At 40.3% G+C, this 72,089-nt stretch overlaps 2 protein-coding genes across 2 annotated transcripts; both read right to left on the bottom strand.

The window, feature by feature from the left end:
* Positions 1-21,650: 21,650 nt before the first annotated feature.
* dcakd (dephospho-CoA kinase domain containing) lies at positions 21,651-34,526 on the bottom strand. The gene is made up of 5 exons (XM_017700709.2): positions 34,289-34,526; positions 33,340-33,452; positions 30,733-30,936; positions 25,793-25,880; positions 21,651-25,624 (listed from the first exon to the last, which is right to left on the bottom strand). The coding sequence occupies exons 2-5, from the start codon at positions 33,449-33,451 to the stop codon at positions 25,339-25,341; spliced, it is 690 nt and encodes a 229-aa protein (XP_017556198.1). The 5' UTR covers position 33,452; positions 34,289-34,526; the 3' UTR covers positions 21,651-25,338.
* Positions 34,527-39,854: 5,328 nt separating this feature from the next.
* LOC108429189 (protein FAM171A2) lies at positions 39,855-61,373 on the bottom strand. Its single transcript, XM_017700752.2, has 8 exons — positions 61,148-61,373; positions 56,224-56,451; positions 54,766-54,858; positions 52,792-52,944; positions 52,444-52,623; positions 49,565-49,678; positions 45,329-45,455; positions 39,855-45,134 (listed from the first exon to the last, which is right to left on the bottom strand). The coding sequence occupies exons 1-8, from the start codon at positions 61,242-61,244 to the stop codon at positions 43,580-43,582; spliced, it is 2,547 nt and encodes an 848-aa protein (XP_017556241.1). The 5' UTR covers positions 61,245-61,373; the 3' UTR covers positions 39,855-43,579.
* Between the last annotated feature and the right edge of the window lie 10,716 nt (positions 61,374-72,089).

Here is a 72,089-nt window from a genome sequence, read left to right as displayed (position 1 = left end):
GCCAGAAAGAAACATACAATTGAAAAGTTATACACAAAAAGAATAAAAAGAATACACAAAAAGATCACCAAAAAGTGAGTTTAAGTGTAATCAGCAATCAAACATAACCACCCAAAGGTGTGATTTCCAACAAAAATTAAGACTAAAGGCAAAATCAATCATTCCAGGTTTTTCCTAACAAAAATCAACAAAAATAACCGAATACAAACCAGAGAATTTTGTGCAAAGCGTTGTCAACTGTTGAAAGAAAACTGCTCCAATTGAAACATTTCAGCAAGATACACTGATCAGGTATAACATTTTGACCACTTCCTTGTTTCTACACTCATTGTCCATTTTATCAGCTCCACTTACTGTATAGGTGCACTTTGTAGTTCTACAATTACAGACTGTAGTCCACCTGTTTCTCTAATACTTTGTTAGCCTCCTCTTCAGTGGTCAGAACCACCATGGAGAGCAGGTACTATTTGGGTGGTGGATCATTCTCAGCACTGCAGTAACTCTGATGTGGTGGTGGTGTGTTAGTGTGTGTTGCGCTGGTCTGAGTGGATCAGACACAGCAGTGCTGCTGGAGTTTTTGAACACCTGAGAATAGTCTGAGAATAGTCCACCAACCAAAAATATCCAGCCAAGAGCCTGTGACCACTGATGAAGGACTAGACAATGATTAGCTCATACTGTACAGCAAGAGATGAGCTGTCGTCTCTGGCTTTGCATCTACAGGGTGAACCGACAACGCATGTGCGTCTAATAGAGTGGACAGTGAGTGGACACAGTGTTTAAAAACTCCAACAGCACTGCTGTGTCTGATCCACTCATACCAGCACAACACACACTAACACATCACCACCACGTCAGTGTTACTGCAGTGCTGAGAATGATCCACCACCTAAATAGTACCTGCACTGTAGGGTCGATGAGGGTCCTGACCACTGAAGAATAGGGTAAAGGGGGACTAACAAAGTATGCAGAGAAACAGATGAACTACAGTCTGTAATTGTAGAAATACAAAGTGCACCTATATAGTAAGTGGAGCTGATAAAATCAGGCCTGAATAATCTCTCCACTGCTGCGGCTCTACAGCAGAACTAGATTTATAGGTAAAACAACATAATATCGTTATAACACGCAGTTCTAACGCAGTTTTCACAATAAATGGTCTTAAATGCTGGAGTTAACACATAACTGCTAATTCACCAACCTTTAACACTGAAGAGTGATGCACAGACTGCTGGACACACAGCAACACAGATAACGAAATGGCAAAGAGAAAGAAGACGAACATCGATAATTTGGAGATGAATAGACTTATTTACATTTATAATCACTCTGCTTTCCTGATACGTTTAACCTGCAGCAACTCGTGAAACTTAAGTCAGCTTCTCTTTCTCCTGCTCCTTGTTCAAATTCTCGCATTCCACCTTAATGGCACAGCAGGACAATCTGGCACCTCAGGCATCATTTAATGTGGAACAGGACAATTCGAACGAGAAGCTGGAGGATGAGAAGCAACTTCAACCTCATAAAAAGCTGAACATTGAAAGACATTTTACAAGAAACTTGCAGAGAAGTTTCCTGAGATGCGAGAAAAGTGACTACAGCTGAGCTAAAGGTTCAGCAAGGTAAGTCTGAGTTTGGGTTTATATTTTCTGTTGTACTACAACATCAGCACATTCTGAGAATACAACCAAGATGGTAAAATGGACAGAAAATGCCGTGCCACCCAAGGTGGTTTCAATTTCACTGAAAGGACAAAATGGCTCTTCTTAACATTTTGGTTGCGACCCCTGAGTTAAGCCTGCTAGTAAGGGATGATTAGCGCGTGGGTTGAGCACGTCCTTTTGCTCGAACTGTCTGCGGCTCAGTCAGGTTTGTACAATTAACACCAGCCCAGTGAACGACGGTGTTATATGATTCAGGTTTTTACTCGGATTGACTGAAGCCTGTAGTGAAATTGTAGCGAACATTTTCGCTAAAGCTATTTGTAGGCGCTACAGCTGCTAGCTACATTTCATAAAACTGTAGCAGCTACAGCTACTAGCTACTAATATTTGTAGCTAACTACAAAAAGCTACTCCCCCATTCCTGCTTACAAGTATTTAAAATCAAGCACATACCCATACATAGAGTAACAGTGGCAGTAGAAATACTGAATACTGCTTTACTAGATCTGCTTTCCTGGGAGGGCCTGGGTTCGATTCCCTGGCCGGGTGACCGGGGTCCTCTCTGTGTGGAGTTTGCATGTTCTCCCCGTGTCTGCGTGGGTTTCCTCCGGGTTCTCCGGTTTCCTCCCACAGTCCAAAGACATGCAGTCAGGCCAATTGGACGTGCTAAATTACCCCTGGGTGTGAGTGCCTGTCGGTGTCTGTCTGTCTGCCCTGCGATGGACTGGCGACCTGTCCAGGGTGTGTCTTGCCTTCCGCCCAAAGACTGCTGGGATAGGCTCCAGCACCCCCCCGCGACCCTGACGGAGAAGCGGCTTAGAAAATGGATGGATGGATGGATGGATGGATGGGGATAGATCTGCTTTGGTCAACTGAAAGTGCTATTATTGTGAACTGGAATTGTCTACAAACAAAAACAGCTCGGCCATGAAGTGGTAAACCATGCAAACTCATATTGGGGCCACCAAGTACTGAGGTGTGTAAAAATTGCCTGTCCTCTGTTTCATCATTCATCTTTTATCAGAAACTAATTCTGCTCAGCACAGTTCTTGAGGTTCCTTTGCCAAGCAGCAGCACACAAGCCTAAGATCAATATGCTCAACGCTAAGCGTCAGCTGGAACGGTGTAAAGCACACCACCACTGGACTCTGGAACTGTGGAAACAGGTTCTCTTGAGTGATGAATCATGCCTCGCTATGAATATGGATCGATAGATGAATGAATGGATGAATCTGTGCTTGATGGATGCCAACAGTAAAGTACCAGCAGTTTCAACAGTAAAGTTGTGGAGTAACAGTAAAGTGGTGGAGGAGGGATAATGATCTGGGGCTTTTGTTTGGTTACTGGAGTTAATGGTACAGCATCCAAAGACATTTTAGGCAACTATATTTTTTGCCTTTGAGGCAACAGTTTGGGGAAGGCCCTTTCCTGTTCCAGAATTACTGTGCCCCAGTGCACAAAACAAGCTCCATAAAGACATGGTTTGATGAATTTGGTGTGGAAGACCTCCTGTGGCCTGTACAGAGTCCTGCCCTCAAGCCCTCTGGGATGAATGGAGCGTCAATTGCAAGACGGATCCAACATCAGATATATGGGGGGAACCTTGGTTAGGATTTCAATAGCTGGACTGAAGACAAACATTGTTTTGCAACAACTGTTTTGCTTTCACATGCAAGAATCCCATCCGAATCATGGATCAATTGCGCAATTCCATACATCACATTTCTGCATGCAGGTTTGCAAACTACTAGATGAACTAATCACACAATTCCTCATGCAGTGCCAGGGGCAGATATCTTTACCTTTATGTCTACACATGCAGTGGCCCGGGCCCATAGTTCATTGGAAGAAAACCCTAGCTCACCGAATTAAGGAGAACCAGAAATTTGTTCTCTGAACCATGTGCTCCAAAATAACTTTCGCACTTGGACAAACTTACCAAACTTGTAGAGCAAGCTGTCCTGGGTCTGGAAAAAAGCTCTAGTGTGAAATTTACAGTGATTTACAGTGGTTGAGACCAATTTCATGAATAAAACTTCACTTTGGGCCTTCTGGGATGTTACTGATGATATGAGCCACAATCTAACCAATCAGTTTCCATTCATGTTATGAAAGGTGTGTCAATACCTGTTACAAGCTTCAAATAAAACATGGAATGACTTTTACAACATGTCCAAGTTTAATTTAGGCAGCAATGTGTGTGTTAGATTTGCACTTACATACTAATAGAAGTGTATGAATAATAGTTTTTTATCCATTTTCTTCAAAGTTGAAACCAACAAAACTAATCAGAAGAGAGAGAAGTGGCTTTTGGCAGTGAATTTAGTTTTGTTGTGTAATCCAATTAGGTTGTGGCTGGTTGTCTGAAGGCTGGGCAACAAGAGCAGGTGTAAGACTAGAAAAAGCAAAAGATATGGAGCGTGGGGTCACACCTTGCTGACAGGACTGACACAATACCTCCACCAGACTCAGTTAACGAGCTGTGAGATGGTCCTGAGGAGAACACACACACACACACACACATCGTTAGCAAGGAGAGGTCAGCTCATCCATCAGTACTTTCTTGTCTCCTCTGAGGGCATGGGAGTGTTTTCTCAAATTAGCGATTTCACTTCAACACACGCACACACATACGCACAGAAACATGAGGATGTCAACACTGACAGACAAAAACAACCTACCGATTGGATGACTGACAGGAGAGACGATGAACCCACTACAACCCCAATGGCCTTCTCAAACTTGCTGAAAGATTGACACACAATGAGTTCCCAAAGTATTTCAAGACTTTTTGATGCACTTCAGCACTTCGGATTTGAAGTGACACAATGCCAGTAGGGATGAAATTGACGTTTAACTTCTCAAATCTTTCTGAAACTATTTTCATGCATAGTCATGGTTGAATACAATGTCACCCTGCACATGTACACGCACAATTGTCACCATAGAGTGTGAAATAAACAGGATAAGTTTTTTGTTTGGAAAACTGTGGACAAATGGTTAAAAGGAATAACTCTACTGCTTGCAGATAAAGAATGAGTAGGGAGCTAACTGATGCTAAGTGTTTAGATTGGGCTGTTAGCTTTCCAGTTTTCACCCAGACAATCCATTTTTCAGGCTGTCCAGTAATTCGTTTCTGACTGTCACTTTCTCAGTTTTTCAATGTTCACCTGAACTGTGTGGAAAAAAAACAAGCAATAAAATCAAAAGCAAGGAAAGATAAAAAAATACAATAAAAAAACAATAAAAGATTTTATGTCCCTCCCTACTTCCTCCCCTCCACTGACAATTTTAGGCCAATTGTGGCCAACTGTTTAGCATAATTGGCATTTTTTTAAAAACAATGGCTAATGTCTTGAAACGTAAGGTCACATCACAGTCATTGAAGTCTGGATGTGTGAACTGGTGTGAAACTGCTGGAGCAAAGATGTTGTGGTGCCTTAGGCGAATCTTAGTAAGGTGTCACCACACCACACCATTTTCCAACATGCTGCTGAAAGACAGGCCAAATCACAATTTACTCATCCATGGATGAAGCACTGCATAAGATAGTGTACCATACTCTTCAAAAAAGTCTAGGTGGCCAGAGATGGATTTTGACTGTATTTTACACAAGTGTACAGAACGCGTTGTTGATGTCCTTACACATTTACATCTGCCAAGTGCTGACCAGCAGCACACAGGGCTAAACAGAACTGTCACATGTGCTGACATGCTTTTTTACCTGGGAAAAGAACAACCAGATTTGTAAATGGAATCTGGCCAAATTTATCCAGATATGATCTAGATACGATTCACTTCTTAATGCAAGGTGTAACAGACCCTAAGTACTACAATAGACTGCTCAAGTTCACAAAATCTGCTATGAACTTACTGTGTTTTTTTTCTGTGTTATCTTTTCTTTTTTTAAGACCTCTTTCAAAAATTTACATATTCCTAATAATCCACAAATCCAGCATAGTGAGCAGTTGCATCCTACCCACACTGACATTTCACATGTTTAGCTCATGGCAATGCTCATCGCAAAACATACATGATGAACAAAGACGACAGAAAGGACTTACATCTTCACAGCTTGTGGACTCCGTACTCTACGCTTAACAAGTACATGCTTTTTCATCAGGTAGGATGAGAAAACCTGCTCTTAATAACAGCTCAATGCTAGAGTAAGTTGCAAATGTCAGGATGTTTAATGCATTCTCTCTGCTTTTTAGCTTGTGTCTAAAAACTACAATCCTTGTTACATCGCATGGAAAAGGCCATTAAAGATTATGCACCCCCTGCTGGTTAAACCCTGTCTACATTACCAGATCAGGGTCTCAGGCTGTGCGTGAAGACGATGCGAGATAGTGGTCATTTCAGTGAGTAATGAGATTGGAGGTGGCATTTGCAGGCTGGGCTGATAAGGCCAGTCTCTTATCTCCCAAAGACAGATCCAGAACTAGAGACGGACACCTGCTAGGGTAAACAGCCCAATCATTACTGCTTATCAGTATTAAGTATCTCTGTCTAGGCTAAAGCAGGCACCAGTCAACATTGCCATAGACTAGTCTGATGTCTGGGAGAGCATGGTGGATCGTTGATGGGCTGAAAAGACATTGTTTGTTTCTTTCGAACATCTGAGCCACAGTTCTCTGTTTGAGCCAGAGGAAAGCAGGTGTGAAGAATGAAGAAGCAGTTTGCAGGCTTTAAGAAGGTAGTTACATCAAATAGACAACACACAGCACACTTGACTGGCGTGTGGATAACGTCAATCACTTCCAGAGACTTGTGAAAATAAAAAATGAATATTAGTTTCAGCGACAGTCAGGGAAAATCCAGGCAGCTGCCTAGGGCCCCCATGAGCCCAGGGCTGATATATATATATATATATATATATATATATATATATATCATATATATATATATGTGTGTGTGTGTGTGTGTGTTACTTGTGATTGCAGCAATTATTTTCAGTAATTTCAATGCAACCACACTCATGGTTGTAATGGAGTATTACATGATGACAGAACTGCATAAAGACATACTGGTATGAATGTTTGGCATAAATGGCAATTAACCAATAACCTACATTATGGGGAGGATGCTTTTTTGGGTTTTGAGCAGGAAAATCAAATAAAATTATCCTGGTGTAGATTAGTGTAGGAGGGACTTGCGGAAAACTTCACTCCCAGAGCTAACATTTTTTCAGTCAGAACAGAGTGCAGCACAGTCTCAGCAGACCATACACAATGCTATTGTTAATGTTAGTATAAATAACCCCAATTTTATGGTTATTATTTAAAAAGTAATCAGTATTTATAATTACAAGTTACTAAGTACTTCTCTCAAACTCTGTGTTTCTGTATTTCATTACTGATTACCTTTTGGAACAAGTAATCTCACAACTCATTGCTTAATTTCTGTTACTCTGTATCTATTTACCTCCTTATATTGCCATTTCTAGCATATTTCCTAAAAGAACATAATAACCTTACAACTATCACAAAATGAGAAATATATACATCAGCTAGATTTACTATTATTTCCAGATATGTTTTGCATTGTAGATGGATGTGCCACTCGCCTTAACTCATTTAAAAATGTGCATCCAGGAGGCCCCTTGTTAGCTGAACAATGTTGACTTTCCAATCTGAATCTCACCAATGCAAATTGATCTTCAGCCAACTTTAGGCAAACCCACCCACAGATTTACATATGATTTACATGGCTTTATATATGTAATGCACCTCAGTTTCCAAGAGATTTAATTTTAATCCATTAATCCAAAATTTAAAATGGAAGCTGTTATAGGCATAAGAAGTGTGCAAGTGAATTAATATTTAGATTTGCAATTATCTGATGCTTACAGGCAGTGATTGAATCTCTCTTGAGTAAATGACAAACAACATGTTTATGATCTAGATTTTAAAATCTAAATTTTAACCATTAAACTAGTTATCATAAAAAATACATATCAGATGTGAATAAAAGTGTACAGTTTACATGTTTATTATTATTTATTTTATTTTAATTTTTTACAGTGATGTCATTAGTCCCTTGACTAATGTCGAGCAGTCATTGATCAATAAAAGCTCCAAAACAGCTTTGGGACACTTTCTGGCTGCAACCCAAAAGGAACACACACCTCAGCATTTAGAGCAAACTAAATTAAACTCTCAATGCACTTGATCCCAGTGCTTTTATAACAGCTCTTAGAATTCCACCCTCATTCAGGACCTGGATCATAATATTATCTGTCACTAAAGTTGAATATTTATAAAATGCTTAAAACTCTTTTACACATCTGTTGTCTTTTAGCTAAGATTACAGATCAGTACATTCAAATATTCATAAAGAAATATTTAACAATGTTCCTTTTGTTACAGACTTTGCTGTGATCCCCCTCACTGTATTACTGTGGATCCTTCTAGCCCTAGAAGAAGATGCACTCATTGGTGCCCCCCATTCCACAGGAACTAATATGAGTATACAATTTACATTTTTCACACAAGTATGTGTTTTATGCAAAGTCTTTGGGTGTGGTGTTCCATACTCTAATGGTGATGAGACAAGTTTGTCTTCATCACATAATCGTACTTTCTGAGTACAATACTCTTGAAAGTCTTTTAGACAGTAGCTTTCTTAAACTGCACTATATAAGTGTACTAAATGACACTGACATTGACACAGCAGTGCTGCTGGAGTTTTTAAACACTTCAGTATCATTACTGGACTGAGAATAGTCCACCAACCAAAAATATCCAGCCAACAGAGTCCTGTGGGCAGCATCCTGTGACCACGATGAAAGCCTAGAGAATGACCAACACAAACTGTGCAGCAAAGTTACTGTCTCTGACTTTACTTCTACAAGGTGAACCAACAAGGTAGATGTATCTAATAGAGTGGACAGTGAGTGGACACCATATTTAAAAACTCCATAAAGTATGCAGAGGAACAGATGGACTACAGTCTGTAATTGTAGAACTACAAAGTGCACCTATATAGTAAGTGGAGCTGATAAAATAGACAAAGAGTATGGACACAGGGGTGTACTGTAATGAAGTGGCCAGTTGGTGTAAGTGGACGTCGGGGAAAAAAGAAAAAGAAAACTGTAAACAAAATGTAAAAAAGGAAAAGAAAAACACTCTCAAAGACCTTTATGGCTGAGCAGCTGAGAAGGACATGAAAGGTAAATCCAAATCGCACCACTGCTAGCAGTCGTCCCTGGGTCAACACACACTTGCTCAGAATCTAAACGCAACTGAAAGCCTGTGCTCTTCCAGTTTCCTTTTTGCATTCTTGGTGTCAAATCCAATGCTGTGCAGGGGTGGACAGCCTAAAAAACTGGATCAAGTCCAGCTGTAAAGACTAACATGGGTTGGCCCAAATACATCAGAATGAATGTGACCACAACAGGCCCACAAACTTCGCCTGTGTAGTAAGTGTGCATTCACTTCCATATTGCGACTGGACAGTAGAGATTCAGTGTGGTTACAGCCGTATGCATCATTGTTGTCTTGTTAGTGCAAACACTAAAGATGTGGCTAGTTTTACATGCACGCACACACACACACACACACACACACACACACACTTTTCTCATTTTACACTTAATATCCTGCTCACAGTGGTGGCTGTCACAAGTGAAGGGGGTTCATCATGTCAGATTAGTGAAATGCCACATCATTATTGAGGCAGGAAATATCTATATATACACACACAAGCCCACTCCACTTTTCAAATGTTTCCACTGAGTGAAATGCTTTTTCTTATTATTGGCTTTAGTCTTCATCGCTTTTTATGCTCAGTAAACAGTCGCCTTTCCCTTCCTCACACACATAAGATTGTATTCCACTATATTTCCACTACTTTCAGAGGTGTAGCTCAGGGTTAGCCAGTGCCATAGTGTGAAGCATGGCAGTAATGCAAAGAGATTAAAGACAGTCAGTCATCAATAATAGTCAGTAGAGTAAAACTATCCTATCTATCCTGTGTAAATGGTTACTATATACAGTGAAAATAAGATTCCAAAGTGCCAATAAATTACAAGAGTCTGATTATGCTGCACTATAATCTCTGTGAGTGCTGGTCTTGTTCACCTTAATGAAACACAGACTAGCTTCATACATTAGGAAAACCATTCCAATAACATAAAAAATACATCTCTTCACTAGAATACTACCTTTGTAACTCAAATTATTAAATATATTAAAATGTGTAACAAAGATTAGAAATGGAGCAGGGAACAAAATGTAATGGGGCTACATTGTACAAACTGAATACCAAAAAAAGTTGGGATGATGTGTGAAATGCCGGTAAAAAACAAAAAGCAGAAATTAGTGAATTCTGTTTGACCTGTATTAAACATATTGAAATAAACATAAACGTCTCTCAAAGAGACAGTATCTAGAGGACAGCACATGCTGCTCCAAAACTAACTTCATAGATGTAGAGATGTCCCCTAATACCCCCCTACCATCAGATGAGCTGGCTCTTTTTTTAAAACCTTAACCTGGTATCTGGATCGCCTTATTTGTGTTTGTCCTAGAAAACCATGACAGCCAATATTTCTATAAACAACCTGAAATGCTGAATCATCAGACCACAGAACACATTTCCACTGTGCATCAGTCCATTTTAGATGAGCTCAGTCAAGAAGGTTCTGGTATAGTCATAACTTGGATTTGTAGATTGCCAAGTATTCCCAAGCCCTCATGGTGGTATCCATCACAGAAACATAAAATGCATTTTAATGCAGTGCCTTATGAGGGATTGACAGTCTGAGCATTCAGTGGTTTAGAGCTTTGTATATACAGCATATTGCCAAAAGTATTCAGACATCCGTCCAAATTATCGAATTCTGGTGTTCCAATCACTTCCATGGCCACAGGCGTAAAAAACCAAGCGGCTAGGCATTCAGACTGCTACTACAAACAGTTGTGAAAGAGTGGGTCGCTCTCAGGAGCTCAGTGAACTCCAGTGTGGTACTGTGATAGGATGCCACCTGTGTAACAAGTCCAAAAATTTAAATTTCCTCACTACTAAATATTCCACAGTCAACTGTCAGTGGTAATATAACAAAGTGGAAGTGTTTGGGAACGACAGCAACTTAGCCAAGAAGGCCATGTAAAATGACAGCGCGGGGTCAGCAGATGCTGATGCGCATAGTGCGCAGAAGTCACCAACTTTCTGCAGAGTCAATCGCTACAGACCTCCAAACTACATGTGGCCTTCAGATTAGGTCAAGAACAGTGCATAGAGAGCTTCATAGAATTGGTTTCCATGGCTGAGTAACTGCATCCAAGCCTTAAATCACCAAGCGCAATGCAGAGCGTCAAATGCAGTGATGTAAAGTGGCGCCACTGGACTCTAGAGCAGTAGAGAGGTGTTCTCTGGAGTGACGAATCACGCTTTTCCGTCTGGCAGATGAACGAGTCTGGGTTTGGCGGTTGCCAGGAGAATGGTATTGGAGGGGGGAATATGGTGTGGGGTTGTTTTTCAGGAGTTGGGCTCGGCCCTTTAGTTCCAGTGAAAGGAACTCTTATTGCTTCAGACCATGAGATTTTGGACAATTTCCAACTTTGTGGGGATGGCCCCTTCCTGTTCCAACATGACTGTGCACCAGTGCTCAAAGCGAGGTCCATAAAGACATGGATGTTTGAGTTTGGTATGGAAGAACTTGACTGGCCTGCACAGTCAACATCAATGTCTGACCTTACAAATGCACTTCTGGAAGAATGGTCAAAAATTCCCATAAACACACACCTAAACCTTGTGGAAAGCCTTTCCAGAAGAGTTCAAGCTAATATAGCTACAAAGGGTGGGCTGACATCATATTAAACCCTATGGATTAGGAATGGGATGCAAGTTCATATATGTGTGAAGGCAGACGACCGAATACTTTTGGAAATATACACACACACACACACATACACACACACACACACACACACACACACACACACACACATTTCTAAGCCGCTTCTCCCCCAGGGTTGCGGAGGGGGTGCTGGAGCCTATCCCAGCGGTCATCGGGCGGAAGGCAGGAAACACCTTAGACAGGTCGCCACCTTTGGAAATATAGTGTATATATGATGTTGATAAGATAAAATGACATTTTTGATTGAATTAAATATTTTGTGCTTTTGTTTAAATACAGGACAAAGTAGATTTCAGGTCTTACTGTTTTATTCTTTTTTGGAAATGCACAAATTAGTCAGTTATAATTGTTTGTCATGGTAACTACAGCTAAAAAAAACATACATGTGATTAAGTTAGATTCCATCGAACTTCAGCTTTATTTTGTTTCTTTCTAGTAGTTTACAATCCCATAAAAAAATCAATGGGTCAAAACTGACCACATCACTGTAAATGTTTTGGCTCTGCAACTGACCTCTGTATCACTGTCTATTTCAACTCTAACCTCTACCTCACAAACCAAAAGATCACATAGATGTACCCTGTTAACTCTGTTACTTTTTTGTTTTTATTTAAATATTCCTCATGGAAAGTGGCCAAATGTCCCAATAGCATCAAAATGTTCATATATTCTTCATGAGGGGGCTTTTGGAGCAAAATACGCTCACAAACAGATAAAAGAGGGAAAAGAAGGTAGGGAGAGCAAGAGAGAGAAACAGAAAGAAAACAGTGTTCTGTCTTATCTGTAGTTCCGTTCAAAAAATTTGAGTTCATAGAGCATGTGTGTGAGCGCACACACACACACACACACGCAAGGCAGCCGTCAGTTCCCATTTTGAAGAGTGTTTTCCAGCACAGTTGGCATGACAACGCTGGATGACTGGACCGGCGCCAGTGTGGCATGATGCAGGCATTGCCCCGAGTCACAGAGACGGCCAGGGTGCTGTAGCAAAACCAACACAAGACACAAACACACACACTGTGACTTGTACTCTTATCTTGTGAATTTCAAAGTATGTTTCCACCAGTAGCAAACCTCATCCGCATCTCCAAGTCACACATCTACAGCACTGTGCAAAAGTCAGAGACCACCCTTCATTTATTCAATTTAAAGCCAAACAGGGCCTTTAAGTACAGGTTATTCCCTATTCAGTGTTAGGGAAAAAAAAACAGGGAACATAAGGTGCGGCCCAAAAGTCTGAAACCACACTGAAAATCGGGGACTGTTTTCATTTACACCTGTAAATAAACAACAGAACATTTCAGATTTTTGAATATTTTAAAACACAAAAAAGTCAGAACCAGTAAAATGTACCATTTCTAGGTCTCTCTTCAAACTGAAGCAATTTTGTGACAAATTTTTTTTTAGCTTATTCCTTCCATTGAAGCTCATGTTCTTAGGACTTTCTGGTGGAGCTGATACTCTCTTCTGTACAAACTTATGGAGTCCATACCAGCTTGAGTGGATGCTGTCATTAAAAAGGAGATACTGAATACTAAGAAATTTTAATTCATGTTAAAATTTCAAACATTCTACTTCTCACTCAAGTTATGTTGATGGTAGAATTTTTAATGAACTGTGTAATATGTTTTTTACTTTACACAAAGGCCTCCAACACTAAGTATAATATCAAATTGGAATTTAATTTGTTCACTCTTTATTTTTGTGCACTCTACTGCCACCTTAACTCTTCCACCCTTCCACCCTTTGTTTTGCAAGCAGTAAATCATGCTAAACTCTTTTTTTTTTTTTTTTACCTGTCATGTCTGGCCATTTTTGCAATCGGAATGGTAATCCGAATGTACTGATGTACCAAACATATTTGTTTTCACAAGAAAAAGCTCTATAGGTTACTAAAGCCTATTCTTGTTCAAGTTTGTATTTTATTTGTTTGGCCAGGCCTGACAGGCAATAAAAGAGGACAGGAAAGAAAGAGAAGAAGGGAGTAAAGACAAAAAAAAAATCATGATCATGCTAAACTCTAACACCAACCGATACTGTGTACTGATTTTGAAGGGAAACTCTGCTGATTTGTTTTACTTTTTATATAAAATACAGTAAATCATTTCTTGAGATGTAAACAAAGCCATACAGAGTGGTTTGATGTGAAATGTTGCACTGTAGACAACATTTGTAACCGTGGTGATAGGAACCAGGGGTCTCTGTATAGAACACAACTATCGCCATTTTATTTACTATCCAAAACCTACACATGTTTTTATATATGCTGATAACAGTAAAATAATAGTAAATCCAAAATATGAACATACTACCCTGTTAAGTACTAATAGCAAGTGATGATGCGAGGTTGTAGTGCCAACACATTACATGAGTAGGCTTGTAGTTTACTTTGTAGGCTTCCAAACAAACAAAAAAGAACCTCTGTCAGGTTGTTTCAGACTTTTTTCTGCCTGTGAAGCTCTTCCCTTCCTGCTTTACACTGCACTTTGCAACAACAGTGTCCGTTAACACCATACTGAAAAATCCACCCATTCTAATTGGACATTCACATTCGGTGGTGATAAGTCATGTAGATTGTCACGTCATACTTTATTTGCATAAATATCAACTTGATATGTTGTTTGTAGCTGGTTGCCAAATCACAGCTACAAACTGCCTTCTTACATATCAAATAAGTGGTTGCCTGAGGCCTTGTTGCTTGCTAAGTATGTACATTGCATTTTCTGAGTATATTAAATTTTGGCACTCAAAACTGACTCAAAACACAGTTAGCATCATTGTTTAGTATCCAACTGGGACACAGTGATAGATGGACCAATAAATGCAAGGACCAATATTTAGGAAAAATCAGATTAAGATTAAAGAGAAAGACACTGAATGGTTTATTTGCATTTGCGTCATGAAATTGACACATTTGAAACACAATATCAGGGAGGGTCTTTGAACTAACTGAGCTCTTTCACTCGATGATGGGTGAGGGCTGTGAGAAATTGGTGAAACATATTATTGGCTAGGTTTGGGGTGGGCAATATGACGATATTTATCATTATCAAGATAAGTTATGCCATGATATGCTTTTCTGAGCATACTGTGTATTACTGTGATATTGTCAGTACTTAAAGAACACAACCCACATGTTTCATTGCAAAGTAAGCATAATTAGGCCTGTTTAGTTGGACTTGCAGTGGAGGTTGTATAACACTGAATAATCACCATTGTAGTTCATTCTTGTAGTATTTTTATATGTGGTGCTACTGGTTCTATTTTGTCTGTTCCAACTTATTAAAACTCAGAACAAAATATCATGATACATATGGTGTATTGTGAAAGTGTCAAAGTATAGAGATATAATGTTTTATGTCATAATCACCCACCACTAGGCTGTCTTAGCTGTATCACTGCCTTAAATTAGTTACAGTGGGCATCTTTAGCTGTTGGCTTTCTCCAACGAAGGACACTGTCCAATAAAATTGCATTAGCGGCAGTTCTAAAAGACTGGCTTCACATGACTGAGAAAGCAATACATTAGTCTTCACCTCACAGCTTTGTAGCATTGTGTGAAAAAGGAAAAAAGAATTAGGTTATTAAACAAAATCTAATATCAGCTTGACCTTAAAAAAATGTAACATCAGGTTGACCTTGATAGAAATTCTATACATTTTTTTATTCGTTACATTTTTCAGTGCTATCAATTTGCATGGATTTGAAGTAAACAACATGGAGGTAAACAAAGTGGCTATGATAAAGAGAATGGTAATAGCCATAGGATAATGACGTAAAACAAAACACTTGCAAAACAGTGATGTGGTTGGCATGGCGTCTCTGCAGTAGACAGATTTTAAAGGAGAGACAGATGGACCACAGCGGGACGTCTGGTGTGTTTCTAGGGGTTTTCTCTTTTGAAAACACGTGCATTCTGCTGTGTGCATGTCCTGCACTATAGCTGGCTAATTGTCAAAGTCTCTCGCTCGCTCTCTGGAACAAGCATGTGACCTCTGAGACCCGGCACGTAGCTCACAAACACACAAACACACACAGTCATTCAGACATCTTGGTTGTGGGGCCGCTGGCCCTCGTCACTCTGCATTAGCATAAGAGCAGTTTATTAGACAGAGACAGAGACAGAGAGAAAGAGAAAGAGAGAGAGAGAGAGAGAGAGAGAGATAGAGAGAGAGCTGTCATCTTCATTAAGAGTCTATCAAACTACATATTACGACAGCAATAATAATCATACACACATACACACATTTTATATATATATATATATATATATATATATATATATATATATAATATTTATATAATTTATATATATATATATATATATATAAATATTATATATATATATATATATATATATACACACTACCACACCATTACCATGTCAGTGTCATTACTGTGCTGACAATGAGCCACCCCCCAAATAAGATGTGGCCAACAGAGGTTCTATGGTCAGAAACTGACTAGCCAAAAATGGAGTGCAGGGTGTCTGATGCTGTGTTTACATGTAACAATGTTCTGTGTGGAGTTCAATTTTCTCATATGTTTTAGTTTTTTACTTGATGATAATTAATACTATTGATTCCATTCTGTCAGCAGAATGGACACTAGGCTGCAGAAAGAAAAAATCTTTCCTTTGATAATGCTCCTCCAACAGCTCACCAAGATTCATGTTAGTAAATGTTCATAAAACAGTTAGATGTACGCAGCTACATGAGCCTCAGAATGGGGGGAGGGAAGCAAATTCCAGGATTTTTCCAGCACTTATTTTCCATTACATTTCCAGGCCTGGAAAAACACATTTTTATATTCTAGCATTTTTCCCAGGATTTTCATGACTGTACGACAGGGGTGGTTTGTTCCTCAAGGAGGAGGAAACCACAGTCTTACACTAGCTAGACTGGACTACAATACTCAGAGAGAGCACAAACTGTCAAGAGCAATCAGCGTCAAGTTGTGTTCTGTACAGTACCAGAACTTTTGGGTGATTTCATTCTGGCTAAAAATCTCCCAGACAGCTCTGATAGACTGATAGTCATTATGATGGCACTGGTTCCTGTAGGCACTGGTTCCAGGAGGCTAGAACTAACAAGCATTCATCATGTGTAACCCAGGCTGCTTTCAACCCTGATAAAACATAACAAAATGTTTATTTAAATAGAAATGGTGGTGATTCTGCAAATATGGCAGCTGAGAAGGCCATTCTTGGCATTTTTTTCAAAGACTTTTAGGAGCCTGATGAAATGGGTTTAAATATATGTTTAATACTCAAAAATCACCATCTAAAGTCTTCAAGTACTGCAAACACCAAGCTGCATCAGCTGCATTAATAGAGGACTGCATTTGTCGCTCAACCTGGAAACCGAAGCAAAATGTTTTGAAATTATACCCCTGGCGTAGGTTAACTGGTGCAGCTAGCAATCCATTGCCATCTAGTGGTTACTATGTGATGTGTATTGTAACCGTAGTACTATTAGACTATCTTACATTCATTTCTTTGTTTAAACAGTGTGTATCTAGCTATTTTCTAGTTTTACTGCACCAAAAATAAAATGTTATATGATGATAATAACCACCTTATTGTGAGAGAAAAGAGTTTACTTAAATTTATTTGCCTCATGGTAGGCCTGGTCTCTCTTTCTCTGTTCAGGGCTATTTTTGAAGGAAAATGATATGACAATTTATCTGTTCAAATCAAATCAAATCAAATTTATTTGTATAGCGCTTTTTACAACGGATGTTGTCACAAAGCAGCTTTACAGAATTTCGGAAAAGACAAAGTTTCAACAGGACTGTAAGAATGTACAGAAACCCCCTGGTGGGCAAGCCAGGGGCAACAGTGGCAAGGAAAAACTCCCTCAGAACTGAGGAAGAAACCTTGGGAGGAACCAGGCTCAACAGGGGGGACCCATCCTCCTCTGGTCAAACTACCTACAAGTGATTATACTACTAATATTAATAGCAGTAATGTTGGTATTAGGAATAACTAGGAGTCCATGAGAACATCAGCGTAGGGTGGGCAGCTCGTCCAAGGCAGGTGGTGGCAGCTTCGGCATGGGCAGCTGGTCTGAAGTGGGTAGCAGGAGGGCTCGGCAGTCAGTCGTCCTTCAGTGTCCAGCCAGACATATGGGTGATTGTATACTCGGAAAGAAAGCAGGGAAATGGAATTAGTTTTATTCTATCCGTTTGTACATAAACAGGGAATGTAAACATTTACAGAGTGTGGCTAACGACTCCGGCAGGTCTGACTATGACAGCTTAACTAAAAGGAGAGAACCAGAAGGACACACAGACACGGCAGCACTCTGAAACAGTTTGGCATCCCTCCGCTCCACTGTCCACAAACTTGAGTGACCACATGCGAGCAGCAGGACGACAGCACCAGCGTCTCAGTTTACTATAATGCCTTGTGTCCATGGACCCCTGGATCTGCTGCCTTTATCTAAGGGGGAACATTACCTACCAAAAGCTAAACTGAACAAGTGAGTTTTCAGCCTAGTCTTAAAGATTGAGACTGTGTCTGAGTCCCGAACAGTTTCTGGAAGATCATTCCAGAGTTTGGGGGCTTTATAAGAAAAAGCTCTTCCCCCAGCTGAAACCTTCTGAATTCTGGGGACTATTAATAAGCCAGCACTCTGTGATCTGAGTAATTGTGGTGGCTCATAATGAGAAATAAGGTCTTGCAGGTATTCAGGAGCAAGACCATGTAGGGCTTTATAAGTCAATAAAAGGATTTTATAATCAATACGGAATTTAATAGGTAGCCAATGAAGTGATGATAGCACTGGACTAATATGCTCAAATTTTCTAGTTTTAGTGAGGACCCTGGCTGCGGCATTTTGGACTAGTTGGAGTTTGTTTAAATTCCTGCTCGTGCATCCTGACAGTAGTGCGTTACAGTAGTCTAGCCTAGAAGTAATAAAGGCGTGTACTAGTGTTTCCGCATCACGCAGGGACAGGGCATTTCTGATCTTGGCGATGTTGCGAAGATGTAGAAAAGCTGTCCTAGTGATGCCGCCTATGTGTTGATCGAATGATAAATCTGAATCTATTATAACGCCAAGATTTTTTGCTGCTGATCCAGGTGTGGCTGGAAAGTCGGCGAGATTTAAGATTAAATCTGGTAATTTACTTCTTGCTAATTTTGGACCCAGAAGGAGAACCTCTGTTTTGTTACTGTTTAATAGGAGGAAGTTGCGTGACATCCAGCCTTTCACGTCTTTTACACAGTCCTCCATTTTCTTTAACCTGTATTGGTCATCAGGTTTGGCTGATATGTACAGTTGAGTATCGCCTGCATAACAATGAAAGTTTACGCCATGGTTACTTATAACTGTGCCTAACGGTAACATGTATAGTGTAAATAGTAATGGTCCTAATATAGACCCCTGCGGAACTCCAAATCTCACTTTTGAATAATTGGAAGATAAATTGTTTACCCTAACAAACTGATAACGTTCTGATAGGTAAGATCTGAACCATGATAGGGCTGTCCCTGTGATTCCAACCATGTTTTCTAACCTTTCTGAGAGAATATTGTGGTCTATTGTATGAAAAGCTGCGCTAAGGTCAAGTAGCACTAAGAGAGATATGTGGCCTTGATCAGAGGCAAGAAGAAGATCATTAGTTATCTTAACTAGAGCCATCTCAGTGCTGTGGTGTGGCCTGAATCCAGATTGGAATGTGTTATGGACCCTTCTTTTGCGAAGCCATGCTGTTTTGATGGATGCAATATGTTGTTTAGCACGGTCTTGCTGAAATATACAAATTTGCATGCTCCCTGAAAGAGACCCTGTCTGGATGGGAGCATATGTTGTTCTTAAACCTCTATATACTTTTCAGCATTGATGGTGCCTTTCCAGATGTGTAAGCTGCTCATTCCATAGGCACTAATTCAACGCCATACCATCAGAGATGCAAGCTTTTGAGCTGTGCACTGGTAACAAGCTGGATGTTCCCTCTCCTGAGTCTGCAGGATACAGTGTCCATGGTTTCCAAAAATAATGTAATGATGATTTTGATTCATTTGAGCACAGAACAATATTCCATTAGTCCATTTTAAACAAGCTTTGGCCCAGAGAAGGTGGCAGTGTTTCCGGATCGTGTTAACATATGGCTTCTTCTTTGCATGATACAGCCTTAACTTGTGTTTGTGGATTGCATACCAACTGTGTTCACAAACATATGAGCCCATACAGTGATTTTTAATACAGTATCATGCCTGTTTTCAATGTAGTACTGTCTGAGGACCCGAAGACCACAAGAACCCAATAATGACCATCGGCCTTGTCCTTTGCGTAAAGAATAAGAACATTCTGCCAACTGCCAACACTCCAGCAATTGGTCTCCTCATGTTTACTGTTAAAAGAAGAGGGGATGGTACACAATGGTAGACACGGCCCTGTCTCAACTTTTTTGAGATGGGTTGCTGCCATGAACTTCTAAATGAGAATGTTTTCCATGAAATGGTAAAATGTCTCACTTTCAACATCTGATGTGTGTTTTATGTTCTATTATGAGTAAATATAGGTCTATGAGATTTCCAAATAATTACATTATGCTTTTATTGAAATTTATTTACATTTTACATATCATCCCAACTTTTTTAGAATTGGGGATATCAATAATTTATTTGTTTAAGCATTGGCTCCATCATCAGGAGAATGTGAGTTCAATCCACACTGATGCCGCAGCCAGCTATGGCCAGGAGTCAGAGACAATATAACTACCACCCTCTCTGGGTGAGCTGGATGGCCCTTGCTCTCCCCCCACCTACTCAATAGGCCAATGTGGGGGGCCTGTTAGCTGACGTAGCAAAATTCTCACTCCCCTCCAAGTCAGTTCAGTTTAACAGTCCAATCACACTGGGACATGGTCCATTTAAAAAAACAAATTAAAATGTGGTGGCTGGGTTTGCATGTCTTGGAAGAAGCTAGCTTTCACCTTTCCAGCTTGGAAACACCATGCACTAGGCAGAGGAACTACTACAATGGCAAAAAATTGGGTAAAAAGAAATGCAGATTGAAAACTTTAAATGAAAACATTTGTGCTCATTACTAAAAGAGCAAATGTTTTATGATTTGAATTTGAATTGAAGTTATTGTTGTACAGTCTTGTTTGGTAGGATGAAAATATGCTTTATATTGTTGCCATAATTGTATGCAAGCATACAACTGCAGTGCAGCCTTGAACTTGTCAACACAACACAAACTGAATGTAAGTGTAACCAAGTAAAATAATAATCTACACTTCTAAAATGTAACACGATTGGAAATATGCATGTACCTAATTTGTTAACATGATTCTTATTTCTGTTGTATGTCCATCTGCCTCAGCCTTCACTGCCTTCTTTTTATGTATACCACAAGCTTGTGGACAGTGAAAAAAGAAGAAAAAAACTAATTAACTGTCTATATTAATTAAAGTATGTCTTAATTTATGTGCATCATGCACTGTGTGCACATAACAGCAGTTAGCTCATTTTTACACTTTGCAATGCAGATGCCACTTTAAATTTGCTGATGCGCATTGCTCTCAGTCATTGTCTTCTCATATGAATGCATTACAAGTGCATGGTGCTTTTCAGTCTTGCTTGATATGGAATTCTTCTTGGTTTAATGTAAATGAGACTTGGATATCATGTTAATTTAAGACTCTTGCCCTTTAGGCTTTAAACCCTTTCAGACACCAACATGTAAAAACCCCAGCAACAATACAGCACCTACCAACACTACAAACACTACCACTGTCGGTTTCACTGCTGTGTTGAGAATGACTCACCACCTAAATGATACAGTATCTATACAACAGCAGTCCTGTGGTCAGAAACTGACTAATGACTAATGGGGTAGAAGGCAGATTGTGCATCACAAGATGGCCAACAGCTCATAAAGTGGTCACTGAGTGGAAGTATATAGAAGGTTTCTAAAGCAACAATGAGTGTTTGAAATTATCATTTCATCACCTTGACTCTCAATTAAAGAGCACATCTGCCAAATGACACACACACACACACACACACACACACACACACACACACACACATATATATATATATATATAAGAAAGAGTGCACAGATGTAATAGAAAGTCACAGATTAGAACACAGTCACCAACACAGTAAATGATGTAGTGAATCTCACCTTGTTTAATCTGCAGATTAGACCAGTTACATTCCTTTTGTTTGCAAAGAGCAGCATCAATTCCAACAGTTACATTCAGATCACTCTGTTATAATAATTTCACTACAAACTAGTGTTGACAGAGCAGATTATAGACTGTATATAAGGAATGACTGTCAGGTATTACATGCCTGGCATTAACTTCAACCTCAGGCTTGTAACAATGACAATCCCTAAAGAGATTTTAACAGCAGAGCTACAAAATCTGTAGCAGAATTACTTATTATTAAATGACATGCTGAGTAACTGTACCTCAAAAAAAAAAAAAAAAAAAAAAAATCCCTAAAATTCTCTCTGTTAGCATGTGGGAGTCAGGGCTAAAGACTGATGTTTAAGCTGTTTGAATTGTGGAGTTTGTTGTTACAATGGTAATCCCAGGAGAAGTAGTTGAGTCATCATACTCAGCCTCAGGTATAAGAAGAAAAAAAAATAAAAAATCAAAGAACACCTCAGAATGTGTCGGAAGGCCAGTTGGCCCATGAAGAAAATATCCCTTCTGCTCCCTTCCAGAAAGCCAAGCCTAATACAAAGATGTTCTAGCTTGTTGTAACTTCAGCAAGAAATAAAATGCAAAATAAGATACCACTTTTGCCTAAAGCTAACGGGCTATAGAATGCATAACCATTAAAGATGTTATCAGCTGTTGCCTATAAACAAATACCAATTGTATTCTTCATTTAAAATTGGATGTATACCATTACACATGAACCCTGTAAAGTCAAAGTAGCAATCTCTTACTTTCCTTTCCATAAAATGATAAATGTGCAAATAACTAAAACACGTTTATCGACTGTAATATCAACTGAATATCAGCATTTTAAAAACTAGTTATGCCAGTAGAGATGGCATCGATCAGATATCAGGTATCGCTATTATATCATCCAAAATCTACTTTTAGATGCTCAATTTAAAGCTGCACTACATAAGATTTCTTTTTTAAAACTATCACTGAGTGAGGAAAAGACAAACACACTAAAACATGGTGCTGCGAGTCACCCTGTAAAGTCTGAAGTAATATTCTAAGGCAATGTTTACACAGCAGGTAAAAGTAGCCCAAATCCGATTTTCAGATCAGCTCCTAAACTGACCCGCATGCACAAAGGAAAAGAGCTTCATGTCTCGTGCTTGTCCAGAGGTAAATAGTCACGACGGCCAGAGAACGCCTGTCACTCCTGGAGCTTCAGTTCCATCTTCGTCAGCATCACAGGAGCGATTAAAGTTCCAATGACTGACAGAAAAAGAGAGTGTGTTTGAGTTCACCGTAAAAGGGCCCGTTGTTCGGCCACGGCCACTTCTTTGGTTTGTGTCCTCGGATTGTTTAAACTGTTCTCTGACGCTGCAGCCTCGGGCTCATCCAGCAGCGCTCGACCGTTTCGTTCAAAAGCTCTTTAAACACGGAGCAGCTGCGATGAGTCTGCTTTTTTGGTACAGAAACATAAGCTTGAATGTTTATGAGCCTCAGCAGCGCGAAATGATGAAGAACGTCGAGTTAGACTGATGTAAAAGTCGCATGAATTCCGATCTGGCTGTTCAGACGCATCGCTGCAGATCGGATACGGATCGGATTTCAGTACCACATATGAAAGCATCTCAAATCGGAATTGAAAATGTCAGATTCAATGTGCTTTTTGCTGTTCACACAGCCACACAGATGACACATCTGTGACAAATATGAGGAAAAAGATCGGATTTGGGCCACTTTTACCTGCTGTGTAAACGTAGCCTAAAAGTTAGTTGGTGGGTTGCGTATCATGGGAGTTTTTTCCACATCATACGTCTTTACATGATGTCGTCACACACACAGGCTCATAAAGATGGTCTGGCTCAATGTTTAAATCTCAAATGAGAAAATGAAATTTATACTGATGAAGATGTGATGACAATAATAGATTCACCAACATCCTCAACAGACACACCGAGTTTCCTTTAAATATTATTTCAACCTCATCGGATGCATCCGCTTGGGGAGGGAGTCCGAAACACAACCAAAATTTCAACAGCTGCATTCCAAAGCCTAGGAAGGCCATATTTCTCGGCTGCTACGTCATAGAAGGTAGATTCAAAGTATACTTCACATACAGCCTATGTTTTGAGTGATTTTGAGGATACAAGTAAAGCAAGCTTCTAGGCCTTCAGTTACTCACAGTGCTCTGCACACGAACAAGGCCAAAGGGGAAAAAAAAGAAAAGAAAAAAAAAAAAAACAGCACAAACAGCAGAAAACTAAGCCGTTGGAGCAGAGCTTGTTTTAAAATGCAAGTTATTCACATCTTTGAATTAGTCTTCATTGGAACATAAAGTGTAAAACAACTAATTAAAGAATTCATCCACATATTCTAATCAGAAGCATTTGTATACATGTAGTTTATCACACTACATAAGTTTGTTGGCTTATTAGTTACTATAGCAACAAATACAATGCAATGGGCTCCATTTTCTCTCAAGTTTTGTGCTGCAATTGCAAAAGGCGATTTCTGGTGGCGTCACCACGCAATCTTGTTAGGACTATTTGCGTGACCAATAGGCTACTAAGTAGGAGTCTTCACAGGACAGTCCTCCTGAGGATACCTAGACTGCAGCCTGGGCTTTGGAACGCAGCTAAAATGTTCCTCCGCACATTGTGTGCAGTTATACATTTTCAACAGAGGCCACAAAATCCCCAAACCATACATAATATAGCTTCAAGTGAACCACGTTGATTAAAAATAGCTCATTTTAAGGTCTATTAGTTAAAGACAAAAATATTGTATCGGTATCAGCCAACACTGATATCAGTATCGGAAATGCCATCTCTACTTGTTCGCACATGTTGTAGCAGTTTAAAAGCCACACATGTTATAATGAAGCAATATATATTAGCACATACACATAAGTGACACATCAAAGCAGAGTTCATACACCAGGAAGGAAAAGCAGTTTTCCACCATGGCTTGTATAAAAGCCAACACAGCTGGATGGTTTAAGAGTTAGTGAAGTTGCTTGCTAACCACTATGGCTGACAGGAATGCTTGACCTAGGAATGAATGCAGAATGTCAGATGATTATTCAATGGACAGAGCAGTGCATACAAGGCGTCAAACCTCAACAAGATCTGACATGGGTGATGACAATTATTATTGTTATCATGATGAATTACATCACCTGCTTTTCTGAGTGCATCATGGGTACCTTTAGTACTTAAAAGAATACTGACCAACTGCATGTTTCATTACAGAGATAATTAGTCCTGTTTAAGTGGATTTAGATAAGTGCACTATTGTATTCATAGTTTTCAAATCACAATGCAAACTATGTACTGTGAAAATTTCTTATTATACCACTCACTCACCTCTAATCTGACATAAAATCATTGTAGAAGATGGGACTTCTGTTCACAACTTCGCTTATGTTGGCAGTTCTAATTCTGTCAAGATGTTGAAGGTCGTTTTGCTGTGAGGTTTAGATTGTCAAACTTCTGAACCATTAAAAATAGCGTTAGTGCTTTATATGATTTAGACATTAAAAAAACTAAAATAATTTTTTTTTTTTAAATTCACATTTTCAACCCACATTCAACCCTCCTTCACTGTTACTTCATCGAAGCCCTTGGCTCCATCCTGGAGGAGCACCTCATTAAAAGTTCCACCTTGTGGCTAGGACGCCAGGAGTCTAACCGTGTACAGGAAGAGGCCTCCCAGGCCGGCAACAGCTGCCACCACGATGGCCCTGACGAACAGGAACTCCATGGAGTCCTCCAGCTTGGTGTGCAGTTTGAAGACCTGGCGGTGTGTATCTTCACGCGAGCCTGAGTTTTCGATCACGTGGCTAGCCAAACCACGCTTCTCGTTCAGGGGCATCTGCGCGGCAATGCGCTGCTCGGCCTCCTCCTGGCTCAAACCGTCCCTGTGCATCAGCCGAGCCAGCTGCGTGGCGGGATCACTGAGGCAGAGAGAGAGGAAGAGACAGAGAGAGAAGCAAAGAAAAAGATTTATGAGATCGCAATACACAAACTAACATGCTGAGAACAGCTTCATCCACAGAGTATGTTCAAAATGCCAGTAATAATGACTGCGCTGTGAGAGGCCGTGCAGAAAGAAAAGTACTTACCAGTAGACAACCACTGTGTGATTTAAGAAGCGCGTGAGACGGCGCGTCTCAAACAGCAGAGGCACATCCAGAACCACAAATCGATAACCTTTTAGAAACAAAAACACACAGGCACGTACACCCACACAAACAGGAAACCAGATAAGTCATCTCAAACAGAAGTATTCAACTACAATGTTTGAACAACATATCAGCTTTTGCATTAAAATGCAATAGCCTACCAAAACCTTATTAAGACAGGATTCATTTTACATTAGGAGGTGGGGTGATGCAATTTTTACAGCCGTTTTTCAGAGATTTTGTCCCGCCCAGATCCACCATGATGCTCCCGGATCAGTAAAAATCAGGAAAAAAAAAAAATTCAGCTTCAGCAAATTTGGATTTGGCTTCATCACAGTACAGAGGCAGCACTGGTGAAAACTGTAAACAATATCTTATTCTCTGACCATAGAAATGTATCTTTTCTGGTTTTGCTTGATCTTAGAGTGGCCTATTGATTCAAATCTTACTAGATTGGGCAAGAAAATCTTGTAAAGTAACAGGAATGGCTCATTCCTGATTCAGATCTTGCCTGACTGGTCGCCATCAGTTTGTGAATGTAAACTAGCTTAATGACCTCAAAGTGCTTCTATGATATCGTGAATTTGTACACAACAGGGTAACTGAGCTACCCCTTCCTTACAATACATATCTGTTAATATTAGATGAATCTGTAGAGTAACTGAATCGAGGAGAAAGCAGTCCAGCCAGGACAATTTTACCATTTACATACAGAAGCTAGGTGACTATGTTCTTACTGCTTATTCTCTGCATTCTCTCTCTTCTTCCCCTTCCCCTGACCTCAGCTATACTGACATACCATTCCAATTCAAAGCACCTTGTGTTCTAAACAGATTCATAAAAATGTTCAACTTTCACTAAACAGATGAAATATTTTATGAAATATAAAATGTGGCACTGAACAATCCTCTCTTAGCAACAATAGGACCATCTCATTTGGGTGTTTTTGAATATGTTGCTAAAAAAACTGTAAAAACTTGAATAAAAAATATACTATAGATTAAAATTAAAGAGAGTAGGAACACTACAACTGATTTAAAAAAAAACAATAATTTTGTACAATTTCACAGGTCTGACATGTATTTTCAAATAAAACAGTTAGATTTGGAGTATTCCACTTGAGCAAAAGTGATTGAACTTGCTGCTTTACAGGACAATGGAAAAACCTTCAATGTAAATTAATGTAACAACATTTAATTGGGAGTCAGTTTGGGCCATTTCTGCATGGCTGCTTGATTCTGAGAAATCATAAAAGACCACTAGCATTTTCAGATTTTCTATAATTAAAAAAAAAAAAAAACAAAAGCCAAAAAAAAACTAGATACAAGGTTTTGTTGTGATAGCAACAATGTGCAATGTGGTCTCTAATCTTTGCAGCAAACTGTTTAAAAACCTAACTAGACTATAGAAAAACATGGCTGGATACAGTGCTCCTTTACAACATGGGTGCAGATCACGGAGTATAACTTGGAAAAGGTAAAAATTACAGCTCATCAGCTGGTATCAAGCCAATGCAAGATCCTACAGTGTGAAGCTTGAGAAAGATGAACAGGAGAATGCACCTGTAAAGGTATCCAATTCTAAACAACATTCCCAAAGAACATGACTGTTAGGTAAAGAAACTGTGCTCATTTACAACACATCAAGGGAGCTCATTCAGCCCATCATTAAGCTGTATAACATCTGAGTGAAAAACTGCAAAACATGAGGCAGTTAATGGGACTGAGCTGAACAGCTAAAGCAGATGTTTAAGAAATGTGTTTTGGCCTATTTACCCACTTCCTGCTGAACTAAAACTTCAATGAATGCGGGACTGACTGAAAGCAGAACCATAGTCATATTAAAGAGTTTGGAAGCCGCTGGTCAAATGACATTGTTAATTTTCTAAGTAAAAATGAGTTAAAACGCTTATAGTTATGGCATGTTTTGTATTTATTTATTTATTTATTGTTCAATGATATAAATTCAGCAAATATAAAGAAAGTATGCACTAAATTTGCAGAATTAAGTCAGTAAGTGTGTTAAAAGACTTTCACTAGAACAACAAAACATTCGACCGGGGTGTTTAAACATTTGCATAAAACTGTATCATGATTATTCAAACCTGATTACATGATTACATGATTTAATAAAAATAATAATCATGGATTACAATTTGCATGATAGTGTAACAAATGACCAGTATGATGAAATATACATTAAGAAACAGGTTATACCGGTGTAATAATAATGGTTGCATGCTTTGTTCTTTTCAGTCCATTTTTTTATTATTTGCCTTACAAAACCCTGATTACTTAATTAGCATCAGAGTAATTAATAGATGACTTCATTATTAATAGAATCAGTAGTGACAGTCCTAATTGAAACCAATCAAAAACACACTGTAGTGTCATTCAACATACACTGCCCAGTAACAAGGGTAATTACAACGAGAGGATGAAAAAAGGGGAAAATAAATGGGTAGACTTTGGCATCTTCCAAGGTAGCAATTTTTTGTCAGTTCTTTTGGTTCTTCAGCTTTTGCAAAGAATAGGTTTTGTATATGTTACTGCAAATTGAACAAGAAAACATGCTTTTATTATCATCAACATTTTGACAATCCAGGTGTCACCAGACTTTTGACCAGTAGTGTAAATACAGGCAGTGTTTGGAGTGCTGTGATTGGAGCACCCGCGGCAAAGTCAGCGGTTTGTTAGTGATTTGCTCAGCGTTTTTTCGCTCAGAGGAGGGCAGGGAGGGGGGGTTGGGGGTGAAGAGCAGAGGGTGGGGGAAGAGTTTCCAAAGGTTCTTTGAACTGGCATCCGGCTACTTTATGGGAGCTGTAAATCATTGCTTCTGACAGAGCTAGAAAAAGACCTGCTGTACTATTCTCCCTTTGGTCATCCAAGCTAAATTGTTTGTGACATTCATATACAGATGTTTTTAGACAAAGCTAAAAGCTATGTGATTGGACCATGCAGAAAACACACAGTCCCAGATGCTGGAAGGCTCGTCACATAAGACAAAAGTGTATGAGTGTGCAAGATTAAGTCACCCCTAGTGATGGAAAGAAATCATTAAGAATGATGTGTCCATTTGAGAGAATTCTTTAAAATGTTGTTGTTTTTTTTTTTTTTTACTCCTTCGTTCTGCTTTATGTTTATGTAAAGTTCTGTACATTTAATTGAATGCAATCAACTATAACAATACCTATTGGTTTAGGCCTCTGACCACACCAAACATAATGATATCAGCAGAGAAAATTAAATGGCAGCTTATGAACGGATCACAGTATATTATGTTAGAGTTTTAGAGATAAAATAGAAACTCAATGAAAGAGATTCAGTTCTTTTAGCGGCAAAAAATTACTCTGCACTTACATGACTCCCAAAGTTAGAAAAGCAATAAACAAAATGAAAAGTAGCGACAAAGCCTTTCACAAACATGGCTGATCAAACATCCACAATGGCTCCAGAACAGTGACATCTTCACATGCAAAGAATTTCCTAACCCTTCACTTAGATTTATTTAACATATATTTTCCTTTTATATGTTTCAGGTAGACAACAGAGTCCGTCTCTACATGAGCGTCACTCTTGTGTCTGTTTTAGAGCTTGTCTAATATGAACATAGTCAACAATACTAATAAAAACTTATATATATATATATATATATATATATATATATATATATATATATATATATAATATCAGCAACATATAATTTTAGATAGTCAAAAATAAAACAAACTCCAACAGCCTGTTACCAGTTCAGCAGGGATTCAGCAGTAAAAACAATATTTTTACTTTATTTTTATTCATTTTCAATATCAAGACTAACATCCTAAAACCAGGACTAATACTAATACTTTTAAAAGTCTTCTAGTCCACAGGAAAAACAGCTAATGTGGACATCAAATTTAGGAAACTGGGGTGAAATTACTTCAAATAACCCACCTTTATTCACTCCAACTGAGGTGGCTGTCTATTCACGTGTGACCAAATGACCAAAAAGTTATGATGCTTTTTAATAATAATAATAATAATAATAATAATAATAAAAAAGAATACATATGCATCAACAATATGGGTATTTTGGTTCTAGTGTACACGCTAATACCATTACTGCTACACAGTGAATAGACTTTGATTAGTCTAAAAAAGGTAGCATCCGCATTACTCTAGTTTCCATTCTGCAGTACTTAGTACTGATGTAATAGTGCTTGGTCCTCATCAGGAAGAGGTTACAAAAAAAAGTAGATTTGTTTATGTTTGAAATAGCTGTTTATCTATAAAGCTGTTTGTTTATCACATTGTTGAAGTGCTATGTTAAAGAATCGTGAGAATAATGATCACAGTTCTAAGCAAAAAGCACAGCACAGCATAAGTGTCACACCAAGCAGTGATGTGATCTGACCCTCACTCTGTTGTCTGGGCTCCTCACAGGTGAGAGTTAAACAATCCATAGAAAATCCTTATCTTCTACTGAACAAGTCAGGTGCTGATTAGAAGTTTTGCAGGATGCATTTCGATCGCACTGCATGTGATTAACAGCATTACGCCTACAGAATACTGATTAATTTGCACAGAGCGTTGCAAGATCTAACTGTTTATCTTGGTTTCAGCAGTTGCTATAAAGAAAAAAATAAAAGAGCCAACACACTCACAAGGGACACATCACTGTTGATCATGTCCAAGTCTGTATGTGTGTTCAAAGCAGACAGACGAAGAGGAACTACATTGGTAAGAGCATTTCTTCTATGTGCTCTATTCTCAAATGAGCGTAAGTGAAACGGCAAGGGAGTGAAATGGTGAGTGTGTGTATGCACCAACCACAGCAGTATCTGATTTGAGCATCTTCTATGTGAATGAGGAAGTAAGAATATGCGAGCGAATTCAAACCTCTGATGAAGTAGAGCAGGATCTGTTTCAGCATGGCTTTGTGGATCTCCGGGTGTGTGATGGAGTTCAGCAGCCTGCGTTTCTCTGGGCTAGAGAAGATGATATGTCCCAGCTTCTGCCTGTCTATCTCCCCGTTCTCCAGCAGCACCTCCTGGCCAAAGTGCTGCACCACCAGCCTGTATGCAGGGCTATGTGGCTCCACAACTGTCTCACATACAAACAAACAAACAAACAAACATAAATGGATTCTAAAGACTATGAAGTGATTCCATCACTCAAACTAAAATTCATCACTCCATAATACAACAATGTTAACACCTTAAGTCGATACCAATAGTTTTTACTTAGAAACTCCTAACCTATAACACAAACTACTTTTAATTGAAGCAAGTCACTTATATAACCTACAATATGGATGCTTTCACACATAGTTCGTTTTAAATGAACCAAACTGTTAAAGTGAACCTGAATGGGTGCAAATGGCCGCAGTGCTTTTTGTGTTCACAATGTAAGCAAACTAAAGCAGATTTGGTTTTCTATCTAATCCTTTTTAGCAGTGATGAGATCTCAGACCAGTTCTTGTCCACAACCAAACACTTAATCCCTTTGAGAGCGCACTGAGTATGCACTCAGAAGTTATGCAGTGAAAGTAGGTGACACTTTCTGATAAAAATAACCTTTCAGGTAATGAGAGGAATTACTATAAAGGCCTACAGTTCTCCTATTGGCTGCACTGATACATGGCCAAAGCATGTTGTGCAAAAGTGGAAAAATGACCTTGTGCATTTCTGTTTTTCACTGTGCTTGTCGCTGAGCTCTATGCAGCGAAAATGTGCATCTGCGCCATCACCCCCAAAGAAAATAAATGTTTGAAAGTGATTAAGTTTCATTCATTCAGCTTAATACTCAGTATTGCATGCGTGCCTAGGTTCAGCCTTTAACACGGTAAAATCACATGAACTCTCGCATGTTAATGTCAGTGCTGTTGTCTTGTCACATGATCATGGGCTGGGATTAACCTATAGTATATTAAGCACGTAGTATACTTATATGATCCTCTGTACTCTGTTTTTACCAACTTAAGTGATGGAAGACTGTCATTTACTACAGTGAGCCTTGAGGTCTTTTTGTTTTGTCTTTTGGTTTTGTTTTCTCAATGCACAAAGCAATTAGATCACAAAATAAAATACAAATTAACTGTATCAAGACCACCTGGTCAGAGGTGGTCTGAGTTTGGTTCGTTTTTGTGTCAAAATACATGCCCAGTATTGTACTGGACGTGCTGAGGCAAAATTCTCCAACAAATAAAAGCTTGGTAATGTTTCACTAAGCCATAGACCCAGTCTACAACCCCACCTACATACACGTAGAACCTGTTTCACTGATTTCTCCCTGCTCTCCTGCTTTGCCCACACAACTGTGTTTAGTCCTGCTTCACAGTCATAGCACATTAAGAGTGTTGGACTCAAGGCTGTTTGATTAACAGGCTCAACAGATTTTTAGGACCACACCCAGACAGTTCTCAAACAGGTCTGATCAGTAGCCTATTAGAAGTGTTTTATCTAGTTTTAGATGAGCATTTCAAAGCAGGCATATTCACAGTCATGCTCAAACTACTCAAACACCACTACCTCACAGGAAGAAAAAAAACACAGCCAACATCGCATCACGCAATGTAACTTTGTGCTGTTTCAGGCTAGATTTGTCACAGAATCTGATTTTTTCCCCTCTGACAGCCTGTCCAGCACTTTCATCTGATATCAGATCAGTGCCATCTCTACTGTCAACCTGATTTTGGTCGACATGGTCATAAACACACATTATAAGGCCAAATGTATGTGGACACTTCTAATTATTAAGCTCAAGTGTTTCAGCCACACCCTTTGCTAATATCTTTATTATACCCAAGGGCCAATTTGTTGTGCTGCCAGCAGCATCCACCCAAAAACATAGACAAACAAAAATATATAACCTCACAGGCCACCAAGTGCTCACTACAGAGTTCTAAACTGCCTCTGGAAACATCATCAGCACAGGACCTGTGCATTGGGACCTTGAAGAAATGGGTTTCTGTGGCTGAGCAGAAGCCTAACGCATAAACCTAACATCATTATGTGCAATGCCAAGCGTTGAACGGAGTGGTTTAAAGCAAGCCGCCACTGGACACTGGAAAGATGTTCTCTAGTGTAACGAAATGCGCTTCGCCATCCGGCGGTCTGATAGGCAGATCTGGGTTTGGCAGATTGCAGGAGAATGCTACCTACTGGAGTACCAATTGCCAACAGTAACGTTTGCTAGAGGAGTGACAATGGTCTAGGGCTGGGGGTCAACTCCATATTAATGTCCATGGTTTTAGAATGGGATGTCCAGTAAGCTCAGATATTTGCAATCATCCGTGATTACTTTAGAGGAATCACGCACTGCTGTATTGTTGTAATGCTTGAAATACTGCTGATATCAAATCATAAAACTTGTGCTGTGGCAAACCACATTTAGGCATTTAACTTTGATTACTGAAATAACAACAGAACATTCTTATCATCTCCTCAAAAAAAATCTGTATCAACATAGGCTGTTGTAATGGTTCTGACATAAAGGCTCCTTTACCTTTCCTAGCCACCACATCGGCGTCGATGATGGGGCACCCGAGTTCTCTCAGCTGAGAGGAGACAGTGCTCTTCCCTGAGGCTATCCCTCCCGTCAGCCCCACCAGAAACATGCTGAAAGAAAGGCAAAAACATATATACATGGACCTGGCTCAATGGCTCTGAATTCTGGCTCTGGAGTACCAATGTTCTGAATGCTGTAGTGTTTTCAAGCGTTAACACATCTAGTTCACCTCAGGAATGGCTTGTTAAATTAGCTGCAACAGGTGTGCTGAGATCAGGGGACACTGTAAAGAAGTGGTCAGAACTCCTGCAGATCTACTCTCCTAAAGAGTTTAGTTCCCAGCTGCATTTAACACGGTCTTACCCTTACCTACCACTAATGCATCTGATCAATCCAATCAGGGATTTCTGGAGAAGAAATGAGCTGGAACACGTGTTAGCTTGACCCAGCAACAAGAAAGATCTCCAGGACCAAGGCTGGTCGCCTCAGCTCAAAAATGTACAGGGTATGAACTCCAGAACCAGGACTGAGAAACATTGGATTGACTAACTCATCTCAACGGCCTCTATAAAACACAGATGACTGACGCCCTCTGGCGGCTGCTAGACAAACTACATGCCACATTAAATCGTGGTGAAAATATTTTTACATATTATACTTCTATTTTGCGCCTTAGCTACACGAGGCAGGAGTAGACAATTAAGTTAAACGTGAATAAGTACCAAAAGTGAGCGAAAATATTGCTAAAATCTGTTTTAAGACAGACTTGCTCTTCACCTAACTTAACGTTACACTTTGTAGTCAAGCTATGACAGCTAGCGCTCGAAATTGCACTTTAAGCTACTGTTTAGGCCACACGAAGGCGGAAAATGTATGTTTTGTTCGGTGAGGAGCTTAGAAATGTGTTCAAACATAATATGACAGCTTTTAGCCTTAGCCAACTTACTAAACGGCGTTGCTGTTGACCTGCTTTAAAACGGGGACGACCTTCTCCCTCCCGCAGCCCGACTGTCTCTCACGGACTGCGGACAGCGGCCACCATGAAGTCACACCGGTGAACGAAAGGAATCCCTGTAGTTAACAGTTTCAGCACTTTGTTTCACACATATAAATACAAAGCTGTTCATAAGCCTACAAATGAGGCTGACGAGGAACTACAACACAGAAGCCCGTTTGAGCCAGAAGTGAAGGGATTACTGCTGTCACGTTGCTGCCTCATGGCGGATTGGAGAGTCATGACAACATCTGACTGAAATAAAATGGAAAAAAAAAACAGGTTTCTGTGATGAGACCAGCACTGTTAACAAAGTCGAAAAATGCAGAATGAGTTTTCATGTTAGAGGAGCAATGAAGGGTGCCTGAGTTAAAACTAAAGATAATGGGTCCAACACTGGACGCTGATGACTCGTTGTCTTCTACACAAGGTATTTTCTCCACAATGGATGATGTGCCCACGTTTATTTATTGTTTATTTTGTGGACTTGGATGACATCATCTAGACTAGCCTAGTTAGCAATAACTTCCTTCTCAGCTTCTCAGTGTCATACTTGGCAACGTGATCGTGTTTATTCACTTGTGTTCTTCCTGTGCTGGAGTTGAATGAATACGCTTATTTTAATATTCAAATATTTGCACCTCAAACGGTTAATCGAGTACTTGAGTACCGGTGCACATCCCTCTGTTTAAGACCAAATCAAATGGATCACAAAAGGAGAAAAGTAGCATCTTAAAATTTTGGTTCCTGTGTTGAGAGATGCCAACCCTGTAGGGAACAGATCTGTTTCCATACCTTTTTTATACCTCATACATTTTGGTAGCCAATTCTACTTGAGACAATAAAACAAGAAGTTGGCTAAGGGTGGGTCTTATGGTAATTCTACACTCCTCTGCTGAAATACATTACTGCTCAATGGATGTGAAGGAAGCATTACTGGATTCTGGAGTCTGTTAGCAAATAACTTGCTTGCCTTCAGGCACATTAAAACTCATTCTCAGTCCAAATCATGTCAAGTTACATGTCATCATCTAAGTTTCAGCTAGATCTTCAGCTGATTTAAAGAAGGTAAGATTAACAATGTATTTCCAGCAGTACTCAAGTACCTATCATATCATTGCTGAAAAACTTGCTTATTTGAAGAGCCCATATAATGGAAAACCAAATTATTTATTGGGTTCCAAGACATACTATTCTCTCCCAAGTCCATACAGTCCACAAATGGAAATTAAGCTGCAAAAACAGCCCTTTTTCAATCCATTGTGTGATGTCACAAAAACGAACACATTTACATGTCTACCAACTGAGCCTATAGCCTTTAGCTCCACCTATTCATACTGAAGTTCTAAGGAGTGTTTCAGCTCTGAGTGCTTTTCTGAAAGTGGCCCAGTACAGGGCAACCAATCAGAACAGTGCTCATTTTCTATCAATCTTAAAAGGATGGTACCAAAAACAGTCAAACTGTCAAAAACAGTTTCATTCTAAGGGATTGAGAAAATTTGGAGAATGGTCATGTAAAATGAATTATGACCATTTTTGGTACATAATTCCAGACAAATGTTATGTCAACCACACATAATGTAATGTTAAAAAGGGATAAGAAGGAGGGAAAAATAAAATACATGTAAAAATGTAGAATTTGTTAGGATTTAATTTGCTCTGACATAGACAGTAGACGCTTTTCAGTGCACACAAGAAAGTACCACAACAAAGAAAGTGTATAATCAATATGTAAACAAGTTTATTTTCATTTGGAAGAAGGTTCACAATCAAATTGATCTTTTATGTGCAAACAATTTCATGGCCTTTTCTAATGAAATGATCAACACAGAATGCTTTCGAGTATTGGCTTCTTTGTTACTGAGACAGCTCGCGTAAATGAAAACGAAAAACATCAACTGCCTCGAGCGAACGGACTTTACTCCACCGAAACTAGACTGAACCAATTCAAGACTGACCTAGTCAACAGATCCAGAATGTGCACAATTGGTTGAAAATTGTCAAACTCACTCCAGAATAAAGAGAAAACTATTTACACAAACATAATGGTTTTTCAGAGCACTTGTAACCACATCACATTATTAATATACATTGACAAAGGCTTACTGATATATTATCTATGGAGAGTTAGTAGCAATGAGAGAACGAGAGAATGGCTTTGATTTAGAGAGAGCACCACTGCTCGTAGAATCATTCACAGACTCCATACTCGGGAAAAGTAAACACCACAGAGGATTAAGAGCATGCTCAGACTGACTAAAAAAACCTGTGGTGTGTCTCAAATCAACCCCTTTCAGGTAATCCAACAGGGTATTTAGACATTTTATAGGGGGTCCCAATGTACACCAAAAATGTTTTTTCAAGGGTTCTTTGGTAAAGAAAATGGTTCTATATGGAACCATTAGCACTCAAAGAACCCTTTGCATGACTAAAGCATTCTTCAGATTGATGAGGAATTTTCTGTAGATGGCTCTATATAGAACCTTTTTGGAAAGCGTTTTATATAGCACCAAAAAGGTTCTTCTGTTGTTATGACATCAAGCTTGTAATAGTAAAAAATAAACATAAAACTCTCCATCAACCTAAAGAACTCTTTATTAACCCTAATTATTTAAATTTCTCAGTTGAAATGATGATTGCCATACCGGATCGGTCGAGGCCCGGGTTAACAACGACCGCCTCCGGTGCTGTAAACCAGCAGGGTGCCGATGGAAATTGGACTACTGTAGGTCGAAGACCATCAAAGAGGAGAAGAGGAAGGCGGGTTAAAAGGCAGCGAGAGAGAAGTCAGGAGTGTGGAGGTTAGGGTAGGGACTCTGAACATAGGGACAATGACTGGTAAAGGCAGAGAGCTTGCAGACATGATGGAGAGAAGGAAGGTAGATATTCTGTGTGTCCAGGAGACCAGATGGAATGGAAGCAAGGCCAGGAACATTGGAGGTGGATTCAAACTGTTCTATCATGGTGTAGAGAGGAAGAGAAATGGAGTAGGGATAATCCTAAAGGAACAGCTTGTGAAAAGTGTTCTGTAAAGAGAGTGTCAGACAGGATCATGAGCCTGAAGTAGGAGGTTGATGGTGTAAATTTGAATGTGGTCAGTTCATATGCAGCACAGGTTGGTTGTCAGTTAGAGGAGAAACAGGAATTTTGGAGTAAGATGGATTAAGTTGTAGATGGTGTCCCTAGAGAGGAGAGATTGGTGATTGGTGCAGACTTCAATGGACACCAATGGATGTTGGTGAAGGGAACAGAGGGGATGAAGAGTAGCTGGGAATGTATGGTGTGAAAGACAGAAATGCGTAAGGTCAGATGGTTGTAGATTTTGCAAAGAGAATGGAAATGGCTGTGGTGAACACATATTTTCAGAAGAGGGAAGAACACAGGGTGACATACAAGAGTGGAGGGAGGTGCACACAGGTGGATTATATCCTTAGCAGGAGATGCCACCTAAAGGAGATTGGAGATTGTAAAGTGGTGCCAGGGGAATGAGGTTAGAAACAAAGAAGAGGAAGAGAGTGAAGACAGAGCCAAAGATTAGATGGTGGAAGCTGAAGGAGGAGGATGGTTGCAGGCAGTTCAGGGAAAAATTGCAACAGGCCCTTGGGGGCAGTGAGGAGCTACCTGAGGACTGGGAATATACAGATAAGGTGGTGAGAGAAACTGGCAAGAATGTGTTGGGTGTTTCGTCTGGTCAGAGGAAAGAAGACAAGGAAAGTTGGTGGTGGAATGAGGAAGTCCAGGAGAGTATTCAGAAGTAGAAGGCAGCTAAGAAAAAGTGGGATAACCAGAAAGATGAAGGAAGTAGGCAGGAGTACTGTGAGGCTAGTCACATAGCGAAAAGAATGGTGGCAAAGGCACAGGCTCAGGCCTATGATGAGCTGTGTGAGAGGCTGGACAGTAAAGAAGGAGTAAAGGACTTGTATCGTTTGGCTAAACAGAGAGATAGAGCTGGAAAGGATGTACAGCAGGTTAGGCTGATAAAGGATAGAGAGGGAAATGTACTAGTGAGTGAACAGAGAGTGTTGAGTAGATGGAAGGAGTACTTTGAAGAACTAATGAATGAGGAAAACAAGAGAGAGAGGAGGACAACGGGGGGAGAGATAGTGGATCAGGAAGTGCAGAGAATTGGTAAGGTGGAAGTGAGGGCAGCTTTAAAAAGGATGAAGAATGGAAAGGCAGTTGGTCCAGATGACATACCTGTGGATGTATGGAGATGTTTAGGAGAGAAGGCAGTGGACTTTTTAACCAGGTTGTTTAACAAAATCCTGGAGAGTGAGAGGATGCCTGATGAGTGGAGAAGTGTACTGGTCCCCATTTTTAAGAACAAGGGTGATGTGCAGAGCTGCAGTAACTACAGAGGTATAAAGTTGATGAGCCACACCATGAAGGTATGGGAAAGAGTTGTTGAAGCAAGGCTAAGGCGAGAGGTCCAGATCAGTGAGCAGCAGTTTGGTTTCATGCCCAGAAAGAGTACCACAGATGCCATTTTTGCGTTGAGTGTTGGTAGAGAAGTACAGAGAAGGTCAGAAGGAGCTAAATTGTGTCTTTGTGGATCTAGAGAAGGCATATGATAGGGTACAAAGAGAGGAACTGTGGTACTGTATAGAAGTCAGGTGTAGCTGAAAAGTATGTTAGGGTGGTGCAGAACATGTATGAGGATAGTGAAACAGTGGTGAGGTGTGCAGTTGGAGTGACAAATGGTTTCAAGGTGAAGGTAGGGTTACATCAGGGATCAGCTTTGAGCCATTTCTTGCATGCAATGGTGATGGAAAGGTTGACAGATAAGGTCAGGCAGGAGGCTCCATGGACCATGATGTTTGCAGATGACATTGTAATCTATGGTGAGAGTAGAGAGCAGGTGGAAGAGAATCTGGAGAGGTGGAGGTTTGCACTGGAGAGGAGAGGAATGAAGGTCAGTAGAGACAAGACGGAATACATGTGTGTGAATGAGAGGGAGGCAGGTAGAAAGGTGAAGATGCAAGGAGTAGAGGTCGTAAAGGTGGATGACTTCAAATATCTTGGGTGAACTATCCAGAGCAATGGACAGTGTACAAAAGAGGTGAAGAAGAGGGTGCAGGCAGGATGGAGTGGGTGGAGACGGGTGTCAGGGCTGATGTGTGACAGAAGGATAGCAGCAAGAGTGAAAGGGAAGGTTTACAAGACAGTAGTGCGTCCTGCTATGATGTATGGTTTGGAGACTGTGGCTCTGTGTAAAAGACAGGAGGCTGAGCTGGAGGTGGCGGAGATGAAGATGCTGAGATTTTCGTTGGGAGTGACAAGGATGGACAAGATTAGAAATGAGCAGATCAGAGGGACAGTGAAGGTGGAGCAGTTTGGAGATAAAGCTAGAGAGGCCAGGTTGAGATGGTTTGGACATGTGTTGAGGAGGAATAGTGGATATATTGGTCAAAGAATGTTGGAGATGGAGCTGCCGGGTAGAAGGAGAAGAGGTAGACCTCAGAGAAGGTGTATAGATGTAGTGAAGGTGGACATGGAGATAAGTAGTAGAGGAGGCAGTGGATAGGGCAAGACGAAGGCAGATGCTCCGCTGTGGCGACCCCTAATGGGAGCAGCCAAAAGAAGAAGAAGAAGATTTGAAGACTTGCTCTGCCACACACTTAAAAAAAGATGGTTCTTCAAGGGTGTTTTGTAGCATCTGAAAGAGTTCTTCTAGTGTTACAAGCTCGACATTGACATGTATACAGAACCATCTACAACATTCTTCTTCGCACTCTGCAAAGAATCCTTGAATCATGCAAGGGTTTTTTTGATCTTGGTTCTTAGTTCTATATAGACTATATATAATTTTACTGAAGAACTCTTGAAGAACCATCTTTTTAAGTGCATAGAAATTGACCTAGACAGTAGAACCCCTAAAGAAATCCATCCATGTACCTCAAAATATCAGGGTATAAATATGTGCTCCAACTGATCTACAGTATCTAAGGATACATTTCAAATCAAACAAACCACCAACAAAAAGTACTTTAAGATGGGATTCATGTTACCATCCAGTCCAACATAAGTTATCACTAGAACTATAAAATGTTGTATGTAATGTATGTAATATGCAGTATGTAATATGCTGTCAGCCTTTTGTTGACCATTAGGTCATTTGCTATATGTTTGCTAATGCCTGTCTAGGCAGTCAGTCAGTTATCTGTAAGTTTACTGCTGCTAAAAGTCATTGTGTAGTTTATGCACACTTCAGATTCATAAATATTCGGAAGTTATTATGCTGTTATTACAGCATATTACAGTTTAAATTAAATGGAGGGCTATGTATGAAAATGTTGTAATTCCTACACCATTCACCTGATTTGAATGTGAAAACCTTCAAATTAAAGCTGCGAGTCTGTCTTTGAGTTTATTATTTAACTCCATTACATCAATATACTGTGACAACTAAAAAGTCCACAAATAAATATGGAGCTGAGTGTGTGTATCTCATTGTTCCAGGAAATCCAGTAAAGACCACACTCTATGACCTAATCAGGTCATGCATTTTCATTCTGTATGTAGCAATTCGGTTAGTAGGGACATAGAGGTTGATTTGAGACATAACCCTAGAACCACAACAACTAGAGTTCTAGAATTTGTTGTAGCTTGTAAAAATTCTAGAACATTGGTTCTCGCTACCTTGAATCAAGCCACACTGAGAGAACAGCTGAAGCAAACTGTGCTTCTTTTGCTCATTTTATGAAATGGCTTTCTTACTTTGGAGCCTGGAAGAAAGACTGAGGCCCTGTCAAAGTGAACTTGCAGACTACTTTTTTGTTTAACAAAAAAAATCTATAAATTAATTAAAAAACATAAAAACAAATGAACAATGTGACACTACATTGGTGTTCCACCGGTGCAAATGAGTGGTCTTTTGTGCTAATGCTGCAGACAATGCCATTGACATGCCAGTAGACCTAATAGCGACATGTCTAGGTTGTGATTGACATGTTATTCAGCATGGGCACTTCATTGTCTTTGTGTAGTTCTGCAATCAGCAGTTACATGGTGACTGATGTTTGTGTCATACAGTGAAACCACACCTGTATTGCCCAGTAAATGGTGCTAAGGCGGCTTACAATATCACCTGCTTAAAAGTAGGCCTTCCCATTTAAAGCAGGCCACACGTTTTCACAAGGATAAGTGATCTATAGTTGACAAGAAAAAGGTTAAGGAATGATTATAAAATCAATGACAGGGTATAATAAATTTAATGAAAAGTAAAAAGCTGATTAAGGGTTGGGTAAGCTGTTAAAAATAGGAAAATGATAAACCTACCAAATTATGCACCCCACTAAAAAGGCAAGTGCACATGTATTGTCATACTGTCGTAGAAATGTTACATGTGGGCGATGGATACAAATTCAAAAATCTCAGCACCAAGACATAGTACTTAATATATAGAGTAAAATAGAGAGTAAAAGGATGTCAAACATCCTCATAAAATGGAAATAGAAAACACTGGCAGCTAACTGCTAACAGCTACCAGTAAACAGAGATTAGCTAACAGCACCAAATGTTTCCTGATTGCTAATCAGGGAATCAATGGTGTTACTCAGGTTCTTCTGGAGCAGGCCAGGGTCATTTTAGGTTAGTCCATCTCGTTTTTGCAACATCAAATGTTCTTGGCCCAGTTACAAGTGAACATGCTCAATATTGGCCAGGGCCTATTATCCCAAATGGTACGTTTCAAATGGCAGAATGTGAATCACCCTCTGTACCAGATAGAGTGATCTCCTGCTTTTACACTTTTATCAGAAACTGGACTGAATTTTAATCATCAGTCATAAAACAAACCGTTATCCTATTCTACGTATCTCATGCACATATATGCTATCATACATATACACAGAATCCCAACATTTTGGAGGGGAACTCTACATCTAAATTTGGGTTAATGGAGGAGTCTGGGACAGATATAGGATTAACAAAGAATCACATCAGGGTAAGCAACCATACGTTCATCTCCACTGTTCAAAACAGTCATTCCAAGAGATCCCTTGAGCTTGAAGAAAAAGTAACTGATAAAGAATCAGTTATTTCCAAAACCTCACCTTAAATGTTATTTAAAAAAAAAAAGAATACAACTGTTTTCAGGTCTATATTTCCTATCAAATACCATTTTGAAGGAAAGTGCTCAATAGGACATAGCTCAGTTAGAAAAGGATGGCTTCAACACATAAATCACAGTTACAATGGCTCACATAAAATATAGATGTTCAGTACAGTTCATTTATCAAATAAACTACAAAACAATATAAAGTCTAGGTCGTTAACATAATTAAGTGCTGTCAGTTGGAATGTTTGTAACGGAATGTTTAGATTTATATATTTTTTTTTGTACTGTACTTCATACTTACTGTTTACAATGTAACACATGTATGCTGTAGAATATATTAATCTGTTGCCACCAAAACTTTGACCACAGTTAAAGAAAAAACAAGGTACGATAAAAAAAATACCTACTGTTTCCTGTCGGTACTGGGATGCTGTGTACATGTATATAAAAATGTGGTTGTATGGGATAAGAAAAGAGGGTAAGAGGTTTTTTGGTACAGAGGAATACTGCATTAGAACATCAGGGGTGGCTTATGAAAACTCAGCATCCAGTTCCTTTGTAGAAATTTGTCACTCCACGGCACGTCTAGCCTTCTTTTCCAAGATCAGTTCATCAACAAGCCACTTTCAGGAGTATAAATGAAGAAGCTTTTTTTTCCTCTGGACACGGTACGCCGATTATCTCCAAGTCATTTAGACTGAAAAGAAACAGGTTTAGATGTAGTTTTGTGATTTGTTTGAAAAAAAATGCCCCATATTTGATTGTAAACAGATGATTCCTGAAATGTATCCTCTTTTTCTGGGCCGGTATATCATCTTGTGCTTATTCTTTGCATATGATACATTTACAACATATTTTTTCTTGTACCTACAGTAAAAAAAAGCTGTTACTCACTATCATCATGGACATCAGCTAGACATGACCCAGCTGTGTAATATCTGTATGTGTTCAAACTGAACAATCGTTCTCTTCTGCTTACAAGTCTCATCTCCACATTACACTTATGGCATGTGACGTGATGCTATTTGATTAAGTTCAGTTTGACAAGATTTGGATATTGAAAAGATTCTGATGCTGAAATCTGACTAACCAGTTTGCTAACAAACCTTTGTTAACAAATGCCAATTTGAACGCAATGCTTGTGTTTATTTTGTGGAGGCCTGGTCTTTGTATATTCTGCTATTTTACTTCTTGGCATGGAACACCATGAGTGGTCGCTCCTCAATACGCTGCCATGGGCTTTTCTTGTTCTCATCTTTGTCATCAGGGTCATTTTCATCCTCTGGGCTGGTGACAGAGTCACGCTGGGTCTCACTGTTGCTGCTACGTGAGCTGTTCCCCCGGCTGCGACCCCTTCTTGGCATCGTTGACCCTCGTGGTTCCTCAGGACCGTCATCTAGGAGGGGAGTCAGTGGATTTTCCAGCGGTGACCCTGCCCCCATGCGGCCGACACCACTACTGAGATCCAAAGGGTCATGGTAAGGCAGCTTCGAATACTGCTTCCCGCTACTGCTGCTATTCCCTCCATGCCCTTTACGTCCACTTCCATGCCGCTCCTCTTTACTCTTACGTCCGGAGGCCTGTTTCCGCTCATGTGGGGTATCTTGAAGGCTTGTATCTGGGCTGCAATCCTTACTGGTGCCAGCGGGGGCGCTGAGGGTGCTCTGAGCACTGTGGTTGCTACTGTTTGCTCCACTGTGGCCTAGCTCAGAGCCGACATCTATGTAGGAGTGGCGCACATGAGCATTGGCACGCCCATCGAGTGATATGAACCAGGCACGAGGGTGCTGCTTCACGCCTAGTTCCCTGAGCTTCTTCTCTGTAAGTGCTTGAAGCTCTCCATTCATCTGTGCCATGGTGGAGTCATTAAAGAGGACCGGGATATGGACTGGTGCTGATGGACCTCCAGATGCCCACATGTTCTCATCCGAGCCACCTGGGGACCCCACCCCTGGCTGAGCTTGCATTTGGCCTGATCCCTGGCTCTGGCCTTGGTTCTGGATTCCACTGCAGACACCATTACCTGCACCTCCTTGGCTCTCCCTCTCAGCTTGGCCCTGGCTGTCCTTTGCTTCTGAGGCATTGAACTCAGAAGACAGCCGCATGTAGTGTGCTGGGATAACCAAGGTTGGAACCATGCTCCGATACATGTTCTCAGTCATTTGATCCAAAGAGCTGCAGAATATGATCTGGCCAGGTTGTGTGTTCAGCGACGTCGGACGAGCTAGGAGGTCTGGGCCTTGGGAAACTTGTGAGTATTCAGGGGGCTTGTCTGGAATGGGTGGAGAAGGTGGATCTGCTGTGTACCCACGATTGTCGTTGACAACATGTCTGCGACGGTAGTCATGATCCTTGTCATCTGGGCTGAAGTTGCGCCCATAGTCATCACGGAGAAGGGTGCTGTCAAGGCTGCTTGTTTCTGTGGAGCGATGTACCTTCATGGGGAAGCTTTCACCCCCTCGTTGGGCCCCTTTTGATTGCTTATTCTTGGACGAATGCCGGAGTTTATGTGCCGGTACATGTTTCGAGAGCTCTTCTCTTGCGCTCTTGTATTCACGGGAGGGTGAGGTGTCAGATTTGCTGGCATCAAGATCACCATTGGATGCAGCAGGTTCAACATGGCCACCACAAATAAGGTTTAGACGAGAGGTTGAGGTGCCCTGGTCTCTTTTGGAGCCACAAAGAGCAGATGAGGCCTGGACCTGCTTCTGCTGACGCCGAGGCTTCAGACACCTCCGTCTGATTCAGAGCAAGACAAAAACAAAGAGCAAAAAAGAGAGAAGGATGGATGTGAGCTGATATGTGTCAGAGCCCTTGTAAAGGTCTTGTCATAGTAATGTTTTTTACAAGGTACAATGTAAATGGTTGGATAATATTTTTCATTCAAAGAATAGAAAATTTACATAACAAAAACTGACAAAGCATACACAGACCTGCAGTAGTAGAGGAGGACACAGAGCAGTACCAGTACAAGGAGAGCCAGAGATCCCAGTATGGAGAGCAGAAAGAGGGTATGGTAGGCTGTAATGTCCCTCAGGCTTGGATGAGACAAACCTGGGCCTAAAGTGCAATATCAAGTTTATTCAGATACGCTATTGTGAGCAGCTCTGTAGTACTCGAGGTTAGTTTAAAATCTGTAATACTATAATGGTGCTATACTGTGATGTGAGTTCACAGCCTATGCCATGGACAAGACACGACCATGGGCTGTGTCCAAAACTGCATACACTGTAGGTAATAAAAGTGCATCACCATTAGAATTTCCTTTGTTAGAGTAGTAGGAGTAGTATGTAGTACTAAGCAAACCCATGACCAGTAGCATGGTGCTAGGAGAGGTCAGCAGGTAATTGGAAGGTTATAGGTTCAAATCACAGGGCTGATTGTGTATTCCTATCGGCAAGACGTCTAACCCTTCAAATTTCTCTTGTAGGATCAATAAAAGTAAAGTAGAAGTATTCTTTCCCCTTTGACATGACTTTTTGAACAGAGAGTTAAGGTAGCTATTTGTATTTTTGTCTGTTTGTTTCTCTTTCTATTTGGGTTTAGTCAGAGTAGCTGGACAACAAATTAGGAGGTTGATCATAATAAGTATTTCTACAGCTCCTCTTAAAACAGCTAAACAATGAGGTCACAATGAGTTCTTATGAATTTTTAGTCCTGTGGGATTAGATGTAATCTTGTGACAAAAACATCTGGGAACAACCATAAGAGACGTTGGGCTAAATGTTGCTGGGAGTGTGATTTATTAGGGTGGAAAGAAATGGAGTGTGAAATATCTAAATCCATCCAGCACCTTGTAAAGGAGTAGCGCCAAAAATAGAACCGCAAAAATAGAAATGGTACAGCTAATAATGCTAGCGTTACTGTTGAAAATAAGGCGACTGCTAGCACTTATACTGTAAATAAGGCAAGTGTTAATAAAAATACTTATTCATAAATATAAATGCTCATATCACAAACTGCCTTGAGACACAACTTAGGTTCCTCCCAATTGAGACTGTGTCTGTTCCCCGAATAAAACAAAGCATCAAAAAGCCTTGAAAAGTTTGCTCTAGTAACTTGATTAATATCAGACCAGTCACACCATTTTGCAATGACTGCACCTTTGGTCTAAAACTAGGACTGCTTATCATAAGATCTCTTGCATCTAAAGCCGTCGTTGTAAATTAAATTATTACAGATCACGATTTTGATGCTCTGTGCCTCTCAGAAACGTGAATTAGACCCGATGAATACCTTAGTCTGAATGAAGCCACCCCCACAGGCTACAGCTATGTGCATAGCCCTCGTTTAAGCGGCTGGGGTGGAGGTATAGCAACCATCCATACTGAAGCTTTAGGTGTGAAAGTAGGCTATAAATGATCTTCTTTTGAAGTTCTTTTACTTAATATACTTGATCAAGCAACAAATCAAAATTCCTATTCTCTAATTACAATTTACTGGCTGCCCGGGCCGTATTCTCAATTCAAGAGTTTCTATCAAGTTTAATAACATTTTCAGGTAAAATAATAATTGTCAGAGATTTTAATATCCAGTTTGACATCATCAAGATGCATTAAGTAAGGCATTTATATCCATCATAGACTCTGTAGGTTTCACCCAAATTATAAAGGGGCCCACATACTACCACAACCACAATTTAGACTTAATTCTGACTTAATTCTTTCTCCCCAGAGCACAGCAGTCTCAGACCATTATTTAATCTCATATGAAATTCACTTTAGTGGTAATGTGCATTCATCACTATATTATCATGTTAAGCAGACTATAACTTCCTCCACAGATGGTAGCTTTATCAGAAACCTTCCGCAATTATCAGCTTGTCAGGTGTCCATCTAATCCTACTGAGTTAGATATTATGACCAAGTTCTTAGAGGATACTTTTCAATCTACTCTAGATAGTGTGGCTCCATTAAAAAGTAAAATACTAAGGCAGAAAAAACTCGCCCCTTGGTATAACGATCATACTCGAGCTTTAAAACAGCCTGCCAGACAACTATAGCAAAAATGGCGCCTGAATAAACTAGAAGTGTTCCAGTCCACCTAGAAAGAGAGCCTTATAGACTATAGAAGAGCACTTGCTACAGCATGCTCAGCCTATCTCTCCTCTCTCATAGAAAACAACAAGAATAATGCCATTAGCCTGTAGTAGCAATGATTTTATGAATTTCTTTAGTGATAAAATTGAAAAAAGTAGGCAGAAAATTCAGAATACACAGTTAAACTCTACAAACCTGCTGCCTTATAATGCCAGTCTAAATCTTGAGGATATTATAATCACTGCAGAGAGGCTGGGATCATTTACCTTACTTCAATAAAATGAACTAGTTAAAATAGTTTCATTCACAAGATCTTCTACTTATATGTTAGATCCGATTCCTACAGGTTTACTCAAAAATTTTTGCCAGAAATAACCAAGCCTGCTGTCAATAATAAACTCCTCTGTTAGCCTTGGATACATCCCAAAAACTTTTAAACTAGCAGTAATTAGACCACTGATTAAGAAAGCTAACCTCAATCCCTGCGAACTATCAAATTATAGACCTATCTCGATTTTCTCCTTATATCCAAGATCTTGGGAAAAGCAGTAACAAAACAATTAAGTTTGTATTTGTATAGGAATCATATACATGAAAAGTCTGTCTGCTTTTAGGCCACATCATAGTACAGAGACAGCAATAGTAAAAATTGTAAATTATCTTTTATTATTCTCTGACAAAGGAAATGTGTTTTTGTTAGTCCTCCTCGATCTTAGTGCAGCATTTGACACAATAGACCACGCTATCTTACTATATAGTCTAGAATACCTTGTCGGGAATAGCGCTTTCCTGGTTCAGATCCTACCTCAGTGATCAATATCAGTTTGTTAATGTAAATGGTGAATCATCTGTCCTTGCAAAAGTAAAGTATGGTGTTCCACAAGGTAGTAATCTTCCTGTTAATGTTCGGGACTCAGACACAGCCTCAGTCTTTAAGACTAGTCTAAAAATTTACTTGTATAGTCAAGCCTTTGGTAAATAATTTTCCCTGTCAGATCTAGACCTGACAGAGTCTCAGCTGCTCTGTTATACTGTAATCTGTGATCAGTCACTCATCACAGTACTGACTCTGTTTTTTCCTTTCTTTGCTGAGTTGAACAGCTGCCCATCCTGTGCGTCTGATGCTGTTGCCTCTTCTGCCCTAATCGGGTGCCACTGCTCACCAACCCTCTGGACCGACTTGACCACCATTGAGCTTCTTGCTGTACAACGCTGTGCAATCCTCACGCTCAGATGCTGCTGCCGCCGCTGCCTAACCATAAACCAGTTCTTCTTCCACCTGTTCTTCCCGCTTTGTACTATAATACTGTAATACTTTATACTAACAATGTTTGCTATCCAGTGTCGACCAGAGGAGGATGGGTTCCCCTTCGGAGTCTTGGTTCCTTTCAAGGGCTCTTCCTCTTGCTCTTAGGGAGTTTTTCCTTGCCAATGTCGCCAGTGGCTTGCTCATGGGGGCTTGGACCTGGATTTTCTTTCTATAATGCTGATTGTTCTGTAAAGCTGCTTTGTGATGACACTATATAAATAAACTTTGCTTGCTTGTTACTTGTTTTTCATTGTAATGGTGAGTCTGGAAAAACATTTTTATGTTTAAAGATGACAAGACTGTGGAAAAGGTAGGGAGCAGGCAGTTATGGTGGCTGACTATATTTTTGTTTCAATTTAGTTTAGATTAGGTTTTAGGTATAGGTTTAGTTACTCTTAAATGCTTTAGTTTTTTTTATTATTATTATTTTAGACACAAGCTCTTCCCTGAAGGTACATTCCCTACACAATGGCTACATCTTGTAATGAAACGTAATATAAATATAAATGAGCCCATGTTGCGGCCTATCGTTTTTTGATCGCATGATATACACATATTATAATAACATCATTAAATAAAATACATATCTCCTACCATAGTTAACAATGTCAGCATTTTCGGAGAGTGAAAAAAAACTAAAGCACTGTTACAAATAAGGCCAAAATCTGTTAAAAGATGGGAAACTGGCTGTGAAGAACCTAATCCCAAGTCAAATGTTTGGGAAATTATGCCCTCCCCCAAAATGACATCAGGTTTGGGACAAGATTTCAAGCACTGTTTCAAGCTGGAGATCTTTGAATACATGTTAGTGTGCACATTACCTGATGTAGAAGGGAAGGCTGCTATCCAATAGCCAAGTCGTGAGGCCATGAAGTCCAATGTAAGATGAGTTCCATCTCTCTTAATGTACCCAGTCCCATTCCTCAGCCACAGGCCTGCAAAGAACGAAAGCACCCTTAATGATGCTCATTAATGGAAACCTACTCATGTTCAGCATCATCTGAGTGGTGGGTTACAGTGAGAACAAAAGTTTTCATGTATAGACAGATGCTTTACTTGTTCTCAGGTTCAGAAAAGAATTTAACAGCGGATGTGCTTATACTATCCATGGAGTAACAGCAGTCTTGGGATTTTAAAATGCACATGTGTGTATATTTGTGCTTGTGTGTATCCATTTGTTTACTATATCCATATTTGATATGTTCACATCTTACATGATTGACTGCATAAATTAATGAGGTTCACTTTGTGTGAATCTGTTTTGCTATGTGTCAAGCACATGCTGATTAGTGGAATAGAGAAACATTACGCATCTATAGCACTACTCTTCAAAACAAGAAAACAATAAAACAATGAGATGATGATGAATTCTTAATCTCGCAGGGCCAGACGTTACTTTGTGACAAGAACTCTGTTCATCCACAATTAAGACTCTGAACCTAATAGCATTTGGCTTGTGCAACATCCACTCTTACAAGCAGCTGTATTACGTCCAATGCCACTTTCTGACCAACTGCTGTAACCACAATATTTTACGCTGATATTCACTAGTTGTAATCTAGGGGAATGTAAAGGATGTTGGGGATGTTGACATAACAGCACAATCACACTGCTGTACTGTCCCTTGAAATGCAAACTATAGAATGTTGGTTAAAAACAGTCAATTTGTGTTATTTTCTTTAAACTGTAGCTTCTTCATTAGCAGAACTGATACACTCTTTAAAAAGATGGTTCTTCAAGGGTTCTTTAGTAAAGAAATGGTTTTATATAGAACCATGAACACTCAAAGCATTTTGCATCATGAAAGGAACTGAAGAATGTGAAGAAGAATGAGTTGTAGATGGTTCTATATACATGTCAATGTCAAGAAAAAGTCTTTTAGATGCTACATAGAACCCCTTTTAAAAAGGTTCTATATAGAACCATGTACAGCACATTTTCCATCAATCTGAAGAACCCTTTCATCATGCAAATAATCCTTGAAGGACTTTATTTATCTTTTGTTTTTATCTTTTTTTAAATGTGTAGCAGAGCAAGTCTCCAAATAATTTAGATCATTCTTAAAGAAGACAATCCACACATGCACACACACGCATGTACTTTGTTCATCGGCACAACACTTTGTGACTTTGCACCTGATACACAGACAGATCCTGCTGAGTAGGATGAGTTAATGCAGCATTAGATATAGACACTGATATTAGACATTTTAAGCAACAGTCTCTGAATCTGAAGGTAAAGTGTTCCATTATTTCATGTGTATGCATATTTTAGAGCTGTGTAAAGTAGTTATATTGCAAGGTGCTTTGCTGCTATAACGGTAGAGACCATATAACTTGCAAACGATGTTACAATTTAAAATCTCTTCCTTAGAACGGGACTTCTTAGGATTATCTGGTAGTTATATATAAGTGCTGAATGAGTGACATTTGAATGAATGCTTGTACATGGACTGCCCTACTTCCCTCATTGAGCCACATCATCATCTCTGCATCATCAACTCGCTGCAACAACACACAGTTTCCCGATACTCACCATCTGTAGGATCAGGGACAGAGACTTTATGTTGTGGAAAGGCAGTAGCAACTGAGTGCCCTCAGGGAAGGGGAACTGATTAAGATTAGATAATCATTAGAAATATTTTTCTGTTTATTTATCCTATTGATCTCGGATTGATTATTATTTTGAATGATTACTATTTACTTATTGTGAAATTGTGACTATTTACTGCTTTTTGGGCCCAAATAACACAAATTTAGTGTAGAATGTACATTCAATGTGTAGCATTGTACATTTTAGATACTCTTGCTGTTTATTTATTTATTTATTTCATAAATACATTTTTTTTACAAACTAGACTTGATTCTTAGAGTTTTAATAGATATATTAGTTTTGTTAATAGTATAGAAATACAACACACAAATAACGTTTGTCATTTCTTTGAGTGGAAAGGATTCTTTTTTCAATATCAGCCAGGTTGAATGAATTCATTCTTCTTGGAGAACCTAGACTACAGATAATGGATTTAGCGTTCGTATTCATTAGGAGCACATGGCTCCTAACAGCAGGACAGAAGTTATTTCAGCACACACAAGCCTATATTGTACATATTTATAATTCACTTTGTAAGTTCCCTTCTGATTAGCCACTAGCATAATGCTGATTTCTGCTAGCAGCCCTAAGGTAATGCGTAGTGTTTGTTAGCACTAAGCTAGCATTTGATTTCAGTTCTAGCTTAACCACCAGCATATGAAGCCTTTAACAGCCCTACAAACAACATATTCATTATTTGACTGTTTCTCGTTATTGTTGAAGCAGCGACCTTTAGTGATTAGGATTTGAACTTTTAAGTATTTTTTAAATTCAGTACTTCATCTAATAGAATGTCATTACAGTTTTGCCCTTGTGGTGCTTTCAAGTACTCTCAGCTTTATTGAGGACAGAGGAAGAATAAGTCAGGTACATTTAAATGCAGCACAGACTGGCTGAGTTGTTGTGAGGTCAATGCTATTTTCATCATGGCAGAAGATAAAAACGAACAGTCAAACAATGGAAATCAATCAGAGAAACTGTACAAATATAATAAATAGTAATGGTAAAACAGCGAACGGGTTCATCCTCTGAGAAAACTACCATCCAAATACAGCCAGCCCAGAGTTGTCAGCGAGATTTCTGTATTGGAGTGTTCATGTGCGTGTACCTGTTTTAGTGTTGTACACCCACACCGGTATGCTGGTTGGGGAGCGGACGCGTGAGTCGGAGGGCAGAGGAACAGAGACATGAATGGATTCGGTGACCTGAACCACATGGCCGTCTCGGTCAAACAGCTGAGCGCTAACCGCTGCTACTGCTGTCAGATCAGTCCACCTATTCTCTCCTCCTACTCACAAAACACACACACAGACACACAAATTCACACAGTGCTTCAGAAAAGAAATTACACTGATATCATCAGCATGTTATTGCCAGTTTCAGAATATATGGATGGTATTTTTTACGTTGGGTTGTAACATAACATTAATGAGTCTTTCTATCTATGATGTATGACCTGTGGTGTTGAGCTCCAAGGCCACGAGGTAGGGGAAGGCATTGATCTCACTCATATCTCTGGCAGTGGTCAAAACTGCAGTTATCTCGGAGAAGGAGGTATTCAGCTGCAAGCTCCGCCTTGGAATGTGCAGCCATGGCTGACTCCGCCCACCTGCAGGTCCAATTAGGAATGCAATAACAAGTTAATATCATAAATGCTTACTGGACAGCAGCAAACAGTGTTCTGTGTTATAGAGCAAATCGTCTTTGTTTTTGCCCAGTAGTTCCACAGAATAAGTCTCTTAAAGTCCGAAATCACAATGGACCTCTCTCACCTCGTTAGTTCATGTCCTTGGTCACATTAAGCACAATCCATTTTCATTCCATTTTTGTCATTCAAAAGATAAAATTGATGGGTATTGCTTAAGCTCTAGTTTTAGGCCAGAATGCCCCTTTAACCAAGGCCTACAGATGGTTTCTCAGTGCTATATCTAGCGGTTTCAACAAACACACATGCACATAAACACACAAACGCCAAAAACTACTGAGTGTCAGTTCAGTGAACGTCTTTTAGTGTCTCGTGTTTTATATCTCTTGTAGAATATTTCTGTAAGTGTGAGGATGTATGCCCAAAAAAGGTTAACAACAGAAACAATCTTGCTGTCGTTGCTATGGCAACAGTAGCAGGAAATGGTAGTGGCTCAATGATGCACAGCTCAAGGCTAAAGGAATGCATGGGTATATTGGTGTCTGTGAGTGAATGTGAGCGAGAGAAAGAGAAAGACAGTAAGGAAGTCTGCACACATTTCAGAGAGCTCAAGAAAAATATTCTGTTTCCTTTACTGTTTTGTTGTAATAAACTAAACTAATTGTCCACGTTACTAGAAACACTGTAATATCACTCCCTAGCCACTATATGAGCTGCACATACATAACAGATCCACTATGTAGGTGTACATATACAGTCTGCAGATCATTTGTTATCATGCAAAATTAAGCCCTCTCCCCTGTTCCTTGCTGGACAGTTTCTGGGTTAATGTTAATTAAGGTTGCACAAACTTAGGACACAGAATGACTTCCTATGAACAATAAAAGTGAATTTATTGTGTATCTGAATGCAATGGGCAGTCACTGTAGACAACAGTGCCCAATTCCACGTCCTATTCATTTGTCACGCAGGCATACGGAAGCTACAGCATACATCTAGTTATCCATATGCCTAAGAGACCTGCATGTACACAAAGTGGAGCCAGATTCTGCAGGCGAGCCAGAATTCGGCATAGCACCTCTTGTCCAAAATAACTTCATATAAAGTTCAGCGACACAATTTAGTTTTGTTCACAGTTGAATATGCAAAATGTGGCTCCTGAGTGGCGCAACCGTCTAAGCGTTGGCCCTATCATCAGGAGATCGTGAGTTCGATCCCTGGTGATGCTACAGCCATCCGTAACCGGGAGTCCAAGAGAGCACAATTGGCCTCGCTTTCTCTCGGTGGGTAGGATGGCTCTCCCTTCTCCCCAATCACTCAACATTATGCTAGTCAGTCTGTTAGCTGATGTAACAGATCTGGCGGTTGGCGCTTTTCTCCGAGCGCATTCGGCTGTCCAGTGATGTTGCGTGAGCAGGAGTTCGAAAAGAAGCAGTGGCTGGTTTCACAGGTCTCGGAGGAAGCCTGTGCTAGCCTTCACCCTCCTAACGTTGATGGCATCGCATAATTGAGGGAGTCCTAACTAGTGGGTGGAATTGGAGATGATTAAATTAGGGAGATAAATCGGGTAAAAAAAATTTTATGAGATAATGGGTGGAGTATATCTGTTGTAGGCCGAATAGGAGGTTGTATGTGAAACTTTATTCATCTTTAGTTTTGGTGTTCCCAATTTTGAAAGAGAAGTAGAAAAATGTTCATTATCTTAAAAGGACAAAAAATACTGTATTACTGTATAATGTAATAATACTAATTATCAACATCATTGCCATCATCAGCATATCTTACCAGGAGAGCCATGGAACACCTGAATGACGTCATCATACAGGATGAGTGTTCCTGGTCGTTGGGCTAACAAATACAGGCTGACAGAGGCATACACTGAGAGACAGAGAGACAGACAGACAGACAGAGAAAAAAAAACACGTGAGAATTCTGGTGCTTCTATTCTTAACATGATTTAACAGATAATAAGTGCACATGAGATGCTGATACTAGATTAGCATACTTGTAAAATAGTCAGACACACACACGACTGTCTGCCATCTTCACATGCACTATACAACATCTTAGATCTTATGTAAGTATATAGTCACCTATGCAAAATTCATGTTCTTCCACATGTGTAATGTAGTGAAACAAATCTCATTCATATATTCATTTGTGTACACTATACAAGGACAATTCACACTAAATTCAGTCTAGCCCAACATGTCCATTCAGCTCTACTCTCAATCAACACAAAAGGCCAAAATCTGACCCTTTCACTATTGTTTTTAATAAAGTGTAGCAAGATTCAGTCCTTCCACTTGACCTAATATGCTCTAACCACCTAATGCCCCACTAACCAGCAATAATCCCAATTTAATCCATATTTAATCCAAAACTAATCCAGCCAAACAGAGCCGTTTACAGCGGCTCCATGTGTCTGCAGTTGCTATTACAGCCACAAGGGGAAATAAGACCTCATGCTGGGATGGAGTGATGGATGACCTGTGCTAAACAAGTCTTGGTCAACCTCAATTCCAAAACAGTTGGGACAGTATGTGAAATTTGCACAGTGTGTAATTTATAAAGCCATACCGACCTGTATTTAACAGTATAAAGACAATATATGTAATATTTTACCAAAAAAATTTGTGCTTCTAGCTTTGCAGAAAAATACTTATAGTAGTGGGTGTCCAGTCTTAACCGAAAAAGGCCAGTGTGACTGCAGTTTTTCGTTGTAACAAAGCAGAACACACATAATCAGTTGTTTAAAGACTGAGACTATATGATTAAACGAGTGGAATCAGGTGTGCTCTCCTTGTTTGGAGAAATCTGCACCCACACCGGCCCTTTGTAGATATGATTGGACACCCCTGTCTTATAGCCTTTACGGGGCACAGAACTGAATCTAGTTTAGGGTTCTACATGGTTTTGTACAACCATAAACCTAAACATATTTAATCAACACATGTGCTCAAATTATTTTAGGTGAACTGCAAATTAGTATTTTAGCATATTAGCATGAGACTGCAATTTACTATTAGCATGAGCTAGTATTCTGCCCAAACTAAAGGGAGAAAAGTGGACATAGAGAAACGCATCGTTGTCCACAACATTTAAAAGAGCTGAGCTCAGGTCTCATCATAAGATCTAAATAACAGCACAAAAAAACACCAAGACTTATTATTTTTAAAAATCTCAACAACTAGTTGTTTTTGAGAAAAATTGTAAGACTCATTTCTTTAGGTGTTTACTCACACGGCACTCTGTTGGCATGCCAGGGCACTGAGCTGGTGACATAATCTTTGTGAGATGCTGTGATGATGACCCATGTGCCTGTGCGGTACAGGAAATTTACAACCACTGCTTCGTCATTCTCTGCCTGCCTGGAGGCCAGCGTGCTCTGGTTGCCATGGACAACGATGGCAGCTTTGGACAGGGGTGACAGGTCACCTCCATCGAACACTTGAACCCTCACCTGCACCTCTGCAAGAGAAACATATGAACATTACGCCATTGTTTTCAGAAACTGTTCCCTGATTAACGGTGAATACGTGTATTTCTTAAGGTGTTTTACACTGGGTGGTGCAATAAAACTGGCCGCAGAACTAGCAAATGTCAAATACCTGGCTGAGTTTCAAGTATGCATGGCTGTGTCACACAATTTTGTTCTCACAACACTAGTAACAGTAAACACAAACAGCAAGAGCAAAAACAAGGGAGCTTTCAGCACTGATTAAGTCATAGGTAGAGTCAGACTGCATTCACATGTTGGGGTGGAGGAAAAGCGCCTCATAGAGGCACATGACTGCAGGCGGCATGAAAACAGCAATGGTGACAACGTTACCAACGAAAATGAACAATTATATGAGCAAAGCTTTAGCAGTGGTATTATTGGTTCATTTAAGGCAGGATAAGGCAGGAGGATCTCTGTACTCTTACTTTTTGCTGTATAATAATGGGTTTGTCTGCAATTGAATTGTCAAAAAAAAAAAAAAAAAATCAATATTCAGTTTGTTTCATTGCTGTGGTTACGGCAAAAAAATTGGGAAAACTGAACTCTTGACACTGGCGGTGTTAGAATTTTCCGTGACGGAAAAACAACTGAATGTTTGACTTGCAGTTGTCCATCAACCACCAAAGCTGGGAAGCTGGTGTTTTTTTAATGGTGGCTGTCTGACTTGAGTGACAATTCTCAGAGTGCTTGACCAATCAGTGGCTTGTGCCATTTCCTAGCTCCACTTATGCGTTCTGGCTCGGCACACTTGGTACCCCAGCAAGAAGGGTAACCAGGTTCACCAGCACTCAGGTATGGTAGGGTTCACTTGGCAGTGAGGTTCGTAACTGTATCACACCATCCAGTGGAAAAGCCATTAGTAAGCAGGGATGTCCCGATTCAATCCAAAAGCTCAATACTGGGGCTAATCCAGGCATATTTTAATTGATTGGTACTAGCTATGCTGCGCCCATTCAGTGGTTTGACATGAAATGCCCCATTCTAGAGGAACTTACTAAGTCAGAATTGTTCACAGCAGTGGTGAAGAACGAGCCATCTGCAAAGGTTTAATACTTCTAAAAGCGAAGTTATGACACAAAATGGTAGCATTGTATGAAGCCTGCAACACTGTTTTATTATTTTGAGAAAAGGCTTAAATTGTATTCTTCACATTTTTTTAAAGAATTCATGGCAGCGTGGTACATGCAGGACATTGTAAGGAAAACTTTTTCCAAATTTACCACTATTTTACCATCATCAACACAACATACAAAGTCACTTTTGTTGTTTGGGATAGAAAATAAATCATCACCACTGTAAAGAACTCTGAGTTGGTAAGTTTTCATACAATCATTTCACATCCACCTGGAATGTTTCACAAGTCAATTAACTACCAAAATACCAAAGATACAGTTAGAGGACCCTGCTTAAAAAGTGTAAGTTTACAGTAATGTCTTAAACTCACACTGTCATATTACTTTCATTTAAATAGTTTTGTTTAGTTCTGATACAAGGGGTGCATGGTTTTGATGATGGTTTTTCTTTTCTGTGTTATGTTTGGGGAACCTGGCTATTTTTCATAAAACATGTATTGTGACTTTTTGAATTTTTAGCATACGGACTGTTGTTCACAATTTCACTATTCTGCTCATTTATTTTGCAGCAAACATAAAAGATCTGAACCTGAATGACTGATGTGGATATTTGTCATCATGTATTATACACTGGCTGTATTAGGACCGTCTGTCTAACAATGAGACAATCCAATGACTCATTTAAAAACTACAGATGGTCAGAAACAGGGGTGGACAATATGGCCAAAATATTTTATCACAATACTTCAAGACATTTTGACGGTACACGATATGCATCACACTATTTTGTTTTTCTGAGATTTGATGAAACAGACAACATAGAACCTGTAGTGCCACACATAAATATCCTATCCTATAACTTTACTGTTTCATAAGCTGCACTGCACTAAATCCAATTAAAAATGACTCATTATTTTTTCTTAGTACTGAAACATATAGTTGGTCAGTGTTCTTTAAGTATTGATGATATACGCTATTTACACATCAGATATGCCCAAAATGTTTCAGGTTTGAGAAAAAAGAGATTATGACTGAATATTTCCTCTTTGCTGGAAAACTCCAACTGTTGAATGACCTATCCGTGTTCATTTGTGTCTAACAAAACTTAAATAATTATTGTAGTTTTTAATTTCACACTGCTTAGACTCGAATGCACTCAAATTCCAAGAGTGGAGGTGCACAAAGCATAAAAAGTTCAATACTTTTCTAATGCAATGCTGCAATGTGTCAAACAATTCAATCCTCTGACTTTCAGTACTTTCAATGCTTTAAGTATTTATTATTATTACACTGTATATTGCCTACATTCTTAAAAACAAAGGTGCCAAAAAGAGTTCTTTGCAGCTATGCCACAGAACATTTGCTTCCCTAAAGAACTTTTCATTGAATTGTGCTTTAAGAAAGTCTTGTTGTAGATGAGATGCGTAGTTGTGAAGAACCCTTCTAAAGTTTAAAGAGCCTTTAGAGAATGTAATGCTTATTTGATTAGGATGGACAGAGATGTACCCATTAGCATATCTAACAGGCGTATGCGGTAGGAATCCATTAACATAAGGTATGAGCCATACTGTATTTGATTTGAACACAGTGTACTGTAAATACGGCTACACTGTCTTTCTTCATCTCGCTGTTACTCCATCAGAACATGTTTAATGAGGTTGTGTTTCAATATTTAAGCAATTATTTTATTTATTGAATTGATTTAACGTATTTAGCCTCTGAGTTTTGCATTGATACAAATCAGACTAAATACAAAATTCAGGGATTTTAACTATGCTACTTTTTCTGTGTCCAATGCAGATTTGGCCTTCTGACAATGAAGTTCTTTATTTTTTGCCATTGTATTGTTTGGTATCGCACGGAGCCCTGCTGGTGACATCCCACATAAATAAAAATAATGCATGGCTAAGACTTATTAATACATGGGAATGAGATTCTAATGCATGGCTACGACATAGTAAGGCATGGGAATGAGATAATTAAGTAGTGGCCACAACTTAGTAAGGTGTGGGAACAACATCATGCCTTACTAAACTGGCCACGCATTAGGATCTCATTCCCACACCTTATTAAGTGATGGCCATGCATTAGGATCTCATTCCCATGCCTTACTAAGTCATGGCCACGCATTTGGATCTCTTTCCCATGCCTTACTTAGTTGTGGCCACGCAGTAGGATCTCATTCACACACTTTACTAAGTCATGGTCACGCATTTGAATTTCGTTCCCATGCCTTACTAAGTTGTGGCCACAAAGTAGCATCTCATTCCCACACATTACTAAGTCGTGGTCATGATTTAATTATCTTGTTCCCACTCCTTACTAAGTTGTGGCTACAGGTTATTTTTATTTATACAGGACGTTACCAGTGGGGCTCTGTAGTATCAAGCACTGTGACGTTTGATACTTGCTACATCGGGATCAAAACCAAAATTCTGGTATTGCAACAAACCTCTCAAGAACTGACACATGCAACAAATAAACCCACTGTGGCCGTACGACTCTGAGGGTTTTACAAGAACACCTACAGCAGGGGTGGGGAACCGAGGGCCAACTCATCAGTCAAATGAGGTAGGTTTGAGCAGAAAAATGACTAAACTGTGGAAGAATCGGGTTCCCACCCCTGACCTGCAGCGTTCCATTAAACACATACAGTGCCGAATAAACACCTACAGCGTTGTCTAACACCCACATTGTCACAAGAGCAGCTGCAGTGCTAATGGCTACAGTGTTAAATGAACACCTAGTGTTGGATTCAAACACCCAGTGTTGAACGAACACCTATGGCTTGATATTATCCCAGTATTGATGAAAAACAACAGCACTGACTGAGCACCTAAAGTACAGAATTGAGACCAACAGTACTGAATTAACACCTAAACATTACATTAGCAGCTACAGTGCTAACACCTAGCGTACAGTGTTGAATAGACACCTACAGTTTTGAATTCAAGCAGCTAGTGCTGAATTGGCACCTATTGTGCTGAAAACCTACAGTGCAGAAGGAACCCCTCAAGAGCTCAAATACATGTAGTGCTGAATTAACACCACAGTGTTGAAGTAACAGCTGGTGTGAAATGAACTACAGTTTGGAATTCATGCAGCTACAGTTTGGCATAAAGACCCATTTTGCTGAATTCACACGTACAGTGTCACATTAACACACACCCTACTTAGAACTCCTACAGTGAACACCCAGGTTAGATCTGAGTAATCACCTTCACAGTCACATTAACACACACGGCGTCTCGCAATGAACACTCAGGAGCGAACAAACACCCCTAGTGTGAACTGACACCTTCAGGGCGCGAGGAGGTGCCATTAGAATTCGTGGCGACGCTGCATCGGACCAAAGCCCTGAAACCCACAATGAGCCGTGAGCCACGGGTCGAGGCGTCTCTTTCCCCAACATACATGTTCTCCTTTAGGCGCGCTTCGAGCACAGAACAGGATCTCACCAAGCACCTGCACGCAATCGCATTTCCGAACTGTACATTATTCACAATAAGCCTGCACGAGCGAAAGGCATGGGCGTGGAGGCTGCTGTGTTTTCCCTTTTTTTCTTTTTGCTGCAGCATGTGTGCTCACTCACCGAGGGCTCCATTCTCCGCGACAGATTTGCACACACTCCGTTCAACGAAGGAAAAGAGGAGAAAGAGAAGCAAGTGAGAAACGTGCACGGATGGCATCCTCAAAGCTACATCTCCCTTCCCACTTCAGCAGCCATGTCTATTCATCCATGTTTTTACATGTACAGATGGTTGCTGAAGGCGCCTTGCCTTTCAGACGCATCCTCCTCAGCCTCCTCCTGCCCAGGATGCTCATACCTCGCGTTGTTTTTTTTCCCTACCCGTATTCCGCCCAGCCCGGTCCTAGTGCAATGGGATTGGCTAGCCTCGTGCCATCACGTGCGCTGGGATTGGCTAGTGGACCGTTGGATACGGCTAGCCAATTATAGCGCAGGAAGATGGACCGGATTAGCCAATCCCAGTGTATAAGGGCGGGTTTGTCTGAAAACGGGTAGAAAGAAAACAGAGCCGCTGCCTCGCGACAAGTGATTTTATTGTTCAAGGGAGCGAAAACCCATCTGGTGGCGACAACGACCTCTAGTGGTGGAAATATGCTGTGACTGCCGATCAGGTTTTGGGTGGCAGAGACGTTTCAGCGGTTTGGCGCAGTGGTGAGTGTTGGCGCTGGAGACGCCAGAGGGAGCCAGTGGCTTTTCAATTCATTTCATTGTCAATAGCGCTGCGCTATCTAGACCGAGGAAGGATACACCAGCGTCAGTGTTAAATGTCAGTCAGAAAACTGCCTGGACAAAACGGTCATCTTAAGGAGTGCTTAAGGCTTCGTTTAGGCTGAAGTTGCTCAACCACGGCGGCTTCCTTAAGCTTTACCTTACACCCACCGAGCACTAGCAACATCTCTTCATTCTACAGTCACTTTCATCAAGGTTTTGTCACTGTTATCACTTGTATTTATTTATTTATTTAATCAGCTCCACGTACGTCCACTTATAGGTGCACGTTGTAGTCCTGCTATTGCAGGCTGTAGTCCATCTGTTTCTCTGCATACAACACCTTGTTCTTCAATAATTAGGACCCCTTCGGTAGGCACGATTGTGACATAAGTGGCGCCTCTTACTGGATGAACGCCGCTTTAGTCCCGCCAACGACTTGTGACATCATCGGCCTTGTCGCTCTAATTACTACCAGTGCTCCTGTCGACGCAGAACAAAAGGCAGCTAACTCCACGCCTTGTGTACGAGCTTTTTCCATGCTTAATTATATTAGGATAAAACAAACAGGTATAAAAATGTATCCACTGTCGGATAGTGTGGATAGATAAAGTTGAATCTCTCAGTCAGGGTAGTCACTTATCTTACCATGTAGCATTGCTAACCAGCTAGCTGGGTAGATTATGCCCAGCAAACAGTAAAACAAAGAAAAGTGTGATTGTGCAGTTGGAGTTTGTCCCGGTGGACGAGAGGGTCGCCTCAATGCAAATTAAAATCGCAGAGAGGAAAACTCTGACTGTTGTGTGTGCTTATGCACCAAACAACAGGTCAGAGTATTCGGCTTTCTTGGAGCGAGTGGGCAGGGTTCTCGAAAGGGTCCCGCCTACAGACTCCATAGTCTTATTGGGGGACTTCAGTGCTCATGTTAGCAATGACTGGGAGACCTGGAGACGCGGGATTGGGAAGAACTGATCTAAACCCAAATGGTGAATTGTTATTGGACTTCTGTGCCAGGCATGGATTGTCCATAACAAACACCAAGTTCGAACACAAGGATGTTCATAAGTGTACATGGTACCAGAGCTTCTTGGGTCAAAGGTCAATGATCGACTTTGTTGTCGTATCATCTGACTTGGGACCATATGTTCTGGACACTCAGGTAAAGTGAGGTGCTGAGCTGTCAACTGATCACCATCTGTTGGTGAGTTGGATTAGATGGCAAGGAAAACTGATGGTCAGACCCGGTAGGCCCAAGCGAATAGTGAGGGTGTGCTGGGAACGACTGTCAGAGGCCCCTGTTCGGAATGATTTCAACTCCCACCTCCGGGAGAGCTTTTCTCATGTCCTGGGGGAGGTAGGGGACATGGATTCTGAATGGACCCTGTTCAAAACCTCCATTGTGGAAACTGCCAGGCATAGCTGTGGCCAAAAGCTTGTGGGTGCCTGTCGGGCCAATAACCCAAGAACCCCCTGGTGGACATCAGTGGTGAGGGAGGCCGTAAAGCTGAAGAAAGAGGCCTTTAGGGACTGGATCGCCCAAAGGACTCCCGATTCAGCAGAGAAGTACCGACAGGCGAAAAAGGTGACCGCTGCAACGGTGGCAGAAGCAAAATCTAGGGCGTGGGAGGAGTTTGGCGAAGCCATGGAAAAAGACTTTCGGTCTGCTTCAAGGAGGTTCTGAACAACTGTCCGGCAAATCAGGAGTGATCGGGGTGGCTGCGCCCAAGCTGTATTTGGCAAGGGTGGAGAAACTCTGACTTCAAATGAGGATGTTGTCGGTCAGTGGAAGGAGCACTTTGAAGAACTCCTTAATCCGGGAGACATGCCTCCCTCACAGGAGGGTGGCGTCTCTGCTGTTTGCAGACGATGTTGTTCTTTTGGCTGAATCACATAGTTGCCTCCAGAACAGGAACAGTTTGCAGCTGAGTGTGAAGCACTTGATATGCATTACATTTTTAATGGCATTTGGCTGACGCTCTTATCCAGAGCGACTTACAATTTGATCATTTTACACAATTGGCCTGACTGCATGTCTTTTGGACTGTGGGAGGAGAACCCGGAGGAAACCCACGCAGACACGGGGAGAACATGCAAACTCCACACAGAGAGGACCCCGGTCACCCGGCCGGGGAATCGAACCCAGGCCCTCCTTGCTGTGAGGCGACAGCGCTACCCACCACGCCACCATGCCGCCCCATATGCGGTGATATGCGGATCAGCACCTCCAAATCCATGTTCCATGGTCTTAGCCCGGAAAAGGATGACATGCCCGCTCCAGGTAAGGGGAAAGGACTTGCCCCAGGTGGAGGAGTTTAAGTATCTTGGGGTCTTGTTCACGAGTGATGGGAGGAGGGATCGTGAGATCGGCCATAGGCTGGGACAGGCGGCAGCAGTAATGCGGTCACTGTACCGGACTGTAGTGGTGAAGAGGGAGCTGAGCCATAAGGCAAAGCTCTCTGTTTACCGGTCGGTCTACATCACAACCCTCACCTATGGTCATGAGCTGTGGGTAATGACTTCCCAGGGTGGTGGGCTACACACTATTTGATAGGGTGAGGAGCTCGACCATCCGGGAGGAGCTCGGAGTAGAGCCGCTACTCCTCCGCATTGAGAGGAGCCAGCTGAGGTGGTTCGGGCCTCTGATACGGATGTCCCCTGGGCGCCTCCTGGTGGGGGTGTACCAGGCACGGCCTAACGGGATAAGGCCCCGGAGTCGTCCTAGGACCCACTGGGTCCTAGGACGACATCTCCAACATCTCCAAGTTGGCCTGAGAGCGGCTTGGGGTCCCTGGGAATGAGCTGGAGGAATTTGCAGGGGACAGGATCATCTAGGAATCTCTGCTCTTCCAACTGCTACCGCAACCCTATCTGGATTAAGCAGTCAATGATGACAATGATGATGATAGTGATGATATGAATGAAAAGAAGAACAGGATGAACAGTAAATCAGAAACTCTCACCAGAGGAAACCCCTCACAGATGATCTCATCTAATGAGAAGCTGGAGTGTCTCAGAGACATGATGGGCATCTTACTCAGTCTGAGTGATGAGTATGTTGATTTTTTTTACTTTCAGTTTCATATTATTCAGTCATGCAATGCACTAATATGTTGATATAATATACTGAGTAAAGATTAAATGTTTTACAGGGAATGGCATACATGCAGGGCATGGAGTACAACCACCAACAAAAGGTATTTATTGTACAATGATTAATAAAACACTGCAGCCAGTCATTTATTAGAAGATAAGAGCAGATGAAATGACATGCTGATGACTTTTCACTTCTACTTTTATGTGTGTTTTTATTTGTAAAGGAATCTCAACTGGAGTTCACAGCACTCTGCACGAAGATTGTGACTGTGTTGAGATCACTAAATAGTTCCATGCCCACACTGACTGATGAACCTAGAACAGATTCAGTTCATCCAGAGAACACAGAGCAGACCAAAGGAAAGAGGAAAGTCAAAGCTAAACACACCAACCAATCTATAGCTGACATGGAGAGAGGTTTGACTGATGACCTGAAGACTCCACTCCAAAAAGGTAGGACACACAAATCCTCTGTTTGTTTCATGTTAAAAGACTAGAATAGAAATAGAATCGGGACAGAATTATTCCACTGTAAATTAATGCAGCACAAGATAAACACTCACTTACTTTTTGTAGCAGAGTAAATGGTTTCATGGTCATACATGATTTTAATGGCACATCCCAAATTTGCTGTATATTTTCTTGCTTTTAAAACCAAACAAGAGCTTGACTGTATACTGTTTACTCAGTTGTCCAAACTCTTATCATAATTTAATGCTTAGATTTGTGATTTAGTTCTCCAGTAGTGGCCACATTAAATAAATTTGGACATCAACATAGTATAAATATATAATGGACGTACAATTTAAGGGAGTTCAGTGTGCATTTCTGTAAACACAAGCCAATTAAGATTAGAAAAGTCTGTTGTTTAATGAATGTATTTACGTTAAACTTTATTTCTTGTGCATGAAATCTTCTTTGATCATAGATTTATAAATATGCTCATTGCTCTAAATATTCTTCTTTCTTTTATTATCTATATAGATCATCAGCAGGCCTGTCAGCAGTCACACGTATATCTTCTACGAGGTTAAAATGGCAATGAGAGAGGCTGTCTGCAGGGTGGCCTCAGGAAAAACATCCTCCTCAGAATCCAGTATGGGGAACCCTCTATTCAGTCCTTTGGCTAATGAAGTTCTGAAAGCCCTGTCAGCCAGATCTAAATTTTCTCCCTCTGCAGAGATTTCAGAGAGGAAAGTCTTTGATCTGAGAAAGACACAAATACCAGACACAGAAGCCATCATTGGTAAGATTGTGATGGTTGTTCTTGACCTCATGGAGGGCAACAGTGCTGAGAGTCTTGATCTGAAAGAAACCAGTGATCTGCTGAATGCTGCTGCTGAGAGAATCAAACTAATGATCTCAGCAGTGAACTCAGAGGAAGACCTGGCAATAAGACAGGTTTTCATAAGAAAGCTCACCTGTTTCGTGAAGACCTGAAGACTAAATCTTCAATGGCTGTGAGTCTAGTCCTTCTTAGCTGCGCTGGAAACAGTATGATCAATGGAAGGCCTTGCAAGTCCTTCAGCAGCCCTGCTAGTGGGCCAGATCAGGACTCCATGTTGAAAAAGATAGAGCCATCAGAATCTACAAATGAGTCCTTAATGTCTCATCTGAACACGTCAGTTACTGAAATTGTGGACACTATTGTGAAAAACATGGATGCCTTGTCCACATACAGTATGTCTTGCCCCTCTCTTGAGTCTGACCACTCTTTGACCAGTGGTATCTGCGATACTGAGACTGTGGAATTTGCTCAGTCACTAATGCCATGCTCCACACTGTTCATCAGAAGGTCAAGGATTTTTTCAGCATGTCTAAAACTATGATGGACAGTGTCACAGAGACACTGACTAAAAAAACACGTCAGTGCCCCAAAACATAGTGGATCAGAAGATCTGCTCTCACTACTGGATGAACCCTCAATAATCAAGAGTGCATCAAAGACCTCAGAGCTGTCAATGGATGAACAGGTTGCCACTGTGATTCGACCTGCTGGTGTTTCCCAGCTAGATCATCTCATGCTAACTTGCACAAATTACCTAGTTGGAGGAATCATACAGCTTTATCATGCAGATGTGTCCCAACCTAAACCCTGCACATCTGCAGGAAGTTCCAAAATCTCCCTAGCCTCCCATCAGGAGATGTAATGCAAGAGCTGGAGAAACTTGCCACCATTAGCAGGAGCTCATCCGAGAAGAATTCACTAGGTATAGATCAGGAGGACATTGTGTCAGTCCCTGCTGAATCAGTGTGTAATAATGAAGAGGCTGTGTTAAATCCTTGTCCTTCTTCTGAGCTCACTGAGAGACTGTTGAGCAATGAGTTTCAAGACAACATGACAGAATTTATCAGCAACATCCTGACTAAAACGTAAGAAAAGCTGTCACTGCAGATATTTAAGGATTTTAAGACTGAAAGTTCCTCTGCTTCAGGCTCATCATCATCACCTTACTCATCACTGCCATCATCATCATCTTCTATGTATGTTTAACAAAATCATGCATTATTACGGTATTTATGAAATGGTTTAAGAAGCTTTCTTCATCTGACCATCCAGTTACTGATGATTTCAGGAAACCTCCTCTATCAAAAAGGTGCAATCTCTCTGCTCGTAAGATCTACAGAGGTTTGCATAAAAGGGTTTTGGAATTCCTCTCGAGGCTCCAATCGTCACATCTTAAAGAGTCTGACAGTGAAACTCAGTGTCTGCTAAATGCCTCACCCCAATTAACTGAGGACAAAACACCCCAACAGTGCAGGAGGACATTGACACTTGTAGCAATGAGGCCATATACAAGATTATATAACAAGAGTTATATAAGGTTCAAGAAGTGTTGGCTAAAGCCGTTGATGTTATTAGTGACACTGAACACAATAAGTCATCTACACAAAGTGATCCATCCAGTCAGATACATTTCAATCCTGACATGTGGACGTCTTCTTCATCTTCATCTTCAGAAAGTATGATTGCAGTTCTCAACGCTATGGACAGACTTGATGAGTCATCGGTGTTGTGTAGGGACTCTCCTACTGCCCTTATTGCACATGATGGGTTTTCTGCAGTCTCAAGCACAGCAAGTCTTGTTGCATCAGATATTTCAGAGGGAAAGAGTCATTTACCCTCCTTTAGAAAGTATAAAAAGATGCAAACTTATTTTCATGCCTTTTTCACAAGCTATTTACGACAGCATAGCACTCTGAAATTCAAAGGCAAGAAAGTTTTTCCACTTCTCGATGGCTCCACAGCTGCAGACAGTGCTCCGCTGACTTTAGATGCTGCATCGCTGTTAAATGAAACAGACCTCAGTGCTAGTTTGACTTCAACTGCCAGCGATGGTGTTTCTCAGCCAGAAAGACCAGATTCAGGTTCAGCTGGTAATAATATGTCAAAACTAGTAAGAGATACAACACAAAGTTTGTACAACACAGTCCTCTGCTGAGTCAGAGAAAATCAATGACAGAGTTGTGGAAATCTCTCAGTGAAGATGGCACTATTTCTGAAAGACCAGCTCTAACAGCTGGACCTGTGGAAGCCACCAATCCTCTTTTTCAGGAAAACTCTGGCTTAACACAGCTGGAAAATCTGATTCCTGATGAAACCATACACAGTTGTGCACCAGCTATAACAGAATTTACAGCCAACATCCTTTGGAACAAGATAAGTGGACAATCAGATGTTTATTTGAGCTCTTCTGATTCAGCTCCAGAGTCATCACAGAAAAGAAAGACTCTGTTGAGAGACTCAGTACTGTTCTCCTCTGCCCTTATCTACTTATTTACAGAGGAGTCTACTGAACACTTCTTGCTGTGTTTGTCCAGTGATCACCCAACACTGTGACCTGGAGCAGGGTCAAGTGAAGTGACAATAACTGCTTTCTCTGACTGAGTCATGCCACACTCAAGAGCAGAAAACCAGCTTCAGAACCTTATCACAGTCCAGTCAGCTGACCATCAACATGTCTTCCCTCATGCAGTAAACTGTTTTATTGAAACACTTGTAGACAAAGTGATGATGGAGGCCTTTCATCCAAAAACTTGCTCCAGTCAAGCTAACAGTTCTGTGGTTGAGGAGACACCAGCTAACATCAGCATCAGTATTCAGGAGAATCTGCCCACCCGTAATGACCCCAGTCGGTTAAATCACAGCAGCTGTTTGGATACAGCTCCTGGGCACACGCAAAAAAAAAGCAGACGAATTAATTTTGGTGTCAAGAGAAAATTCCCCTTTATTAGCTTTGGATTTAAGGTATGAAACACTTCTTTATTGTAATTTATCTTTATTGTAACTATATGTAATTTATAAATAATATCATAAATTTTATTGCCAAGTTTACCAGAATGTTATTCAGTTTTTGTTCAGTAATATCCTATAAGCATTTATTTCATAGGACCTTGTAGAATACTGTTTAGACTTAATTTTTCATGTTTGTTGTCTAATTTTAACAGAAGAAAAAGGAGAACAAATTGAGCCCACTGAGAACAACATCTGACAGTCAATCTAGTTCCACTTCTGAAGAGCGTAAGTCAATTCATTCATTTCATCATTTCATTGTCAAGCTAGTTTGACCATGTTCATAGTCAACTAATCTATCTGGTAATCTTTTACAGCTTCAAGGAGAGAACCAGAGGACTGTACATCATCCTCCAAGAAACCACACAAGTTTTTGTCCAGGATCTTTTCAGCAATCTCCAAAGCTCTTTGACATTCCTTCCAGCCTAAATCCACCTAGGCACTAAATCATCAAATGTCAGAGCCTGTCAAATGACATTGTGCAATTTTTTAGAGGTAAAAATCTGGTGCACACTCAACAGTATCTGGTCCTCAGTCGGTGCTCAATTTCTCACTCAATAGTTTTTGATGCTCATTCAGAAAATATCATCACGGTGTTGTGAATCTCTATCAGTGAAGATGCACCATTTCTCAAAGATCAGCTCCAACAACTGAAACTGTAGAAGCCACCAAACCTCTTTTTCAAACAGATGGTAAAATAACGCAGCTGGAAAATCTTATTTCTGATGAGGCTGTAAACAGTTGTGCACCAGCTGTAACAGATTTCACAGCCATCATCCTTCAGACCAATACAAGTGGATGTGTTACTGTTATTGTTTTGCTACCCGGTGTCGACCAGAGGAGGATGGGTTCCCCTTTTGGGTCTCGGTTCCTCTCAAGGTTTCTTCATCTCACTCTTGGGGAGTTTTTCCTTGCCACTGTTGCCACTGGCTTGCTCATGGGGGGTTTGGACCTGGGTTTTTTTCCATAAAGCTGCTTTGTGACAACATCTGTTGAAAAAAGCACTATATAAATAATCTTTGATTTATAATAATAATAATCTCAACATGCCTATCTGGTGCTCAGTCCACAGTATCTAGTGCTGGCATCTTCATATCTGGTGATCAATCTGCAGTATATGGATATCACTCAGTAGTAGTTGGTGTTTACCCAATAGTCTCTGTTGCTAACCCTATTGCATCGAGTGCTCACCTCATAATATCTGGTTCTCATCTGACAGTACCCGTTGTGGACTAATTAAAAGCCTGAACGTCAATAAAATGTTTAAAACTCAGATGTTTTGAGTCTTCCTTTGCATTTCACTATGCATTCAGTCAATCAATAAGTAATAAACTGTTTGAAATTAAATGATTATTTGAATTTAAACACTTATCAAAATATTCTCATCCTCATGGTTATACTTTATGCACACTTAGACAGACACCTCCAGCCCTATAATGCACAAAGTCATAAGAATCTGCAAAAGTTTTGGGACTGTTTTATGACTATCATATGGTCATCCTCAATAGAGCCCTGAACTGTATAACCCACATATCCAGGCTCAGTACAGTCATGAAATGTATTAAATTGCTCTCCAGTATCAACAAAGTCCATAAAGCAAGTAAGCCGCTATCCAGGATCAATATCACCAGTAACAGGATTAAATTGTTATCCAGGATCGGTGCAGTTCTGAATTAGATTAACTGGCTGTCCAGGATCAATACAGTGAATAATATGACTAACTGGCTAACTAGAATCGATACAGACATCAACTGGGTCATGACAGTTTATGACTGTGTTGACCTTCCAATTAATCTAGTCATCAACTAGATTAATTGACAATCCAGATTAAACGCCATCAGTTATATGATGACTGACTTTCCAGGATCAATACCGTCAATAAAAAGATACACTTTCTATCTCAGATTAACGCAGTCATTAATTGACTATCCAGAATCCGCAGCTATTGGCTACCCTTGACAAGCAGCTCATCATGTAGTGCAAAGTACCACTATGTTTGCTAGCATGCTAACTAGATAAGTATTAGTTAGTTCATTAGTCAATCTGTCAGGTATTTGTTGCCAAATATATCCTTAAAAATCACACTTTTATAAGTTTTTCTGTTTGTTAAACATAACCTAACTAGCCAGCAATGCTATGTGGTAAGACAACTGACTGGCCTGTATAAGAGACTCAACATTATCTATACACACATCTGTCAGTTGATAAAATGACTTTTTTACTAAAATTTTGTTCCCATTTATTTCATGCTAATACATTTCAGTATGGATGTAAGGGCTTGGTGATGAGGAGGATCAGTGTTAGAGCAGGGAAACAATGGAATATTCAGTAAAGGAGCCTCCAGGAGCAGGTTTGTGAAAACATGGGCCAAATCAAGAGGCTACAGTCTGCCCACTTTGAGACTAACCACATAGCCTGTACGGTGACCAGTAATGCAGCTCACTTCAGCATATTCTACACGTCTCTCACATACACACACACCCTGCAGAATTGGGGCAAACAGTTATCAGCCTTCAGGGAAGTTTTGACTAAGCCTCTCTTTCCTTTAATGAAAGCTTGTTTGTTAATTAAAACCAGCACTGCTGCTTTTTGTCACTTGACTTAATAAAACAAAGTGAAATAAAATGAAACTAATGGCAAAATGATTTACACGTCTACATAAAGAGATGATGCAGTACAGCTGTAAGCATAATGCATATTTTCACGCTTATGAAAGAATATCGGTAACCACCCTTCCATGATTTTATTTTCTTGCCGATGGTCATTAAGTGAAAATTATTAATTTTCAGTGTCAGCAAAAAAAAAAAAACCATGTATTTAATAGAAAATTATACAAAAGCCTCAACAATTTAATTTAATGCATTTTTTTCAGAATTGACTGTGTCCATTTTATGCCATCTAGTACTTGAT

This window comes from Pygocentrus nattereri, chromosome 3 (assembly GCF_015220715.1).
Source record: "Pygocentrus nattereri isolate fPygNat1 chromosome 3, fPygNat1.pri, whole genome shotgun sequence".
Taxonomy (NCBI): domain Eukaryota; kingdom Metazoa; phylum Chordata; class Actinopteri; order Characiformes; family Serrasalmidae; genus Pygocentrus; species Pygocentrus nattereri.
Note: the sequence above shows the minus strand (reverse complement) of the source record. Positions and strands in the feature narration are given on the sequence as shown.

Bases quoted from the DNA above. Each gene is read 5' to 3' on its own strand.
- dcakd (XM_017700709.2), bottom strand. From the start codon at position 33,451: ATGTTTCTGGTGGGGCTGACGGGAGGGATAGCCTCAGGGAAGAGCACT. The intron at 30,937-33,339 runs GTAAAGGAGCCT...TATGTGAGACAG, and splicing joins CGATGTGGTGGCTAGGAAAG to TTGTGGAGCCACATAGCCCT. The intron at 25,625-25,792 runs GTAAGTACTTTT...TCTCTGCCTCAG, and splicing joins CACACAGTGGTTGTCTACTG to TGATCCCGCCACGCAGCTGG.
- LOC108429189 (XM_017700752.2), bottom strand. From the start codon at position 61,244: ATGCCATCCGTGCACGTTTCTCACTTGCTTCTCTTTCTCCTCTTTTCC. The intron at 49,679-52,443 runs GTACACGCACAT...CGTTCTTTGCAG, and splicing joins GGTGTACAACACTAAAACAG to GCCTGTGGCTGAGGAATGGG. The intron at 45,456-49,564 runs GTAATGTGCACA...ATTGCACTTTAG, and splicing joins AGCCTTCCCTTCTACATCAG to GCCCAGGTTTGTCTCATCCA.